This window comes from Sus scrofa, chromosome 7 (genome assembly GCF_054392235.1).
Source record: "Sus scrofa isolate SSC_HxYL_T2T_F1_AM1 chromosome 7, Sscrofa_HxYL_maternal_Yorkshire_Landrace_v2.0, whole genome shotgun sequence".
Lineage (NCBI taxonomy): Eukaryota > Metazoa > Chordata > Mammalia > Artiodactyla > Suidae > Sus > Sus scrofa.
Window position 1 is genome coordinate 72,312,197 of NC_139389.1, and position 72,089 is coordinate 72,384,285.

The following is a 72,089-nucleotide window of genomic DNA, read 5'->3' on the forward strand; positions in this document are numbered from 1 at the left end:
CTTATTATTTAGCCTCTAGCTCTCTTTGCATACCATCATATGCAAAATTTGCAGAATAGTTTCCTACTTACTTTTTAACCACATATGCTTACTTACCTCCCATGCTTATATGAAATAAAGGATGTAAAAATTTGAAAACTCAAGAAACTCCATTTCCGCTGTTTTCTGCATGGTACACTCCAATGATAAAGAAAAACTTACGCTGACTAAAAAACTAACAACTCATTGCCAGCATCTTGGAGGAATTTTTTATTAATTATAAGTGATCAAGAAAGTTATAGTAAAAAAAATCATCAGCATATGACAGGCCTCAACAAAGAGAACAGCCCCTTCCTACCTATGGCTAACATTTCTGACTGATTTATACAGCTGTATTTCCAAAATTCTTTCTCCCATGTCCCCTGTTTCTCCTCCCTTGTTTCCAGACAGACAATGCAGCCCCTCCTCCTGCCTTGTGCCTAGAATGTGAAAGTGAGAGAGCTGCTGTCTTAGGACCATGGGGGGGACATGCTTGTGGATAAAAAAAGCCAACACTGTAAAAAATGGCAGAGCAGAAAGTTAAATAGTTGCTAACTGTTGAACTGCCAGGACAATCCTGAAATTGCCTCCTTCCAAACGTAATGGTTAAATAAATGTTATTATAGTCTATTTAGCTGTTAGATTTTCTGTTACTTGTAGCTGAAAGCATGCCTAACACAAACAGCACACAGAAAATGGTGGGGAAGTATCTTGTGTTCTCACGGGCTCTTTCCTTTCTAGCTTGGAACAAGGATGTAACTGGGCAGCTTTCCACCACTGTACAGATGCTGCTTTTTAAACTAAACAATTTTTATTTCTCTGATCACAAAAGTAATATGTACCATAGAAAATATATAATGTCTAGAAATACACAAAGGAAAGAAGAAATCACCCAAAATCTCACTACCTAGAGATAATTATAATTAATATTTTACTATAGTTACTTCCTCTTTTACTGTTAAAAATTAGAAGCTTGTCACTATGAAATTAGAGGTGTAAACTAAACACAAATATGTACGCAGGTTACTTCACCATATGGAATCACTGGAATCTAATCCATGCAACTGTATTTTTTTTTTAATATATGTTGAAAGTATTTCTGTGCTAACAAAAATCTATCTGCATGGATATATATTTGGTCATCAAGAGTTTCATTGGATGGTGATATCAAAATTTATTCAAAAAATTTTAGATATTAAAAATAGCTTTTGGCATTTGACTATATATGTATTACATATATACAATATGTCTCAACAAAGAGAATATATACAAATAATTATGTATAATTTCTTGAGACAAAAATATATTTTCCTTTCTGCATAAATACACATATATCCTTTTTTTTAATTTTAAGTAAGTTGGGGATAATGCTATATGAGTAGGTTTGATATCTTTTTCTATACCTAATTAATAATTCCTATTTATTTAAATATTTGTCTATTACTTTATTTTAATGGCTATATGATATTTCACTATCTAGGGATATTAACATTATTTAATCAGTATACTACCTTTAGTCATGTGGACTATTTCCAAAACTAATTATGAACAGACACCAGCTCAAAACAAAATTATCTGCATGTATACAAGATTATTTTCTTTTTCTTTTTCTTCTTTTTTTTTTTTAGGTCCACACCTGTGGCATATGAAAGTTTCCAGGCTAGGGGTCAAATTGGAGATGCAGCTGCTGGCCTATGCCACAGCCACAGCAATGCCATATCCAAGCTGCATCTGCAACCTACACCACAGCTCATGGCAATGCCTGATCCTTAACCCACTGAATGAGTCTGGGGATCAAACCCATATCCTCATGGATACTAGTTGGGTTCTTAACTCACTGAGCCACAATGGGAACTCCCAAGATTATTTTCTTAAGGTATATCCCTAAAAGTAGAATTACTGGGGTCAAAGGAGAACAGTTACATTTTTATGCTTTTAATGTAATTTTGAAATGGTCTTCCAAAACCACTGTAATATTTTGTACTCCTGCTAACACCCTAAGAAAATATACATTTTCCTGAAAGTGGAATGTGTTTGGGAGAAGCCAAAATACTATCCTCATTGACCCTGTATCTCCTCAACTATTCACATTTAGATAGTGTCTTTGCAAGAAGCTAATAAGAAAGAAACAAAATGAGGGTGTTGAAAAGGATGAGCAGTGGTACCAAGGGTCCTGGCAAGGACACTCCCTACCACTAAGCAGTCTAGGCTGGGGCAGGTCTGGGAAAGGGAGGGTATCAGAACTTACCACAGAGTGTGGATGTCTCAAGGTTTCACAGGTCTGAAGTATCGGCAAGTCAGGCTAGAGGGTGGTGAAAGATCCCAAGTTAAGTGTATCATGGCCAAAATGGAGTCACTACATTGAATGAAAAATGATATCCAAAACACCCTTTCCATCCTCTGCTCCCTCAAATTAAAAATATAGGATATTCTACAGAGAAGAAAAAATTAAGAGTTACCTCAGACTTCAGCTCTTCAAAGTAAATGCCAAAATTATAGAGTGAGAAGGGACAAGGTGTATGGTTCAAGGAGGTTATATCAGCGAAAACCAGATTGCTGTTCATACGTGAAACTGGTAGAAAGTGAGCATGTATGATGCTATAGTATAATGCATAATAGTAATACCTCCCAAATTATATGAGCATTTCACTTTATATTATATGCCTAGAATCATCTTTATCCATGAGAAATTCCAATACAAACTCCACCAATGATTCCTATTAAACAAAGAAAGATTTTTTTAAATAAAATTATAAAATTCTAATTTTAAAAAGTCTATTGAGGAACCAAGCCAGACATGATACCTAACAGCTGGAGATATGAATGTGATTCACCAGTCCTGGAGGCCACTGGAGGAGCTGAAGCTGGATTCTTTGGATGCTCAGTCTAGTTCTCCTTATAAATTGAAGCTTCTTGGGAGGGATTTCGGTTGAGCCCCCAAACACTGGATCCAGGCTTCTGAGCCTTCCTTTGGCTGGCAGGAGTCCTTTGCTACCAGAAGATTTTATAGCTTCCAGTGAGGCTGATGTAGCCAGTTAGCATAGTAGGCACAGTGCCTTGGGCCTACAATACTTCAAGGCTGCAAAAATGTTCATTTTTTTTAATTAGAAAAAATAGCTAAATATAGTAATAAACCCAAGTGGGTCTGCATTCATATTTGTACCCATGCAGTTATAACATTTAAAAAAAATTTTTTTTTTTTTTGGCCAGTATGCAAAAGTTCCTGGGCAAGGAATCAAACCTGAGCCGCAGCAGTGATAATACTGAATCCTTAACTGCTAGGCCACCAGGGAATTCCGAATGCTATTTTTTTTTTATTTTTAATGAAGGAAGCTGCTCACAAAAGTGAAAGTGTATAAGGCCTGTGACAGTCATAGCAGAGCTGGAGAAACAAGCCCTGGTCAGCCTGGCAAAAGCTGCCTGGCCTGGCTCCCGACCTCAGGAATTCTCCTCTTTCCTGGGTTGACAGTTGCAATGTCAGCCCCACTCCTATTTTAAAGACTAATTCGTCTTCCAGCCACAGGAAGGGCTGGGCCTTGAGAAGAGACTCTAGGGAGGAGGAACCTGAGGATACGGAAAACTCAGACCTCAACTATCCTGTGACGTATCACGCTCCAACTGGATGCCCAAGTCTTTAAACAGGAGGTGGCGCTGCTATAAAGCGTTGGTATTGACAGCAAGTATGAGGTCCTGGGATTCTGTAGAACTTCATAGAGTGTATACTTGACTAACATTAGATGGCAGGCAGGCTGGCTGACTGTATGTATATATCAATGGACAGGTGGATGGATGGATGGATGGATGGATGGATAGATGGATGGATGGATGGACGGACAGGTGGGAATGCTAAGGATTTAGATGCCTGAACTCTTAAAGACCTAGGACAGGGGTCAGCAAAAATTTCCTGAGTCACAGAGTAAGCATTTTAGGCTTTATTTTTCATATGGTCTCTGTTGCAATCACTGAACTCTGCTGTTGTAGCATGAAAGCAACCATAAACAATATGTAAATATGTAAATGAATGGATGTGGCTCTATTTCAATGAACACTGAAATTTGAATTTCATGTAATTTCCACTTGTCACAGAATATGACTCTTGATTTTTTTTCAACTATTTAAAAATTAAAAAAAAAATTCTTAGTTAACAGGCCATACAAAAACAAGCAGTGGGCCAAGAGTGGCTGTAGTCTGTGGACCTTTGACCTGACATATAGAACAAGGCTGGCCATCGAAGACCTGCTCCAAATAAAAAGGCCACAGTTGCTACTAAAGAAACAGTCATTGGAATTGCCCTGTCCATCCCTCTAACAGGGCTTTGGAATGTCATTCAAACCTGCCTAGGCCACTGAATTAACTTTGAAGTTCTCTTCATTACCAAGGTTACAACTTTCGTTCATCATTCTACAGAGATTCCCAGCCTTTACACTAAGATTCTGGGCTTTATTATTCTAAGAATCCTGACCCAATCAGAACAAATGGATTTGATATTCTGCCATCATTTCAAATTCAACTTGTTTAAAATGAAACCCATTACCTTTTCTTCAATGTGAGTGCACCATATTTTCTAAGCTACCCAAGTTCAAAGCCTTGGACACCTATGAATCTTCCTTTTTCACACCCCAGATCTGGTTTTCCATCCAAACTACAAATTTGACCACTCCTTACCCCAGGACGAAGGCAGGATCAGGAGGAAAGAGAACAGCTGTAGGTTCTAGGTCTGATTCTACCATGAACTTGAGATCCCACTGAGTTCAGGCTCACTTTAAAGATGCTTTAGGAATGCAGAGAAGGGCTACATCCTTGTGAACTAGGAGTGTTTAGGAAATTTGATATGCACTTGCATGGACCTTGAAGAAATGGTAGACCCTGAGTTGGTAGCTCCTGAATGGCATACATCTACAGATGGTCAGCTTTCTAATTCTCTTATTTATTGTTCTTGCTTGTCTTCCTTGGTCAATACCTAGTCTTCCTATGTTAGATCTTGACATTTTCTATGTAGTCTAAGAAAAAAGCACTTTAAAAATGAAACTCTTTAGCACCAGTTATTCACTAAATACTAGAAGTGAAGAACATCTCCTTTTCATTGAAAAGGGACATACGGTTCTCTGGATATTGTAGCCTGTCTGAAATGAAGAACGGGCTGGCAGCAAAAAGAGGTAATTTAGCCAGAATTCCTGTGCTCTGTACTTGAGCTATAAACAGGGTCTTCAGAAGGGCCTTGTGCACTTTTAAACTTTAATAACTCATGTTGTGCGTGTTAAAGAAACAATCTGTAAACGGTACTCAAAAGTAAATGTATTAAAGTTTAGGACAACTATATTACACAATTGCACCCAATATGTCCTCATTTCAGATCCTGTGACAAATGAAATATGGCCAGCAGAGTTGAAGTTCATGACAGCTCTAAGGAGAAAATTGAATTTGCTTTTAAATTCCATTTACAGTTTACTATCATGTCTACCTCATGTGCTTTTGAAGTTAAAAGTTTAATAATGGCACCGAGACTTTATAAAGATCCTGTACTTGAATTCAGTGATAAGTATAGATAGAACATCACACCATCTCTGAGCAAAGATAATATACCTGCTTACTTTGGTGGCTTTTAAAACCGCTTCAGAAATAGAAAGTATGGTGAGTCTCCACAGTTGGTACAACTCAGTAAATAAGAATAAAACGGAATATCTGAAACCAGAGTCTAGTTCCAAGTTTGCCAATAGCTTGGCTCAGTGATTCAGGAAAAGCAGCTCTCTCCTCTGTTCTTCAAGGTTTTTTTTTTTTTTTCATCCTTTGCTAAAAAGAGAATTACATGGGTCACCAATTCATGGTCATGCAGTTTTTATATACGTGTGTGCGTGTACATAAGGAAAGGAGGTTCCCTTTATATTTTCCTAGTGAAAAGACTATTCCAGTGTATCACAAGAGAGGACAAAACAACACAAAAGCGCAAAACAGATGGAGTTTACAGTTACTATTTTCTGCTTGTTCCCCAAACCAGAGGTTGCAAAATCAAAGCCCACAAGTCTACGAAAAAAATCCGGGCGTGTGCTTTTGAGAGGGTGACCAGGAATGAGATTTCTCCTCAAGTTCTTGCTGAATACATAGAGCTGAGAGCTGGGACAGAGTTACACAATTTGCAGATTGCTTTGGCTGGTCTCTGTGTGCTTTGCAAAGTGATTCATTTCCTGTATTTGGTCAAGATAGAGAAAACTTGGGCACACACAAATTTGATGTGGTTTTGGATTGGAATAGTTTATTGGATAAGTAGGTCAGATTTCATGATACGAATGGAGAGTATTTTAACACTTAAGATGAAGGCCAGCCAGAAAAAATGGTGTAATCCAAGGGTGACTGTATTCCTAGCCTCCCCTTTCAGAAATTTTTTTCCCTCCTTGGTGCTTTCCTGCTTCCCTGGAGGGGCCACAAGGGTTGTTCTGCTCCATCACAACCTGCTTTATAAGGGAATCTGATAAACATCTTCACACTGAGTTGGAAGTTGCTATTAACTCCCCCAGGGGTATTGCATTTTAACAGGAGCCAAGTTCACGGAATCAACCTCTAATTGAACAATTTCAGGCAGCGCTAGAGTTGGAGGACTATTTAGGGCAAGTGAATGCACAGAGGCAGGGTGGCTTCTGAGCGCCCTGAGATTCTGGAGCAGGCAGTTCTCTGCCCAGTCACCTCTGCTGTCAGCCCGGGGCCCTACCTGAAGTCAGCCAAGAGTTGCATGCAGAGTTTTCAAGACAATCTGGAAATGCATATTTGAGGGTGACTCGATGGGCTTCCATATTTGAAAAAAATGGGATGACAATGCCCCCATGGAGGTTTTTCTTGGCAGTGCTTAGTGAAGGCTGTGGCATAAAAGGCTGGGGAAGGAGTTCCCGTTGTGGCGCAGTGGTTAACGAATCCGACTAGGAAATAGTCGGAAATAGCAAAAAAAAAAAAAAAAAAAAAAAAAAAGGCTGGGGAAAACAGTTAGTACTTAAATCACTGTTGACCGAAGAACAGGCAGTGGGTTTGACCTCTTAGTTCAAACACTGAAACATAACGGATGCTTGGCTCAGTAAAGACAGGATTGAATGCCACTTAAGAAAACTTAAACACAGAAGTATTCTATATTGGGCTTTTTTCTTGTTTAGATATGAAAAATGCACTATATTCACTTATTCGTTAGAAAATTGCTGATAGAGAATTTAGCCTCCAACATGCACTGTTCTTGGCTTCGGGCAAGACAGATCGTCAGCTGGAACCTACTGGTACAACTTCCTGACGATCCTGGGCTCTGACCGGCAGGGACTTGCTGTGCCATTCCAGCTGTGGCACACTTTGAAAATCATCCTTCATACTGAACATATAAAGGTAAACAAGACAAACACGGTCCTTTCCTCATGGAAAATACAGGCAGGCTTAGTGGTAACGGGAGAGGGCTCTCGGATGCTTTCTTTTTCTCATTGCAACTCATTTTTCTTATTTCAACATTGAAGGTATGAATTGGAAAAAGTTTTGTTTGCTAGTCCCGGCTTTTAAAGATTTTGTTGAAGGTTCCACAAACTTTGGTGTAGAATCTCTTTTCAATGTACAGATTTTGGCCTCCTGAAATATGCTGTGGCCTCCCATTCTGGTTTTTCACTAGGGAAATGTTGCCCAAAATGTTATATTAGTTATCATGTTGTTATTTGGTTTGGGGTAATGCATTTGCACACTCACTCTAAACTCTCTTGCTTGGCCAATCTTGGGTGTAATTGCCCCTCTTTATGAATAGGACAGGAAGCCGGAGTGTCTCAGACCAAAAAAAAAAAAAAAAAAAAAGAAAGAAAGAAAAAAAAGGCCCCATTTAAACAGAGCATCAATCAAAAGTGCAAAAGCCAAAGCTCTTTCCTTCCAGTTCTCCACCGTCATTAAGGAAAAACAGAACATCTAATGCATCATCTTGGATGCATGTGGTCTTGCCCTCACAGCAAAAAGCTTTCAGAATGCTCAGGGCAGCATTTACAGCATCCAGACAAATGTTAAGCTTTAAATAAGTTCAAGGTGCTAATTACTACTCTTTTGGTTTGTTTCTTACATCTGCGAGTAAATCCGGAGGATTTTTTTTTTTTTTTTTTTTTTTTTGCTATTTCTTGGGCCGCTCCTGCGGCATATGGAGGTTCCCAGGTTAGGGGTCTAATCAGAGCCTTAGCCACCAGTCTACGCCAGAGCCACAGCAACGCAGGATCTGAGCCACGTCTGCAACCTACACCACAGCTCACGGCAACGCCGGATCGTTAACCCACTGAGCAAGGGCAGGGACTGAACCTGCAACCTTATGGTTCCTAGTCGGATTCGTTAACCACTGCGCCACGACGGGAACTCCGGATTTTTATATTTGAGTGGGAATGTGTTTGAGCAATGCTCAGGAAATGCAGATCTCATCCAGGCTCCCCCAGCAGCACTGGTATCACACATTCTAACTCTTCCACCTAATTTTTCTGAACTTCAGTTTCTTTGTCTACAAAAATGAATCAATAAATACAGACAGAAAAACAGAGACCACCATTTCATCCATTTTCCTATTGATGAATACCTGGGCTGAGTTCAGTTTTTGACTACTATGAATAAATCTGCTATAACCATTGTTATGCAAGTTATTTTGTGAATATAAATTTTTATTTCTCTTGAGTAAATACCTAAGAGTGGAAGTTCTTAATATAGAATGGGGATGTATTCAGCTTATAAGAAACTGTCAAACTTTGTCCCAACTGGTTACCATTTTACATTCCTAATAGCAACATATAAGAGTTCCAATTGTTCTACACCCTTGTCAGCATTTAATATTGTAGTCTTTTCTTTTTTTTTTAATTATAGACATACTGGTAAGTAAAGGGTGGTATTTCCTCATGATTTTAATTTTAATTTGCATTGCTCTGATCACTTAGGATAATGAGCACTTTTTTCATAAGCTTCTTGGCCACTCATATTATTCTTTTTGTGAAGTGTCTTCTAAAATCTTTTGCCCATTTTTAATTGTATTGTTTATCTTTTTATTGTGAAATTTAGTAGGAGTTCTTTGTATGTCTTAGTCATCAGTCTTTTGTCAAACATGCATTTTGTGAATTTTTTTTCTGGTGTCTGGCTTCATTTTTTTTTTTTTTTTTCCCACTGTACAGCAAGGGGGTCAGGTTACCCTTAGATGTATACATTGCAGTTACAATCTTTTCCCCCACCCTTTCTTCTGTTGCGACATGAGTATCTAGACATAGTTCTCAATGCTATTCAGCAGGATCTCCTTGTAAATCTATTCTAGGTTGTGTCTGATAAGCCCAAGCTCCCGATCCCTCCCACTCCCTCCCCTCCCATCAGGCAACCACAAGTCTCTTCTCCAAGTCCATGATTTTCTTTTCTGAAGAGATGTTCATTTGTGCTGGATATTAGATTCCAGTTATAAGTGATATCATATGGTATTTGTCTTTGTCTTTCTGGCTCATTTCACTCAGTATGAGATTCTCTAGTTCCATCCATGTTGCTGCAAATGGCATGATGTCATCCTTTTTTATGGCTGAGTAATATTCCATTGTGTATATATACCACATCTTCCGAATCCAGTCATCTGTCGATGGACATTTGGGTTGTTTCCATGTCCTGGCTATTGTGAATAGTGCTGCAATGAACATGCGGGTGCATGTGTCTCAAAATTTTAAGTAGAGTTTTGTCCGGATAGATGCCCAAGAGTGGGATTGCGGGGTCATATGGAAGTTCTCTGTATAGATTTCTAAGGTATCTCCAAACTGTTCTCCATAGTGGCTGTACCAGTTTACATTCCCACCAACAGTGCAGGAGGGTTCCCTTTTCTCCACAACCCCTCCAGTACTTGTTCTTTGTGGATTTATTAATGATGGCCATTCTGACTGGTGTGAGGTGGTATCTCATGGTAGTTTTGATTTGCATTTCTCTTATAATCAGCGATGTTGAGCATTTTTTCATGTGCTTGTTGGCCATCTGTATATCTACCTTGGAGAACAGTCTATTCAGGTTGTTTGCCCATTTTTCCATTGGGTGATTGGCTTTTTTGCTGCTGAGTTGTACAAGTTGCTTATATGTTCTAGAGATTAAGTCCTTGTCCATTGCATCATTTCAAACTATTTTCTCCCATTCTGTAAATTGTCTTTTTGTTTTCTTTCTGGTTTCCTTTGCTGTGTAAAAGCTTGTCAGTTTGATGAGGTCCCATGGGTTTATTTTTGCTCTTATTTCTATTGCCTTGGGAGACTGACCTGAGAAAATATTCATGAGGTTGATGTCAGAGAGTGTTTTGCCTGTGTTCTCTTCTAGAAGTTTGATGGTGTCTTGTCTTATATTTAAGTCTTTCAGCCATTTTGAGTTTATTTTTGTGCATGGTGTGAGGGTGTGTTCTAGTTTCATTGCTTTGCATGCAGCTGTCCAGGTTGCCCAGCAATGCTTGCTGAATAGACTGTCTTTTTCCCATTTTATGTTCTTGCCTCCCTTGTCAAAGATTAATTGACCATAGGTGTCAGGGTTTATTTCCGGATTCTCTGTTCTGTTCCATTGGTCTGTCTGTCTCTTTTGATACCAGTACCACACTGTTTTGATGACTGTGGCTTTGTAATATTTCTTGAAGTCTGGGAGAGTTATGCCTCCTGCTTGGTTTTTGTTTCTCAGGATTGCTTTGGCGATTCTGGGTCTTTTGTGGTTCCATATAAATGTTTGGATTGTTTGTTCTAGTTCTGTGAAAAATGTCATGGGTAATCTGATAGGGATTGCATTGAATCTGTAGATTGCTTCGAGTAGTATGGCCATTTTTACAATATTGATTTTCCCATTCCAGGAACATGGAATATCTTTCCATTTCTTTACATCTTCTTTGATTTCTTTAATTAAAGTTTTATAGTTCTCGGCATACAGGTCCTTTACCTCTTTGGTCAGGTGTATTCTGAGGTATTTGATTTTGTGAGGTGCAATTTTAAAAGGTACTGTATTTTTGTATTCCTTTTCTAATGTTTCATTGCTGGTATACAGAAATGCAACTGACTTCTGAATGTTAATCTTATATCCTGCCACTTTGCTGAATTTATTAATCATTCAAGGAGTTTTGGGGTTGAGTCCTTATGGTTTTCTATGTATAGTATCATGTCATCTGCATACAGTGACAGCTTTACCTCTTCTCTTCCTATATGGATGCCTTTTATTTCTTTTGTTTGTCTAATTGCTGTGGCTAGGACTTCCAAAACGATGTTGAAGAGCAGTGGTGAGAGTGGGCATCCCTGTCTTGTTCCAGATTTGAGTGAGAAGGCTTTTAGTTTTTCCCCATTGAGTATTATATTTGCTGTGGGTTTATCATAAATGGCTTTGATTATATTCAGGAATTTTCCCTCTATACCCACTTTGGCGAGGGTCTTGATCATGAATGGATGTTGAACTTTGTCAAATGCTTTTTCTGCGTCTATTGAGATGATCATATGATTTTTGACCTTTTTTTTGTTAATGTGGTGTATGATGCTGATTGATTTGCGTATATTGAACCATCCTTGTGAACCTGGGATGAACCCAACCTGGTCATGGTGTATAATTTTTTTGATATGTTGTTGGATTCGGTTGGCTAAGATTTTGTTGAGAATTTTTGCATCTATATTCATCAATGATATTGGGCGATAGTTTTCTTTTTTGGTGGTATCTCTGTCTGGTTCATTTTCTTAGTGGAGTTGAAAACACAATTACTTAATAGTTGCAAAACATTCAATTCTATGACTTTGTATAATTCATTGCACCCTTGCTCTACTGTTGGATACTTTTGTTTATAAATAACATTAACCCTCTGTTACATTTGTTAAAACCCTTTTTCTATAGTTTGCCAACTGTTTCCATTTTTTTAAGATTTTTGAACTCTAAAAATGCTCATGAGCAGAGGCTTTGCATTTAGATAAGTGTAAACCCAATAAATTAGCTATAGACTGGAGCAAACTAACTCCTCTGAACCTCAATTTCCTCATCTTCATGAGATTGTTCTAAAGATAAAATGAGTTATAGAATTACAGTGCTTGACATAATGTCCAGAATATGTAGGCACTTATGCACTTAATAAATGTCATGTTATCTTTATAGTGATTTCCATTCGCTTTTACATTTTTTTTTTTTTATGGCCGTACCCGAGGCATATGGAAGTTCCCAGACCAGGGATCAAATCTGAGCCACAGCTGCAGCCCACACCACAGTTGCTGCAACACCCAATCCTTAACCCATTGCACCACAGCTGGACCTCCTGCTTTTACATTTTCAATGTTTTTGTTTTGATTGTTTATTTTACCAATTCCAAGATCAATGAAATACTTATATATCTTTTTCTAGTTTTTGGCTTCCTTAAAAAATTCAACTTATCAACCATTTCATATAATACTCCAAATTATTGTTTTTTAATTACTGTTTATGTCTTCACTTCCACATCATAGCTCATTTCATGAATTATTATTGGGGCTACAAGTCATCTGAAGGCTTGTCTGGACTGAAGAATCTGCTTTCAGGATGACTCTCAATGAATCTGTGGACATATTGAAAACCATAAAAAATGATGGACGGTGTTGGAGTCCCCATTATAGCTCAGCAGAAATGAATCTGACTAGTATCCATGAGGATGCGGGTTCAATCCCTGGCCTCACTCAGTGGGTTAAGGATCCAGTGTTGCTGTGAGCTGTGGTGTAGGTCGCAGATGTGGCTCAGATCCCACGTAGCTGTGGCTTTGGTGTAGGCCAGAGGCTACAGCTCTGATTAAACACCTAGCCTGGGAATCTCCATATGCCATGTGTGTGGCCCTAGAAAGATAAAAATAAAATGGTGGACAGTGTTAATAATAAACATCTTTCTGACTCCTATCTTTTATGAAAATACTTCTAGAATTGTCAGGTCCCTTAGTGTGGCAGAGACATTCTTTAATCATGCTAAATACAAAATTTTCAATTTCTATGTTTTTAATAATTTCAGTAATTTTGGAATAATAATTTTATCAGTTTCTTTTTTGACACAATCATATTATTTTCTTCTTTAACCTGCACATGTGACAAACAGTACTGATCAATTTCCTAATGTTAGACCATTCATGTATTCTTAAAATAAATAGTACCAGATTAAACAATTCTTAAATATACTGCTGGCTTTGATTTGCTGGGATTTTAGTCAGGATATTTGTTTGGATACTTATATGTGAATCCATTCTCTAATGTAGGGTCACTTATTTTGTTTTACATACACATCTTTTAAGCAGCATATAATTAAAATGTGGTATTTGTCACATTATCGGCATGATATATTCTTTAGCTATTAGTACTTTCTGTGGCTTTAGGCCCAAATTTATGATAGAAATTGTTTTTTGAAGTATTTCTCTTTCCAAAAATCTTATGTATTTTATTCATTTCCAGAATCACATTTTCATGGATCATTTAAACTTAACTGTTTAATTGGTTCAGGTATTTACTGTTAGTCCATTCATGGTACAATTCTCCCAGATTCTTTTCCCATATAGGTTATCACAAAATATTGAGTATAGTTCCCTGTGCTACACAGTAGGTCCTTGTTGGTTATCTACGTTATATACAGTTTTTAAGCTATTTTTGATTCATGCTTTGTCAGTTGTGGTTAATTTTCAAGCACTCTTTTCCAAAAGGATGAATCAAGTCTAGACATTGCCCAGCAGCATAGCAAGGAGTCCCTGGGTTAAAGAGCTCCAAAGGGCCATAGCATGGTGGGGCCTTCATCTTACCAATGGGTAACAAGTGTCAGGTAAGGTTTGCAGGGTATGCAAATCAGGCAGGTTCTAAATGGTTAAATTTTTGCTTGTTTGAACTATCTTTAAAATAATTGGAGGGCTTTAGGCTAAGTGAAATAAGTCAGACAGAAAAAGAAAAATACTGTATATAATCACTTAAATGTAGAATCTAAGAAATACAAAAAACTAGTGAATGTAACAAAAAAGAAGCAGACACATATATGGAGAACAGATAAGTGGTTGTCAGTGTGGAGGGGCAATATCGGGGTAGGGAACTAATAGGTACAAACTATTAGGTATAAAATAAGCTACAAGGATGTAATGTATAGCATGGGGAATATGGCTAATATTTTATAATAATAAATGGCATGTAACCTTTAAAAATTTCTGAATCACTATATTGTATGCCAGTAACTTACATATTTACTATACTTCAATTAAAAAACAAAAAATAAAATAAGGATTGTAAAAATCCGAGTTTGGTGACAGCAGGCTTTTGAGCTAACAGGTCAAAATTCTGAAATAAACAGCCTCTGGGTCAATATACAGAGGCTATCTTTGGCTCAGGTACATAACTTTTTTAGTAATTTTGCTGAAGTAATTTTGGAAAGTCTATGTCCTTTGTCATGTATGGCCACTAAAGTCTCTGCTCAGTTGCTTAATGGTCAAGCCAATGACTGGTTAGAGGTTTCCTTAAGGGTCTGGAAGAAATAAATCTCCAGCTTTTGCTTTATTCACATTCTCCTGGGCTTTGTTATTCAATATGGTATTTTTTCTTCTACTTCATTGTCAACTCCTGTCTCCTCTGGTGATTACTCTTCATCTCTCCAACCTCTAAACACACCAGAGTGAGGGGGCTCAGTCCTTGGATTCCTTCTCTATCCACACTTACTATATTAGTGATATCCACTTTTTAGAATGTCTTTAGGAAGAATATACAATTTTTTCATATATATCTATTTTTTTAAGATTCTTTTTCCTTATAGGTTATCACAAAATATTGAGTATAGTTTCCCTGTGCTATACAGTAGCTCCTTGTTGGTTATCTACTTTATATGCAGTAGTGTGTATATGTTAATCCCAAACTCCTGATTTATACCTCCCCCCTTTCCCTTTGTTAACCATAAGTTTGTTTTCTATGTCTGTTGGTCTATTTCTGTTTTGTATGTAAGTTCATTTGTATCATTTTCAAGATACCACATATAAGCGATGTCATATGATGTTTGTCTTTCTCTTACTTCACTTAGTATGATAATCTCTAGGTCCATCCATATTGCTACAAATGGCATTATTTTATTCTTTTTCATGGATGAGTAATATTCCAGTGTCTCTGTGTGTGTGTGTGTGTGTGTGTACCATATATTTTTAATCCAATCATCTATTGATGGGCATTTAGGTTGCTAGGAATTTAAGTTAGTGACCTCCACTTTAATGGCTTTAAGTACCATCTGTATACTGACAACTTCTCAACTTGTGTCTCCAGCCTAGACTTCTCCCCTCAGCTTGAAACTTGTATATCCAATTGCTTACCTGATACATCCATCTGGATAACTAATAAGCAACTCACATTTAACATATATGTTTAAAACAAAATTCTAGATCTCTCCCCTTACCCTCACCTAGTTTTCCCCATTTCAGAGAATGCCAACTCTGTCCTTCAAAAATTTGGCATCATCCTTGACTCCTCTCTTTCTCTTGTATCACAGTCAATCTGTTAGCAACCATGTTGGCTCTACCTTCAGGATATATTCAGAATCCTGTCAGTTTTCACTACCTCCATTGCTGCCTCTGCAGTCCAAGCCACCAGTATTTTTTGTCTTGACTATTTCCATAGCCTCATACCTAATCTCCCTGCCTCTGCCCTCACTTTCTCCCTCCAAAATCTATTCTCAATGAAACAGTTCAAGTGATCCTTTAAAAATCCTATCAAGTCACCCTTCTGTCCCAAACCTTTCAATAGTTTTCCATCTTTCTCAGTAAAAGTCAAAATTCTTTGGTCTGCATGGTCTGCTACTTCATTACACTACTAACTTCATTTCCCAGCTCCCCCTTTCCACACTGTGTTCCAGCCACACCTGCCTCCTGGATGATCCTGGGACACCCCAGGCATGCTTGAAATTTTGCTGTTTCCTCTGCCTGGAACTCTGGCCCCAGATATCATCATGGTTATTTCAGTTCTTTACCTATATCACCTTATCAGTGAGGCTTTCCCTGGCCATTTTATTAGATGTGACCTTTCTCTTTCCTTTCCAGGTATCCTTTATCTTTCTTTTCTTTATTTTTCTTTGTTGCTCTTGACACCATCTAAACTATTACAATTTTATGTGTTTATTTTCAGTCTCTACAATCTGAAATGTAAGCTCCAGGAGAGCAAGGATCTCTTTCGTTAACTGCCTTAACTATACTGTCTAAACAGTCCTATGTAAATACCACAGGGTACTTAATAAATATCTGTTTTAAAACTGGCTTTAAAAACACATGTCTGTCTTTCAGCCATTTTGAGTTTATTTTTGTGCATGGTGTGAGGGTGTGTTCTAGTTTCATTGCTTTGCATGCAGCTGTCCAGGTTTCCCAGCAATGCTTGCTGAATAGACTTTCTTTTTCCCATTTTATGTTCTTGCCTCCCTTGTCAAAGATTAATTGACCATAGGTGTCAGGGTTTATTTCCAGGTTCTCTATTCTGTTCCATTGGTCTGTCTGTCTCTTTTGATACCAGTACCACACTGTTTTGATGACTGTGGCTTTGTAATATTTCTTGAAGTCTGGGAGAGTTATGCCTCCTGCTTGGTTTTTGTTTCTCAGGATTGCTTTGGCGATTCTGGGTCTTTTGTGGTTCCATATAAATGTTTGGATTGTTTGTTCTAGTTCTGTGAAAAATGTCATGGGTAATCTGATAGGGATTGCATTGAATCTGTAGATTGCTTTGAGTAGTATGGCCATTTTTACAATATTGATTTTCCCATTCCAGGAACATGGAATATCTTTCCATTTCTTTACATCTTCTTTGATTTCTTTGATTAAAGTTTTATAGTTCTCGGCATACAGGTCCTTTACCTCTTTGGTCAGGTGTATTCCGAGGTATTTGATTTTGTGAGGTGCAATTTTAAAAGGTATTGTATTTTTGTATTCCTTTTCTAATATTTCATTGCTGGTATACAGAAATGCGACTGACTTCTGAATGTTAATCTTATATCCTGCTACTTTGCTGAATTTATTAATCAATTCAAGTAGTTTTTAGGTTGAGTCCTTAGGGTTTTCTAGGTATAGTATCATGTCATCTGCATACAGTGACAGCTTTACCTCTTCTCTTCCTATATGGATGCCTTTTATTTCTTTTGTTTGCCTAAATATAAGACAGGACACCATCAAACTCCTAGAAGAAAACATAGGCAAAACACTCTCTGACATCAACATCATGAATATTTTCTCAGGTCAGTCTCCCAAAGCAATAGAAATTAGAGCAAAAATAAACCCATGGGACCTCATCAAACTGAAAAGCTTTTGCACAGCAAAGGAAACCCAAAAGAAAACAAAAAGACAACTTACAGAATGAGAGAAAATAGTTTCAAATGATGCAATGGACAAGGGCTTAATCTCTAGAATATATAAGCAATTTATGCAACTCAACAGCCAAAAACCAATCAATCAATGGAAAAATGGGCAAAAGACCTGAATAGACTGTTCTCCAAGGAAGATATACAGATGGCCAGCAAACGCATGAGAAAATGCTCAACATTGCTGATTATAAGAGAAATGCAAATCAAAACTACCATGAGATACCACCTCACACCAGTCAGAATGGCCATCATTAATAAATCCACAAAGAACAAGTACTGGAGGGGTTGTGGAGAAAAGGGAACCCTCCTGCACTGTTGGTGGGAATGTAAACTGGTACAGCCACTGTGGAGAACAGTTTGGAGATACCTTAGAAATCTATACAGAGAACTTCCATATGACCCCGCAATCCCACTCTTGGGCATCTATCCGGACAAAACTCTACTTAAAATTTTGAGACACATGCACCCGCATGTTCATTGCAGCACTATTCACAATAGCCAGGACATGGAAACAACCCAAATGTCCATCGACAGATGACTGGATTCGGAAGATGTGGTATATATACACAATGGAATATTACTCAGCCATAAAAAAGGATGACATCATGCCATTTGCAGCAACATGGATGGAACTAGAGAATCTCATACTGAGTGAAATGAGCCAGAAAGACAAAGACAAATACCATATGATATCACTTATAACTGGAATCTAATATCCAGCACAAATGAACATCTCTTCAGAAAAGAAAATCATGGACTTGGAGAAGAGACTTGTGGCTGCCTGTGGGAAGGATCGGGAGCTTGGGCTTATCAGACACAACCTAGAATAGATTTACAAGGAGATCCTGCTGAGTAGCATTGAGAACTATGTCTAGGTACTCATGTTGCAACAGAACAAAGGGTGGGAAAAAAAATGTAATGTATATAACTTGATCCCCTTGGTGTAGAGCAGGAAAATAAAAAAATAAATAAATAAAAACACATGTCTGGAATAAACTTGGATTTTAGAAAATAAAACCTCCTATCTCACCCTAATCTGTGTCAATCAGTTCCCTTTTTCTTCAGCTTGCCAGGCAACATAACCTATTTAAAATGTGCAGGTTTAATTTAAGCCACAAGCAGGTGTCCAGCCTCTGTACTGTACTGTCACAGGAATGTACTTAGATAACTTTAAGACAGCATTATTTTGTTTATAGTTTTATATGTGTATGTGTGTGTGTGTGTATAAAATATCATTCCTTTAAGTTCTCTGGCAATAATTTCCTACTTTTTGAATAACACATTAAAGTATTTTTGAAAGATAAACTAATAAACACTTATTTTAGAAAATTTTGAAAATCAAAGAAAATACAACAAAAAAAATCACTCAGTCTTGCTATGCAAGTACAATCATTATGAACATCTTTTATTTCCTATAGTCTTTGTCTGCTCAAAGGACATTTTTTTTCACATAATCATACCAATTCCTACATTTTTCACTTGAATATATCACAGGTCCAAGTTTACATTTCCTAAGTACTGTAAGTAACTACAACAATTTTGAGAGACTTAAACTCTAGACTGGCAAATATTCAGTTAACCATTTTTTAAAATTTTGTTTTGTCTTCTGCCACACCTGTAGCACGCAGAAGTTCCCGGGCCAGGATCAAATCCAAGCGGCAGCCGCAACTTACGCCAAAACGCCAGATCCTTAACCTGCTTCACCACAGCGAAAACTCCTCAGTTAACCATTCTTTTGGAGGAAATCTATACTGAGCAAAGTGCTTTCCCAGAGACTCTCTCTCTAGAAGAGCTGCTTAAGCCAAATAATTACATTGAAATCTACCCTGGATGGTCTTGTAAAAGGGTACCTGGTTTCCCATTAAGTATCGTAATTGCATTAACTTCATGTTTCCAGGAGTTGGAGTGCTAAGGCTGATGGTTTTCCGTTCCTTACCCATATTTACCTATAACTATGACTTTGCAGGGATGGAGTCTGCCTCTTGAAGGTGACTTAAGCGGAGTCTGATCAGCTGTCATGAGTGGAATTACAGGTTGTCTTCAATGGGCCAGATGTTGTTAAAGTGATTTTGTCTGTTGAGTCTCTGGAAGGTTTGTGATCAGTTTAGTTAGTCCTTAAACATTAATAGCCTTTTTCTTGATTCTAATTAAGTGACTAGTACCTAAGCAAAATAGCCATTAAGAGCTATGGAAATGTAATTGCTCCACCAACTGGTCAGCCATAATATTTTATTACAGCAATAGAAATGAAAATATTATCGTTTTCCAATTGGAGAATTTATTAAAAGGTAATTACACATAAAAATAGGAGCAGGGTTTTAAAAGTAAGTGATTCTTTGAAACCTATAGTTGTGAAATCACTTGCTTTTCTTTCATGCTGATGAATATATTTTTTAAAACTTATTTTCCTTTGCAAGTTACATTCCAAATTCCAGTGTTTATTAAATCTATGTCCTTGTTCCTTGTGTGAGGTAATGACTGAGGGACATTTCCCAAGATTATTTAACATTAAAAGGGAACTCTTAATTAACCCCAGTGTATACCCAATTAATCTAAAAAGCAGAGCAAAACCCAAGGAACTGTTTAGATATGTTTCGCCTTCACAGACATGGCTCTTGGCAAATGTTCTTCATTCATAATTAAAAAGAAAGAATATTTCTGACACTCGTGTTTACCACTTTATTAATTTTTTTCTCAACCCTTTAAGTCAGTCACTAAGCTTCTTGTGTGGAAAGGAAATTGTCCATAAAGTGTTTGTTTCTTGGAGCTCATCCCAAGACAGCCCCAGCCTCAGCACAGTGACAATTTCCCATAAAGGATTGGCTGCTCAAAGATGGCTGGACTGGGAGGCAGGAGCCTGGGAGGCTGGCCTCTCCTTTGCCATAAGCCTCCTGTGTGGATCTGGGGGTCTATGGGACTTGTCTAGGCCTGAGTTTCCTTATCCATAACTCTAGGCCCTACTACAGACTACTGTACTTCCTATACAAAACAATCTGTGATTTCATCTTGTCTGTGAGTTGCAATTATGCTTTCAAATGAAAAAGCATTCAATTCTCCACGCAATGTGGAAGGTTTAGAGCTATGTAATGAGTATTGATTATTAAAGAATTTATGTGAAATGTCACAGTAATATGAGGAATGCATAGATTTATGTGTGTGTATGTGGTGGAATGCACAGCACACACACACACACACACACACACACACACACCCCTCATCCTGCTTCCCCCAACTCACTTCCCATGCTGCTAACAGTGAATTACAGTACCACTTTTTTGAAAGTTCTCTGAAGGAATTTCTTTAAATGTTCAAAGCCTAGCAACTAGAGGAACTTCGGAAAAGTCATCTATCTACATGCCTCCAGAAAGCATGGTGGTTAAACTACCTTGGAAAGATTTGTGTTATCAAGTGACAATTCATTCATTTGTCCATTCATGACATACTTAAGCACCTACTGTCCTCCAGCTTCTGTGTAAGGAATACCATCTTTAAAGAAAGGGGGAAGAGAGGAGAGTTCCCTAGGAAAAGGAGACAAGAATATGGCAAATTATTTTGGAGTTCATCAACTAAAATTTTGGTTTTTTACATAAAATGACCTGAAATGTTGACCCTGCCGAGAAAAAAAAATGAGTATGAGAGTATTTTCTTTTCTTTTTTGCAAATTTTTGGTTACAAGAGGGTATGGTGGTAAATCAGAAGTGGTGGTGGTATTTAAGGTACCTAGGATGCCATGATGATGTTTGTCTAGAAAATAGAAGGTGATAGAATGTCCCTTAAACATGAGACACTGAGTAAATTGCTATGTCTAGGAGTCAGATAGGAAAGAGTCACAAAAGAAGAATAAACCTGGTTAAACCAGAAGTCAGAAGAAATGTGAGTGCCCAAACACAAGGCAATTAGACCCTGAAAAATGCTATTTCATAACAATGGAGTGTCTTAGATAGCAGGGGAGAATTCACCCAGGCTCAAGGCCCTGATCTCCTCCTACTCTTTTGTTGCCCAACTTCTTCCCCACAGAACACGAGTTTCATGTCTCCCCACCCACACTCTCACACCCTCTTGTATTTTCAATGTGCTGGCCGTGACTCATCCTACACCTCATTTTGCTCTCAAGCTTCCCTGCACAATACACTCTTGCCACTACTTCAGGGTTCAGTCTGGCACACACGAATCAGGCTGCTTCCATCTTCCACATTTATCTTTCACCACCTGAGGACCACTGCCTGCCTGCTCTTCCGTAGCAGCTGGCTCTGAGTGAACACCAGGGCCACAGAGTGAACCATTGCTTTCTCTTTCTTGCTAAATTCTGGGGCATTTCTAATGTTCCCACAGGGCTCAGCTTGCCTCCCCTCAGTGCATTTCCGCAAGGTAAAAGGTTAAATAACCACATTTCAGGAACTGCTGTTTTAGAAACAAACATTGAGGAAGGCATGGAGCCTGCTGCAAAAGGCCTCAGAAGCTCACTTCTCAGGAGATAGTGGGGTTGTGGGTATTGTCACCACTGCTCCTCTCTGAGCCCACACTGGCTAGGGGGAAGGTGTGTCTATGCTTTTTATGCTTCTAGATGTGACTGTATATTCTCACCTAAGCGTCACACTTCAAAGCAGTTACTGCAGAAAACTATACATGTATTCTGATGATGCTAAGCATATTTTTCAAATTCTTTGGTAATTTGGAGAACAAATTTGTATCAAGAAAATCAGGATCAGTTTACCACTGCAGCCCTTACCAAAGCTAGTCTTTTTCAACTTGACTGGCCTCTAATGAGTAAAACTTAATTTCTCTGAAGATATTCAAAAGAAAATGCTGTAGGCAATGAGTACCATTCCAAGAAGTGGATTCCAAAAGTTTGCTGAGATTTTCAGCACCCATGACTCCAGGGACACTTTATTTGGCAGGGGTAAGTCTGGAATACTTATTGTAATAAAATCAATCAGGGAGTTCCCAGGATAGTTTAGCAGTAGCTAACCTGACTGGTATCCATGAGGACACGGGTTCAATCCCCGGCCTCACTCAGTTGGTAAAGGATTTGTCATTACTGTGAGCTGCACTGTGGGTTGCAGATGTGGGTTGGATCTGGCATTGCTGTGGCATCAGCTGGCCCCTAGCCTGGGAACTTCCATATGCTGTACCTGCATCCCTAAAAAGTAAAAGAAAGAACAAAAGAAAGAAAGAAAGGGAAGAAAATCAAGCAAAATACAACATTTGATTTCCTGGTAAAGGGTATTTTTCTCTAAGGAAGGTCATATATCTTGGAAAAATCTCCAAGGTTGATTATCAAGTAAATGGCAGTTTATTTCTAATCAGATTGGTTTGGTTCATCTTCAATTGGCTTAGGAACTTAACCTTTGAACTTTTGCGACTTGGACTAAACATTCATTTAGCACTTACTCTACCACATACTATGAGAGATATATAAATGAAACTGGCCATTCTACTTCCTTCCTTCCTTTTGATGCTGGGTGAATTTCTATTCATCTTTTGGAATGTCATTCAAAAGTCACCTTCTTTGAATTTTTTCATATTATATAACAGAAAATTAACAGAAATATCTTAAACAGATAAAATTAATATATGATTGATGTAGAAGTGATTGTAGGAAAATAAAAGCTAATACTGTGGGTGATTAAATGTTGCTTCCACCTACCTCAAAACTAGTGTTTTCAACTAACGTGTGTACAATGGAAGAAAGGCATCATTTCCATAAAGAATTATTTCATCTAGAGGCTACCGAGAGCCAGGTGATGTTTCTTAAGTAAACATAAAACTGTTTCTTAGATAAAACATGAATGAACTGTATAATTTTAATTCTTTTACCAGAATAAGTGGGATATTCCAAAAATGACTAATAGAGGGTATCAATTTACCTCAACAATTTTTAAAATACTTCATTAATAAAATTTTCAAACATAAAGTTTGAAAGTTTTGACAATGAACACCCATTTACCCACCATCCAGATTTTATCAACATACTTCTATACTTTCCTTATCACACATCAATTTATTTCCTCTTTCTCAATCCATTTTATTTTTTTGAAGCATTTCAAAGTAAATTGCCTCTAAGTACTTCAGCATGCATATCATTAACTGAAGTTCAATATTTATGTTTTTTTCTTTTGAGGTAAAATTTATACACAATGAAATGTACAAATCTTAAATGTACATACACTGAATTTTGACAAATGCAGACACCCGTGTAACCCAAACACCTATTCAGATATAAAATACTGACCCTTCCTGCAGAAAATTTCTTCATGCTCCTTCCTTGTTAACCTCTGCCCAGTCCCCAAAGATTAGTTTTCAACATGAAGTTTTTTAAAAAAATTCAATGTAATTTTAATAGCAATATATTCTTTTAATAATAAAGTAACTAAAATATTTACAACATATATAATGGGACATGCTTGGAATTTATAAAAATGGAGACTTAAGTTACTTGGCATTTTGGGTGGTGTTTGCCAAGGAAGAAAAAGGTTAGCTTAGTGGTTAATGTCATTCTCTTTGCAAGATTATCTACTAAATAAAATATAATGTCCTCCATACTGTACCATGCCTATAGACTTTTTTTTTTTCATTTTTAAAAATTTTACTGAAGTGTAGTTGATTTACGATATTGTGTCAATTTCTGCTGTACAGCAAAGTGATTCAGTTTTATATATATGCACACATCCATTCTTTTTCAGATTCTTTGCCATATAATTATCACAGAATACTGGGTAGAGTTCCTGTGCAGTGTAGCAGGTACCCTTTGACCACCCATTCCAAATACAATAGCGTGCATGTGCCAATCCCAAACTCCCAGTCCCTCCCTCTGGGCTATGGGCTTTATTTGTGAAAATAATTGACTTCTGGATCTTTGTGGTGTAGGTTGTTTGGGGACCTCCCATAGTTACTTCCCTGTTGCTTGGTGACCACAAGGGGAAAGTGAAGCTGTTAAACCCCTTAACCCATCCCTCCCTAGGGTGCCCCATGGAACCTCTGTCAGCAGCAGGATTTTGGCTGTCTTCCCTCGGTCTTGGCAGAGAAGGCGAGGAAAAACCAAGGAGAACTGCCTCTCTTAGTTGGGTTAACTAAAGATTCTAGGAAAGGGAAGTGTTAACATCCAGAAATCTCCTCTGGCTGAGATGGAATGAGGGAAGGAGAGGTGAGTGTGTGACTTGGCAGGGCTCAGGACAGGCAAAGTTGGCAACGGACAAAGGAGCAGAAAGAAAAGGGAAAGAAAAAGACAAACACCAAGAAAATATTTGGGGAGACCTCTTAGTTCCTTCTTTATAAAGTTATTTTACGGTAGCTGATATTCAGCTAACTGCTCGCCTCTGACTCTTAAGATGCTCCCCCATGATCTCTGTGTTAGTCCCCTTTGTGCAGGACAAACCACAGAAGCCTGGGAACTCTGGCTCCTCCTGCTGTTCTTTGGGACATAGGATAATCTGACTGAGACACAGGACAGGTCAGATAAACAAAGGAGAGAAACTGTCTGGTGGTGTGGGGCACTCTAATTCTGGGATGGTTTGCCCATAAGGTTGCAGGAAAAATTGCTTAGATTGAGAAAAAAACAGAATTCTGCTAGACTCCCACTTTCTACATCTTAGTTTTATCACATATACCAGTTCTGATGTATAGAACCAGTCTCAGCTTTGAATTGTTTGCCTTTGTAACCACTGTGTATAGACAATGCCATGTATAGAGACATGCTCAGAAAATGTCAGTGTCAGAGAGTTCCTGTCATGGCTCAGTGGAAACGAATCTGACTAGCATCCATGAGGACACAGGACACAGGTTTGATCCCTGTCCTCGCTCAGTGGGCTAAGGATCTGGCATTGCTGTGACCTGTGATGTAGGTCGCAGACAAGGCTTGGATCTGGTGTTGCTGTGGCTGTGGCACAGGCCAGAGGCTACAGCTCTGATTCAACCCCTAGCCTGGGAACCTCCATATGCCACAAGTGGGGCCCTAAAAAGACAAAAAAAAAAAAAAAAAAAAAAAAGAAAGAAAAAGAAAAGAAAAAAAAATGTCAGTGTCTGAATTTACAATGGTATAATTGTCCAAGGAACTTACTCTTCATTTAGGAATTGCTTACATTCATTCCTGTCCCAATTCTATTTTTTTGTTTGTTGGTTTGTTTTTTAGACCACACTTGCAGCATATAGAAGTTCCCAGGCTAGGGGCTGAATCAGAGCGGCAGCTGCCGGCCTACAACACAGCCACAGTAACGTGGGATCCAAGCTGCATCTGCGACCTAAGCTGCAGCTCATGGCAATCCCAGATCCTTAACCCATTGAGTGAGGCCAGGAATCAAACCTGTGTCCTCATGGATATTAGTCAGGGTCATTACCACTGAGCCACAATGGGAACTCCCCTAATAAGAGAGAAGGAACAGAGACGCTACTTGAAATCATAAAACTCCCAAGTTGGATAAATTAAAAAACCCACTCCCTTTGATTTCTATTTCTTTCTTAGCCTCTGCCTATTGAAAATAAAATGGATCTGCCCCATCTTAAGCAAAACTACTGAGAATGAACCCTTTCCTTTGATATTTTCCAAAAGGATAGGAAATGTCATGCTGGGCCCACTAAGACCCCCTTGAAACCACAATCTCCAACCTAGTCCCCACTGCAGAAGCAGAAACACTCTGCCTTCCCAGCAAGCCTCTTTCTATCTCTTTTCCTGCCCTCTATTTCAGACCTCCCAAAAAGTCATCAGAAGAAACTCACACCTACCCACATCCAAGTCCAAGTCTAGAAGGCTCCTGGGCAGTACAGGGCTTATGAAAGCAACCCAGCTTCTGCTGAAAGCAAGAGAGGTGGGCTCACTGTCTGGGATATGTGAAGTGCTTAAGGAAAATATGAAGAATGAATGAATGAATCAATGAGATCCACTGGGCACTTAAAAAAAACACAGACAATTTCTACTATCAAAGGACTTATGGTCTGTTTGGGGATTAGAAAACACTTATTGAATGGCTGAGGAATACTTGTACAGAATAACTTTCTTTCCAACATATACAAACTAATTTAGTACCAACTTAGCTCTGTAAGGCCAATGAAAAATACCAGGGTTAGATGAAATCAATCATGAAAGATAGCCTAGGGGAAGGGGATCTTGAATTGGGTTTGAAGGTAGGGAATTATGGTAATTTGCAAGCAGAAAGAGAGAGATGGAGTGAGGGAGAGAGAAGAAAGCAGAAGTAAAATGTTCAAAAGCTTAGGAAGAGCAGATTTGCTTCTTGGAGCAAAAAAGTTTTCATTAAGGAATAATGAAAAAGTGACATTGGCAAGGCAAGAAACAGACAAAGGGGTATGTCTTAAAAGATTTTTGAATATGCCTCTGTAAGCTCACAAGGTGGGGAGAATCTTGTGAAAACATTGTTTGAAGAAAGAAAATTTGCAGTTTTGTTAGTTATCATTAGGGAGGCAAGCCTAGGGCTGTAAAACCTGTGGGCAGCCTTTGAATAAGGTGAGCAGCATAGGCAAGGTCCAGAGGAAAGAAATAGAGATGAGAATGGAAAGGTTCCACTTGTAGTCACTGAATACAGAGAGCACAGGCCAAGGCTTATTTAAGCAAGATCTGAAAATTACCTCTGACCACAAGCTTCTATTACTTCAAAGTGTGAAACTTCCAGAGGAATGAACAGTGATGTGGAGTTTTTCTTTCTGCTCGCTGGACATTTCTCAACACATCAAGAAAAGGACTTGTGTAGACTTGTATCTGATTTTAACCAATCTACTTTTGTCTTCAATGAGAAGTGAACACAACGGTTTCCTTCAGGACTCAACCTAGACACATTCTTTTGGGGTTCCTTCATTTTTTTTCTTTATGTTTCTTGGTCAAGATTTTCAAACTGTCATTTTAATAAACTGAAATAGTTTTAGATTTTAACATACTGAAACTTAATAGCCATTTAGAACACAACTATATGAGTAGTTATTGAAACCAAACCAATGTGATCAAGAGTGTTTGAAGTTATCTTTGATTATCTTTAATTATGGGCCTAAAGGAATGTTTAATCCTGGCAGTCTTACCTGGTCAGTTAGGGGCCAACCAACCTGGACTTGAATTCTGGCTGCACAACTTACTGGCCACATGACCTTACTCATCTTTCTAAGCCTCAATTTCCTCTTGAGTAAAATGGAAAATGATTACACTCACCTCATGGAGCAGTAGTTCTTCAAGTGTGGACCCCAAGCCAGCAGCAGCATAGTTATACCTGGGAACTTAGAATTGTGAGTTCTCAGGCCCCACACCAAATTTATTGAATCAGATTCTCTGGGGGCAGGGTCTAGCAATCTCTGTTTGAGTAGCCCTCCAGGTGATTCTGCTGCTAATAAACATTTGAGAACTTATCTTCCAGGTAGGCATTACATACTTACAGGGATTGTAATAAGTAGCTACAATAACACACCTAAAGTGTTTGGTGAAGGCTTGGCACAAATTAAATGCTCCAGCACTGCGAGTGATGATTATGCAAGTGGTAATGATAACCAACTTCACAACGCAGGTTAAGAAGATCCTATGATACTGGGCCATCAATGGGAACACTATTCTCAGAAAAGAGAAAACTCATCCAGGTTCCTCACAGGTAACCAAGCAAATGTCTATTTTCTAAAATTACTGAAACATGAATCTGGCCATAATTTCTGTATGAGACCCAGTCATATCAACTTATATCTGTTGATGGTTTAGCACAGATCCTCTGAACACAAGTTAGTTGGAACTTTCAGAAAACAAAATAAAACTAATTCAGTTACGTTGACTTTTTTTTCTTTTTCCTTTTTTTTTTTTTTTTTTTTGTCTTTTTGCATTTTCTAGGTCTGTTCCCATGGCATATGGAGGTTCCCAGGCTAGGGGTCTAAATGGAGCTGTAGCCACCTGCTTACACCATAGCTACAGCAACTCGGCCAGATCCAAGCCACGTCTGCAATCTACACCACAGCTCACAGCAATGCCGGATCTTTAACCCACTGAGCAAGGTCAGGGATCGAACCAGCAACTTCACGGTTCCTAGTCAGATTCGTTAACCACTGAGCCACAACGGGAACTCCACATTGACTTTTTTTAAAAAGATTTTTATTTTTTCTATTACAGTTGATTTACAATGTTGTCAATTTCTGCTATACAGCAAAGTGACCCAGTCACTATATATATAGATAAACACACATATTCTTTTTCTCACATTATTCCCCATCACGTTCCATCACAAGTGACAAGATATAGTTCCCTGTGTTATACTATAGGATCTCATTGCTTATCTACTCCAAATGTGATAGTTTGCAAAAACTAACCCCAAACTCCCAGTTACATTGACTTTTATTGGCAATTCCATGTTACTGCTCTATCTTTGACTTACTCTAACATTTATTATCAATTTTGGATGCTTACTGTGGTTAGGACTTTGACAAACCATGACTTGCCTGTTTACATGATGGTGGATAAATGCTCAGCTCCTCTCTCTTTATCTTTCTATTTTTTTCCAATAAAACTTCTATTAGTTTGTTGGGGACAGCATTCCTGCAGAAAGGGTGGAAGACCATCCATTAAGTAAGGAGCCCAGAATTAAGACTTTCTCTGATTTCTGTGTGAAGGATCAGGATGAAAAAGTATAAACAGCTTCCCTAGTTTTTCTGTCCATTTATTCAACAAACAGTTTTGAGCTGCTGCAAAGTTCCAGGCTTGGTGTTATGGTGAACAAAAGAGCCCCTCATGAGATGGACAAGTGAGGGAGAAAGAGATTAATCTGAGCATTATATAACTAAGTTAAAGTCAGAACTGTGATAAGTTCTATGACAAAGAGATGTATAGTGCTATGAGAGCCTGAAAGAATGGGATTAAACCCAATTCTTGATTTAGAGAAAGTTTTCCTGAGTAAGTGAGTTAGAGTTGAGATCAATGATAGAATTCAAAGATGGCCCCATGACCTTGGCTCTCTGATGTTGTACCTTTATAAGCTCCTCCCCTTCAGTATGAGTAGGACCTATGACTTGCTTCTAACCAATAGAATATGGCAAAAAAAAGAGGAAGGCACTCTTGTGATTAACTTGTAATATATATTAGAGAGGTGGCAGTGGAAATAAAGAGAAACAGAGAATTTGGGAAAAATTCAGAAGGCAAAACGGATAGGACTCTGTGGTGGTTTGGAGATGAGGGCATGGGAGAGGGAAGTTCCAAAAGTGACCCCTTGGTTTCTGTTTTGGTCATTCTGGGGCATAGATATCATGGAAAGATGGCCAGATCAGAGGCTTGGGGTCAAAGATCCTGACTTTTGCTTGTGCATGTGGTGTCTGAGATACTGTAAAGACAGAAAGTGGTTGTATGCAGTAATCCAGAGCTCAGAGAAAAGATCTGGGCAAAAGAGATATGTTTGGGGATTTTGTTAGCAATGGAAGTGTTAGTGGGTATGAACTTTCTTTCCAAGGTCAAGAGATAAAAGAAGAAAAAGGGCCTCAACTTCAACCTGGAGGGGCTCATGCAGTTAACAACTGGTAGAAGAGGTAGAGACCTGGTAAATAAACAAAGAAGAGGCAGCCAGAGAAAAGGGGGAAGTGAGCAGTGCACAGTGACACTTGCTCACGTGTTTCTCAGGGTGTCTCTCTTGGCTACTGCAGGTTTCTTTGATACAAGAACGACTCATCTCTTCTCCCTCCTTGATTAACCCTGAAGTACTTGCAGTGTTCACCTTTCACATTAGTTGTAACCCACCCAGTCCTAACCATGTCCAGGGCACATAGTAGGCACTGGCCAAATGTTTCTTGAACTGGATCACTACCTTGTTGTTTAAGAAAGGGTGGAATGAATAGATGAAGCCCAGCTCCTTCAAACACGTAAACAAATGAGCAGAGTACAGGATATTGTTTCACGGCTTGGAAGGTAAACATACAGCTACGTGACTAAAATAGTTCAAAAGCCATTTCAGTAGTTTCTGCTGCTGAAATATGTTTAATCAAATGTTTGATCTCTTAGAGATTCAGAGAACTGATAACAAAACAGGACCTGCTGGCAGTACATTGCAATCAGGAGTTAATTATTGTCCATGCTTTTGGTGCTCCAGGCCTCAGGTTCTTCAAGAAGGTGAACTCCCAGTGGAAAAAGTGCCAGGAGCCATTTGTTGACTTATTCAAAAAATGCATAAAGAAATGAGTGCATTCGTAATTATTTCTTAACCCCAAGCCTCCAGCTGTGTGCTGGTTCTGGGGTTAAAACATACTGATGCTTCAACAGATGCCAATAGTACATGATATAATCCTAACAAACTAACTAAATCCAGACCCTCAGAAAACAAACCTAGGAACACACACTCCCAGATCATTCTACCACCCATTAAAGCATGAGGTCATGAACCTCAAAGAATGGGATTGCATACATTTCCTAGGGCTGCTGTAACCAATGACCACAAACTGCGTGGTTTAAAACAACAGAAACTTATTCACTCAACAACTGTGGAGGCCAGAAGTCTGAAATCAAGCTATGGGCAGGACTGAGCTTCTCCTAAAGGAACAAAGGGAGAATCTCCCCTTGTCTCTTCCAGCTTCTTATGGCTCCAGGTGTCCCTTGGCTTATGGCAGCATTGCTCCAATCTCTGTCTCTGTCCTCACACATCTTCTCCTCTGTGTCTCTGTGTCTCCTCCTTTTCCATTTTCATAAGCACACTTGTCACTGGGTTTAAGGCCCGCCAGATGATTCAGGAGGATCTCCTCTTGAGATCTGTGCTTTAATTCCATCAGCAAAGACGTTTGTTTCAAGTAAGTTCACATTCTGAAGTTCTGGGTGGACATAACCTTTGAGGGGAGGGTTTGTCATTCAACTCCTTTCACCACTAAAACTTTCTAAGAGCCCATGAAGTAGGAAAGTTCAATTATTCTCATATTAAAAGGAAAAAAAATCAGGGTTTCCAGAATGTATTTTAAAATTATCTAAACTTAATGATCTAGCAAAACCATTTAGGGCATCTATCCAGACAAAATTATAATTTGAAAAGCTATATGCACTCCTGTGTTCACAGCAGCACTATTTACAACTGCCAAGACATGGAAGCAACCTAAATGCCCACTGACAGATGAATGCATAAGGAAGATATGGTATAACCTACTTTGTTCAACAGGGAATTATGGTCTAAGATAATAAAGCTTGAGAGATGGGATTAAGATGGTGGAATAGAAGGACTGGAGCTCAACTTCCCTTCTAAAAACAACAAAATTCATAACTAAAGGCTGAGCAATCTTCAACAAAATGGACAGGAAACCTTAAAAAAGATATCCTACTCCAGAAGACAAAGAGGAGGCCACATCAAGAGGTAGGAAGGGCGATTATGTGATATAAACAACCACATACCTCCTGTGTGGGAAGCCCCACAGACCGGAAAGTAACTGGTTCAGAGACTCACCACAGGAGTGAGAGTTCTGAGCCCCACATCAAACTCTCACGTGTGGGGATATGGCACTGAGAGAAAGAAAGAGCCCCTGGAGCATCTGGAGTTGAAGGCCAGTGGGGCTTGTGTGCAGGAGCTCCATGGGACTGAGGGAAATGGAGACCCCATTCTTAAAAGGCACACACAGAATCTCACATGCATTAGGTCCCAGGGCAAAGCAAAGTCTCCATAGGAATCTGGATGAAACCTGACTGCAGTTCTTGGAGGACATACTGGGAAAACAGGGGGTGAATGTGGCTTGTGAGGGAAGGACACTGGAAGCAAAGCTCTCAGGAATATTCTGCAGTGTGCCTTTCTCTGGAGGTGGCCATTTTGGGAAAATCTGGCCCCACCCATCAGCACCTAGAAGCCCCAGGGAAAACAACTATCCAGGTGGGATCACAGCCCCACCCCTCAGTAAACAGGCTGCCTAAAGACCCACCAGGCACACAGCTGCCTCTAATCCCATCCAGAAACTAAGCCCAACCCAGCAGAGGGATTAGAATCAGCTCCACCTACCAGGGGGCAGGCATCAGCGCCTCCCATCAGGAAGCCTACAGCAAACCCCCATACCGACATCAGCCACAAGGGGGGAAGACACCAAAAGTAAGAGAGGCTATAACTCTATTATCTGTAAAAAGGTCACCACGCCAAAAACCTATAAAAATGAAAAGACAGAGAATTATAACTCAGATGAGGGAGAAAGGAAAAAAAAAAAAAACAACAACAACAACAGAAAAACAGCTAAGCAAGGAGGAGATTCTCAGCCTCCAGGAAAAAGACTTTAGAGACTGTTGATGCTGAAGATGATGCAAGACATTGGAAATAAACTGGAGGCAAAGATGGATAATTTACAGGAAATACTGAGCAAAGAGATACAAGATATAAAATTTAAACAAGAAGAGAGGCAAAATACAACAATTCACTAGAGGCAGCTAACAGCAGAATATAGGAGATAGAAGAACAAATAACCAAGGTGGAGGACAGATTAGTGGAAATTACGAATGCAGAACAGAAAAGAGAAAAAAGATGGAAAAGAAATGAAGAGAGTCTCACAGAACTCTGGGACAACGTTAAATGCACCAACATCCGTATTATAGGGGTGCCAGAAGGAGAAAGTGAGAAGAGGACAGAAAAAATATTCCAAGACATAATAGCCGAAAACTTTCGTAGTATGAGAAAGGAACCACTCCCTCAAATCCAGGAAACACAACGAGTACCATATAAAATAAACCCAAGGAGGAATACACCGAGACACATATTAATCAAACCAACCAAAATTAAAGACAAAGAGAAAATCTTGAAAGCAGCTAGGGAAAAGAAACAAATAACATACAAGGGAACCCTGATAAGGTTATTGGCATATTTTTCAGCAGAAACTCTGTAGTCCAGAAGGGAGTGGCATGATATACTTAATGTGATGAAAGGAAAAAACCTCCAACCTCTACCCAGCAAGGCTCTCATTCAGATTTGAAGGCTCTCATTAAAACAGAAAACCTAGAAGAAATGGACAAATTCTTAGAAAAGTGCAATCTTCCAAGACTAAACCAAGAGGAAATAGAAAAGATGAATGGACCCATCACAAGAACCGAAATTGAAACTGTGATTTAAAAACTTCCAACAAACAAAAGTCCAGGACCAGACGGTTTCACAGGCAAATTCTAACAAATATTTAGAAAAGAGCTAACACCTCTCCTTCTGAAACTATTTCAAAAAATTTCAGAGGAAGGGATACTCCCAAACTCATTCTATGAGGTGACCCTGATACCAAAACCAAAGATATCACAAAAAAAAACAAAGAAAACTACAGGCCAATTTCCCTGAGGAACATTGATGCCAAAATCCTCTACAAAAGACTAGCAAACCGAATCCAACAATCCATTAAAAGGATTGTACATCATGATCAAGGGGGATTTATCCCAGGGATGCAAGTTCTTCAATATCCACAAATCAATCAGTGTGATACACCACATTAACAAACTGAAGAATAAAAACCATATGATCCTCTTGATAGATGCAGACAAAGCCTTTGACAACATCCAACACCCATTTCTGATAAAAACCCTTCAGAAAGTGGGCATAGCGGGAACCTACCTCAACATGATAAAGGCCATATATGACAAACCCACAGCGAACATCATTCTCAATGGTGAAAAGCTGAAAGAAATCCCACTGAGATCAGGAACAAGACAAGGATGTCCGCTTTCACCACTACTCTTCAACATAGCTTGATCTATCCGGAATTTTTTAAAAAAGAAGGTATGGTACATGTATGCAATGGAATACTACTCAGCCATCAAAAAGAATGAAATAATGTCATTTGCAGCAACATAGATGCAACTAGAGATTATCATACTAAGTGAAGTAAATCAGAAAGAGAAAGACAAAATATATGGTGTCACTTACATGTGGAATCTAAAATATTAGACAAATGAACTTATTTATGAAATAGAAATAGACTCACCAACATGGAGAACAGACTTGTTGCTAAGGGGAGGTGAGGGATAGATGGGTTGGGAGTTTGGGATTAGTGGATGCAAACTATTACATATAGAATGGATAAACAATGAGATCCTACTTTAGAACACTAGGAACTCTATTCAATATCCTGTCATAAACTATAATGGAAAAGAAAAAAAAAATATCTAAAGTAACAGAGAGCTTGACTCTGGACTTTCTGAAAGACTTAATTGAAACGGTAATTTTCTGATGTAAGGTAAGGAGCTATCGCAGGAAGTCCCTTCTAGGGTAGGATTTGATGCCTCACAGAGTGCCTTCTAATCAAAGATATCTTTAGGGACTTGGAAGCCTGCCATTAGCATCACTCCTTTAGGCTCTCCTTAGAATCAGGCAAAAACTAAGCAAAATCATGTGCCTGTGAAAAATGATACCTTAGTTGGCTAATGCATTAGTGAAGATTATTTGATTAATTTCTCTCCCCAAATTGCCTAACTTACTAATAAATAATAAACTGTATGTTTAGAACAATCTAGTACATGCTATTACTAATACTTTTTTTAATGAGGTATAAATTCTAGTTAAGACTCACTTTGTTTATAAATTCCTCCTGCATGTAAGTCTTACTGACTTCTTCCTAATTGAGGGTGCTATCTCTGCAGCAATTAGTTCTGGCCAGAGAAAGAGCCCTGTGGTGGCCCAAGGGGGTGGGCCTATGCCTGTGATCCCCAAGAAGCCAAATAACCTACTGGCCTACCATTGAACGTGCACTTGAAAGCAGAGCTGACATCCCACATACACCCAGCTGACAGCAGGATGATTTAGCGGGCAGTTTCCAAAACAACCTGTGGGGTCAAAGGGGGAAGGATTGGCCTGAACTTGTTCTTCAGTGACTCATAACCTTTATAGCAATATACCAGTCCAGTTTGGAAGCAACTGAGCTCAGAGTCTACAAAATACACCTGCATGCCCCATCTAAATGTGAAGAAGAGATAAGAGTATGTAGGTCATTGCTGAAAGCACCAGTTGTGGGAGAGTCACTTGCCAGAGAGGAAAGGAAAAAGAATGAAACCATTCTCAAGCCATTAAGAATTAAATTATGTGTCATGGAAACATAATTACGAGTCTTGAATCCTGCTGATTACACATATCAGTAAGCATTGGTATCAGAGGTGGGGAGTGGGGGAAAGAAGTCACTACTCTGAGCGATGGTGTAGCAGGTTAGGTTATAGGAGAACAGAGTGTGGGACCTTAAACTTGAGGCAAAGGCATAATCTTTCTGATCCCCGTCCAATGAGACTGGTCATGCCAGCCCCCTAAGTGGAAGGCAATAATGGCTTCAGTAAGCTAAGAGCTCCATGAAAGAATGACATGATTTGAACTACAAAGGCACATTAAATGTGGCCTGCTAGCATCTGGAGAGGGTAGGACAAGGGCCATGCCGCACTCTGCCACCGTGTCGAATTTCCAGGGGCTCCAGTTCTCATTGTGTCACTCTTTGGTCGAGGAATACCATGCTCTTCCATTAACAACTGTTAATGTTGTTAACCCACAAAATTCAAAAAGCACAAAGAAAAAATGTTACCTCCAAATCCCAACACCCAGAGAAAACCACGTTACATTTTGGCAGATGTTTTTCTGGTCTTTTTGAAAAACAGAAATGTATCCATTTCAAAGCAACAAACAAATGAATGTAAACTTGGGGGTCACTTTCATTCATCCCATAAAATTTAATGAGCACTTACTGTATGCTAAGCATGAGAGACACTAAGGTGATGAACATGGGTAAGACTTTGTTATTTCTTTGATGTACTCTAAAGAGACAGATATGGACAGAGGGTGACAGACTCCTCTGAGTCTCAGGAATCAGAGATGCTAAAATTCAAGGCTTCGGAGTCCTTCTCTGAAGGCCTCTCTTCTCCCTAACATTCTCTGAAATCATGCATGTACTCCTGAACACAAGGACATTACTCCATCTCTGTTTCTGTGGGCCCCTAGTGTGAACAGCGAAGTCATCAACTTAGGTCAGAGCAAAAACTCTGACAAGCCATGGGGCAAGGCCAGCCAGAGTAGGAAGGGAAGAGATTTTAGTTCCAGATGAAAGCAAATAGACCCTGAGGTCCCTCAGTGTAAAAGAAAGTCCTAGTGAAGAAGATGATAAGCAGATTTTATAGCTACTGTGCATTTACTATGTGCTGGGTGCAGTGCTAAAGGCTTTATCTTATTTAAGCCTCAGAATGTAAGGATGGGCTTGATATTAGAATTCTTGTTCAGATAAAACTGTTAAGGCTAGAGAGGTTAAATAATTTTCCCAAGACCATCTAGCTAAGATGTGGCAAACTTTGCCTTGAGCCCCAAATCAGTGCTCTTAACCTTAGGAAACTCACAAATCCAAAGCCGGGAGCCCAGTCAAGAGAAGCATCACTGTGCAGAGGAAATGGCATGAGCTTCGAAATTAAACAAATTGAAACAAGAGGGAAGGAAGCAGGGCACAACTTTTAAGCTTTAAAAGAATGACATAGCCATGGTGGATACAACGTAAACTGGTTAGAACTGATTAGTCAAATGGTGAAAGGGTCAATTTCCCCTGAGCCTCATTATGCACTCATTATATATATTAGCATGTTAAGTGACACGCTCACAGACACCTTGACAGTTCTAAGGCCAAAGGCCAAAAAGTGGGCAGTGGCTCAATTTCTAGAAATCTCTGCCCCCTCCTCGAAAATAGCTGGAATAATCCTCCCACTCGTTAGCCTATGAATTTACCCAGCCCATAAAAACTAACCACCCCATATTTCGGGGCCTTTCTTATTACTTGAGAAGGACCACACTGTGTCTATGGAATGTGTATCTCTAAATAAATCTTCTCCATCACTTTGGCTCTTGCCGAATCCCTTCTGTGCTGAGTCATAAAGAACCTGAGGGAGTTCCCATCGTGGTGGAGTGTAAACAATTCTGACTAAGAACCATGAGGTGTAGCTGCAGAAGCAGCTCGGATCTGGTGTTGCTGTGGTTGTGGTGTAGGCCGGCAGCTACAGCTCCAATTGGACCCCTAGCCTGGGAACCTCCATATGCCATGGGTGTGGCCCTAAAAAGACAAAAAGACAAAAAGAAAAAAAAAAAAAAAAAAAAAGAACCTAACCTTCAGTAAGTCCTGACACCAGATGAGTCCTTTTAACTAAGAGACAATGGGTTCAAGTCCCAATCTGCGTTTTGGCCGGGTTCAATTCCCATCTCAGTTGCATGGTTTCAAAATGACTTCACATTCGAATTTTACTCCTTCCTTGGAGAGATCCCTTAGCCTTTCTCTTGGTTAGTTTCCCCATTTCTGGACAAGGAGCCACATTTTATTTATCATTGGGACTTCAATATCTACCACAACATTAGCTGGGCCTCCAAAACTGTGTTGAATGAATGCCAGCTTAATACAGGAATTCAGGAAGGACAAGAACACATTTTTTTTTTACATTTTTTAAAAATTATAGTTGATATAAAATGTTGTGCCAATTTCTGCTGTACAGCAAAGTGACCCAATCACACATATACACATTCCTTTTTTTTATACTATCTTCCATCATGGTCTACCCCAAGAGACTGACTATGGTTCCCGGTGCTGTACAGTAGGACCTCATTGCCCATCCATCCTAAATGTAATAGTTTGTACCTACTAACCCCAAACTCCTAGTCCATCCTGCTCCCTCCCCTTCCCTCCCTTGTTTTTGTAGAGCTGCAGTGAGAGGTGGCAATGATGTGAGTGAAGGGACTCTCTTGGTGCCTGCACAGTGTAAACATCCCATAGGTATCAGCCTCCATATCCTACAGTGAAGGAGTGGGCTGGGGGAGGGTGAACTAAACCAGTGGGCTGCTTCCTCCCTTGGTCTGAAACCTCAGTAAATTCCTTCTCTTAAGACAGATTCTCAAATGTGTGAGGCCACCGAAGGAAATAAAAGAGACAGGGAGAGAACTACAGGTGCAAACTCCTTTTGGGAGCCCTGCATGAATTATCATACTGGGATGAATTTCCTAGAATATAAAGAATCTTGCCTTGATGCACATGCACGGTGTCACCCGTTCCCTGAAGCATTTTCAGGGCTTAATGCAGTACCAGGCTCAGTGTTTGCTTGCCTGTATTGTTCTCCTGAGGCAGAGAAAAAGTCCTTTTTGATTCTTGCTTCATCCATAGGAAAGAAAAAAAGAAATACATACTAGCGAAATCCTCAGTGGAAACAGCATTGTTGCCAAGCGTAATAGAAACATTTTAAAGATAAATTTCTTCCGATGGCTGTGGCCTTTTATCTGGCAACTCAGGGAAGGGTATTAACATTGATAAGCAGATTTTCTTTGCAGTACAGTAAAATATCAGAGACTATAGAAGAAAGAACCATTACACTTACGTTGTCTAAAATAAGATCTGGCTTTCGGAAAGTGTGGTCTACTCAAGATATCACTCACTGTTTATCTCCTACAAAGCTGATTGAGTTGTTTTTCTCACCTTTTCACAAGAATCTCATAGAAAACCCTCCTTTCCCCCTTGAATTTGGCATGAAATCTGGCAGCAGCTCAACTGGCTTTCTTCAGGGAGGAGGGCCTCACCGGCCCCTGGGCCCCTTTTGATATCCAGTCACCAGCTGCTTTGCCTTTAAAACAAGGTCTTTGGTAAAAGCAGCTACCACTCTAGCCAAATTCAAGTCCTCCTCTGCTTGGTTTCCCCACAAGCTATTGTACCCCGCTCTCAGGAAATGCAGGTCTCTCTTTTTTTCTGCCCAGGAGAGTTTATTCTTTTCTTCTTCCACTTTCCACGGTCCCTCCCCGATCACAGAGAAGAAAAGAAGGGGCCTCCTTTGCTCCTGACTTAGAATGCACATCAGCCAAAGTCAGAAGGACGAATGCTCCTGCAGAGGACTGTCCCCGATTCTGCTGAAAGCCCACTTCTTGTGACAATTGACCGGCTGCCTCCTACACACCATTTCCCAGGACAAATTCCACCTGAGGGAGTTCAGGGACAGAAAAAGGTCATTTCTCTTAAAGGACCAACACAATGTGATTAGCGAAGGAGGGCTGTGTAAGTCAGAGGATTTCTCTCTTTGCTTGGCTGCTGGAAGGCTCAGAGCTGGAAGTTGTACCCTCCCCCCTTCCCAGGATTTCTTGGCATAAATTTTTCTTCAACTATAACTTCACTTGTTTGTTGTCTGCTACCTTCTGTTTTATTAGAACTCCATTTCCAGGGTAACTTGCTTCAGTTTCTTTTCGAGAAGTAGATGAACTGTGAATAAATGAATGTTTTTAAAGTGGCTGTCATCATTCTAACCATGCTGGTCCTCTCATCTGAGAATAGGAAAAATAACCCAAGAAAAACAATTGAGAATCATCTAACCAATGAGCAATGTCTACCTGGAAGTTTTGGGGCTCACGAAGAACAAAATAAAGAGGAAACATTCATTCATATAGAAAAATTGTCATCATTAATACACATTTATTTATAGGCGCAAAGGAAACCCATTACACTGCCTCCTCTTCTTTCTGCCCCTACCACCATTTTGTTTTTTTAAAAAAACTAGCAGAGAGTAAAAAAGTCCATTTTACATAGATGAAGAGCCACAGAAGTCAAAATAATCGAAGAAAATATATTAGGTTATTGGAGTTGTGACTCAGTGGTTAACAAATCCAACTAGGAACCATGAGGTTGCAGGTTCGATCCCTGGCCTTGCTCAGTGGGTTAAGGATCCAGCATGGCTGTGAGCTGTGGTGTAGGCTGCAGATTCGGCTCAGATTCTGCATTGCTGTGGCTGTGGTGTAGGCCAGCGGCTATAGCTCCGATTCGACCCCTAGCCCAGGAACCTCCATATGCTGGGAGAAGCGGCCCTAGAAAAGGCAAAAAGACAAAAAAAGGAAAGAAAAGAAAATATACTAGGTTATAGAACACATATCAATTGGAGATGCTGTAGTCTATGAAATCTATGGAGCAGAATGAGTTAGAAGTCTGCAGCCTGGAGCCTTGCAGCCCTACCCCAGCACAAATAATATAGGCTAGGCAACTTAAAAAGTTAGGTCTCATTCCTCCCTTATGAGGATTTTCTCTATGAAGATGACAATATTTCATATCTTTAACCTTTTTAGGAGGCTGTATGTTCCTGTTTATGATTTAATAAAATAATCCTAATTGGAATCTTTCTGCCTAGGGGAAGAGAAGGAAAACTTGCTTTTGATAAATCAAGACCAGATACTGTGATTCACTAAAAATATCCACCCAATTAGTTCAGTCCAACACAGAAAGAAGTACATACATTGTGAGAAACCTGAACCAGAGAAACTGAGGCAGAGGTCAGCGAATACAAAACTGATTTATAACCCAACGATTACATCTGCCATCAAGAAGTGATGCTGGAGTTCCCACTGTGGCACAGTGGGTTAAGAATCCAACTGCAGCAGTTCAGATCGCTGTGGAGGCACAGGTACAGTCCCTGACCTGGTGCAGTGGGTTAAGGATTGGGTGCTGCTGCTGCTGCTATGATGTAGGTTGCAACTGCGGCTTGGATTCAATCCCTGGCCCGGGAACTTGCATATGCTGTGGGTGCAGCCATAACAAAAATAAACAAACAAAAAAAGGAGTGATGCCAATGTAAATGCCACTTAAAAGAAATAAACGTATACATTATCCCAAGCTCCTCGGGGATGGAGGGAACTCTATAGGAGGTAAACTGATGCAGGTGCGAAGGCAGGAGATGGGTGAGATGTGGACCTCTCCTCCTCTCATCTAGCTCACAGAATCATCCTGCCCCTTTCAGTTTAACTTCCTCCAGACATTAGAACTGATACTGCTAAAACCATGCTGCTGGATTTTGTCAACAGGAAGAACCCAGAAACATGTTAAGGGAGGTGACTCATGTGTGTTCCCGACATGAGGCTGGGTTTCAGACGGCGTCGGCCACCACCCCAGCAGCACTCTCCCCTTATTTACGCCTATATATTTGAAAAAAGGGGTGGGGGGGGGACCTACCCAAGTTTACTTTTTTAAAGCTAAATAACGTTGCCTTGTGGCACTCATATTGTATCTATTACACATTTCACTTCAAAACCTTATCTCCCCTAAACCCTCTTCAATGTGCTTGAAGTAGCACAGCCAAAGGAAAGGAATTTTCTATTTAACTAGAGCACTGACATTCTGTTACACAATTCGATCTTGTCTATTTACCTGCTCTCAAAAACACAAGACACTAAACACAAAATGCTGAATGCGTTGAGTCTGCGGTGCCATAGGTGTCTGAATGCATCTGTAGCTTCCCTCTCACTCATCAGGGTAATTGTTGCCATGTTATTCCATTTTTTGATTAGTCTAGTCCCTCAAGCTCAATGCTTTTTTCTGGCCCAACGTTCTTCTGCTGGTTGTCATGGTGACTGAATTGTTAGCGAGGAGAAAGGCTCTGTTGTCTGTCATTGTTCTGTTGTGGTTTAGGTAACGCAGGAGGCAACACAAGTGAAGTGGATGGACCTTTTTTGCTCTGCATCATTTCATAGTATTGAAAAATCTCGCATAAAAAAGGAGCAAATAGGCCCAACCAAAGAAATAACCAAGCTCTTTCTAAAGGAAAGTGCACATTATTATAAAGAGGCAAAATGGCACTAATGATGAACTGAGTAATCTATGAAAAATGCTGCTGAATATTACATTTATTACTAGAACAATTGCTGCAACTTAAACATCACATACAATACCTACCATTTTGCAATTTAGAGTAAATATAGTTTTTAACTATACAATTGTAGCATCAACTCTTTGATTATCAAGGCGCTGCTACTTTAACCTTACATTCTGTTTAACCCAAAGATAGCAATGTTGGAAGTTAGGACTGAAGCAGAACGAAGAGTTGGGCAAATTTTCTTTCGGTCCTAAGATAGTGTTAGGGTCAATTTTTATTGTGGGAATATGGAAATGATTTTTTTAAAGACTAGAGCTGACTACAAAGGAGACCTTTTTATTCAAAGGGTAAAAAAAAATGCTTTGGAAGCCAGCTAAAATAAATATAATCATTCCTCAATTTAATTTTTAATTTTCCAGATTTTTTAAACCAGCAAATGGAGAGATATCACATAGATACATGCAGAATGAAGGGTTGTATCATAGACAAGGACAAAATTAATAATAGTTCCTATAAAAACCTGCTCTTGATCTTCTTTCATCATTGCATTGTACATATACGCCTTCCTTTATCAGCAATTACTTTCATTAGTACTGGCACAATTTTTTCCACTGCGAACTTTTTCATTTGTCTTATTTATTGGAAATGATCTAATTTAATTTTTGTTAATGATTCAATTTTTAATGATACAAAGTTTTAAGTAGATAATATTTGGCAAAACATAATTTAAAAACTTAAAAAGAATAAAAGCGGACTCTGACACATTTCTCTCCCAACCCCGAACTCTATCTCATTCTCTCTTAATCCTCCACGACCACTGTTGTTAGATTCTTTTATAGTTTTCCAGAATTTTCTATGCCAATAGTAGGAAATACTGACAGAGATTCTTATTGTACCTCTTGCTTACATAAATGGTAGCAAGCTATTCACACTGTTCTGCACTTTTCATTTAACATGATACCTGGCTGTCTTTTCATATCAGAACTTCAGAGAGATCTGCTTCCTTCTTTTTCTTCTTTTTACATAGAATAGTATTCCATTGCATGGGTATTCTGTCACTCATTTGACCAGTCTCTATTGATGGACATTTTGGTTCTTCTCAATATTTTGCTTTTATAATGAATAACCTTGTATACTTTTCATTTGACTTATGCAAATATATGTGAAAGATACATTTTCAGAAGTCATGTTTCTCGGTTAAAAAGTATATGCGTATTTGCAACTTTGATGAATATTGTAGGAGTTTTTCCAATTTACACTCCCATCAACAGTGTACAAAAGTACCTGTTTTCTCATACCTTCTCAACAAAGGGTAATATTAAACTCTTGAAATTCTGGCAATTTGATAGGTAAAAAAATAGTGCCTCTCTACAGTTTTAATTTAAATTTCTACATTAGTGAGGTCAAATATCTTCATACATTTCAAAGACAACTGTATTTATTTTGCTGTTAATCCTCTTTTGAGATACTTTGCCCATATTTATTTTAGGGTATTGATATTTTTCTTATTGATTTCTAGAAGCTCTTTATGTATTTGTGAAATTAATTCAGTATTGTTCTATGAGTTGCAAATGTTTTCCCTAACTTGTTATTTGCCTTTTGACTTTGCGTATGGAATTTTTCCCCACACAGAGGTTCTAGTTTTTATGTAATTATACAAAACTTTTATGGCTTCTGCTATTTCTTGCCTTTCCCCATTTGAAGGCTTTTTTTTTTTTTTCTGTCTTTTTAGGGCTGCACCCAGGACATATAAGGGTTCCCAGGCTAGGGGTCAAATTGGAGCTGTAACTTTAGGCCTATGCCACAGCTACAGCAACACCAGATCCTCAACCTACTGATTAAGGCCAGTGATCGAACCCACATCCTCTTGGATACTAGTCAAGTTTGTTACCACTGAGCCACAAAGGGAACTCCCTCCAAGGCTATAAAGAAATCCTTCCATGCATTTTTGTAGTACTTATTTGGATTCTTTTCTTTTTTTCTCTTCTTCCTTTTTCTACATTTAATATTAATATTTAAACTTTATCCTTGAGCATGGTATGAGGAACAGATCCAACTTTAGTTTTTTTTAGATGGTTATCCAGTTATCCAGTTGTGGAATAACAAATAATAAATCTTCTCTTCCCCCTCCAACACACACAGACACTAATTTGAGATGCTCCTTTTTACCAGTGTTAAAGTATATTATGCTTTTGGTTTATTTCTGGACTTCCTTTACTGTTACCCTGGCCCGTGTGTCTGTTCATACATGGAGTCCTAGTATGTTTAAGGTAAACACATCAACAATATACTACAAGAACTGTACTTAGTCTATAAATGCTCTTAATTACATCTGTCTTTTTTACACCACGAAATGCAATTTTGTATTTGGAAACTGCTCACTCTGCCTCACTATTGAAACACGTATTTCTTCCTTGACTACCCCAGGGAGTATATCCATTATGGTGTTGAACCAGACACTGACTGTCATTCAAGTACTGGGAAAACACAGCTGAGACATCACCAGTTTTTCAATTAAAACTAAAATTCAAGAATGGATGTGGCAAACACATAATTGTATATAAAACAGATAATCAACCAAGACCTACTATGCAGCACAGGGAACTATGCTCAATATTCATGATAGCCTAAAGATAAAAGAATCTGAAACAAAATACACACACATATATATCTGAGTCACTTTGCTGTACACCTGAAATGAACACAGCATTGTAAATCAACTATATACACTTCAACTAAAAAACAAAAAGAGAATAGATGTAGCAGAGGGCTGTTTTCCCTTTGTGAATATGCCTTTAAGGGTACAGAGTGTGGGGTGTTCATAAATCTCAGTGTACTTTCATTCAGCATCTCAGGGTGCTTTACAGCCACAGAAATCTGCAAAACATGCTGCTCTTGCTTTCTGAGGGTGCTCCACGAGGACTTTAAAGCCTAGCCATTAAAGAGCATTTGAAAGGGCACTTACTATTTAGTACCCTGTAAACATATATTTTGATTTTCTTTCATACTGTTTAATGGCATAATATTCAGCAAGGATCTGTGGAAACCAGCTAGCAATCACAACAGACACACTCCAAGGAGTACCAGCCCTTCCCAGACCGTGCTTCGCTCCCTCCCACGGCACAAGGGCTGCGGCCGATTTCATCACCGTGCCAAATATTCACAAGCTTGCTGTCTGCTATTGGTTTAATGCAGCGCATTCACACAGATTGAAGTTGATATTTTTCAGTACAGGTCTATAAATAATGCTCTTCGGCTGTGATCTTGAGGCTTTCGAGAGATCAGTTTTCCCGCTTCCACCCCTCCTTCCTATTACCGAGCATCTCAACACTGGGGAGAAGATTAATGTCCTCACAACAAAAGACGACTTTTGGTGCAGAACCTACCCAATAATCAGAAGTGGCAAGTAAAAGAAGGAAGGTGGTGACCTCTCTCAGTGACACGAACAAGAAGAAGCTGGAGGAGCCTTTCCTTTGCTTGAAAAGTGCCCAAACCACTCATTGCAGGAAGCGTTTGGCTACTGATCACTTCTCTGAGACCCATTACAAAAGGTGAGCACATCTCAAAGCTCTCCCGCTTCTTGTCCCCAATTAGTTCAGACTGCAGCCAACCTTCAAAGATGTCCATTGCAGGGGGTGTTTTTTTTTGTTTTGTTTTGTTTTTTCTGGAGATGATGCTGTGAAAATAATTTTCTTTTTGAAGGGCTCTCTTTCTATTCTCTCCCCATAGCAACTCTTGAAAATTTGTTAAAATGCACACACAGCACACAAACCCCTCCGGCTGTCCACAAGCTCTCTAGGTGAGTGAGAGTGAATGGCAGCCTATCCAAGATGAGCACCCAGGACAATCATGATGTTTTGATCATTTGGGGATCTCACGCGGACAGCCTCTGCACCCTCCAGGGCATTCTTAGAGTTTTGTTTTGTTTTTTTAGGTACACAACAAGGTAAAGTAGGTTGAGACCAAGTTGTTTGTTGAAGCAAAAACGTAGTTTGGTCCAACTGCTTTCCCAGATTGGCAAAGGAGACGTCTTCCTGACCCAATATCTGCAGAACAAGAGATGGGAAAAAAGCAAGAGCAACTGCACCCACAGGAAGTTTGTGTTTGTTGAAGAGCAGATACTAGAAACCAAGAAGAGAGGAAATTTGTGGGAAAGATAACATTGGAGGTTTAAGGTACTTCTGAATGATTCAGGCCTGTTGGACATGCTGGTATTAGTCACAGCACCCAAGTTATGGAACGACTCATTGTAACAACAGAAACCTCCCAAGAGAGAGTTTCCTCTCATTGACTCCATGTGGTAAAAGAAATCATACACACCTCAGTTTTTGGTATGCACTCGCTTCATTTCAAGCATCCTAACTTCCCACTGAGATCTCTTTTCTGGGGGTCCTGATTTTAAAATGCTCTTTAAATTAGGTATAAATAGAAAAGAAAGCAAAAGCTATAGTACACTTTGGTTGTAGTCTAATTTCTGGGGGAAAAACCAAACAAAACAAAAACCCGGCTGTTTCTATTGGATCTTTTCTGCCTTGTCACAAGAGAGTCATGCCGAGAATTATGCTGGGGCCAGGATTTAATGGCCATGCCAGGAATTGGAAGCAGCACCTGTGGACCAGAATTTAAATCCCAAGGACGGTTTCTCTTGATGCTTTCATAGAGCATGAATGAGGATGTAATTTAAAAATAAGCCCCGCATTCTATTTAAAAAGATAAGAAGGAGCTGGATGTGTGTAAATGTTTGGATTAAATATGACCAAAGACTGTACCGTATTTAAATGACTTGGCACTTTGAAAATGATGGAATCAGGCTTCATAATGGTGCAAGCACCTACCTAATGGGACTAAATTTGCAATATAGGTGCATAGTGGAAAAGAGGGGCAGACAAGTGGCACTGAGAATCTAAGTGAGACGGCACCAAAGAATGAAACGTATTGAGTTTAATGATTGACCTTATCGGAGGCTTTCTGCTCTGACAATGAAGATGTGAATTATCCTATTATTATAAGCAGATGGATCATCTTATTAATGCACCCTAGCCTTTCACATTTTTCCTTACCTTTGAATTAGATTGAACAATTTCAGTAACATTCTCCCATCCCTTGAAGGAAACAGAAGCTTAGCCCCAAAATACTTTCTGTGTAGCTTTGTATGTTTTTTTTTTTTTTTCTTTCCAGAGACACACTTTCAGCTCTGTCACACTCTAATGCTTTGGCTTTCCTTTGGATATAGCTGAGGTGCCTGGGAAGTTTCTCTGTAAATTCCTTCAAATCCAGAGGAGCTGAAGGAGATTTTAGGGGGCTGTGCTCCTCTTAATGACTCGACATGGAACAGCATCTTTGGAATTCTGATTTTGACACTGTCAGCCACTTGATAGGCCCTGCCACAAGGAGCGGCAGATGAGCCGTAATCAAATGTTTTCTGAATTCATCCCCAGTACAACTCTTCCCTTAAACCAAAATTAGGCAGTGAAGTAATATTTGTTTAGCAACACTTACAGGCACCTGCTTAATACTATAAATGCTATCCCAGCAAAGCCTTCACACACAAAGGAAATATTTCACTGGAAGGTCAGTATCTGCAACCCCTGAAAAGAACAGAGCTATTTCAGCGACAAAGGCTTCTGTCTCAGCCCCCATTCCACTCTCTTTTTTTTTCTCCTTTTTGGTTTTGTTTCCTTTCGGCATATTTTAGGAACTAATCAGCTTTATAAAAGGTACCACTGTTAATCTACTGTTTGTCTTGGTCTTCATGGCAGCTCCTTAAAAGATAGAGTGCAAACAAAGCGAGAATTAAGATCATTCCATTTAAATCCTTCAGAGAGGAAGACAAGGGCTGAGTTATGGCTGAGGACTGCAGAGAGGAGGGATGGAGGAATCCAGGACAAAAAAAAAAAATCCTCATTGCTTATTACTTGCCAGCCTCGGAGCAGCCCCCATTCCCATATTTGTAAAGGGATTACCCTCCCATCTTCAGAGATTAATGAGAAGCCCAGACAAGTCCCCAGCCCCCAGTCACCATGCTCCAAAGCTCCTTCTCCAGGAAGGTGGACCTCAAAGTGCACTCACTGTGGTTGCGGGGGGCGGGGGCCGGGTGCATAGGGTGGGACACAGATCACACACCATAGCCTGAGGTGATTCTTCCTCCAGCTGTTAGAGATGCATAAGCAAACATAACTGTCAAGGGGATTCCATGCTCAAACAGACACAAACCCACATCTTAGGTGGTAGCTCCATATGTGAACATCTTAGCAGGTATCAGATTTCAAACAGTGAGGGGAATAAAAATAAAAATCATAATCCTTGCAAACGAATCCCAGAGGTGTGTAATACGGGCTCCTTTCTTTCATCTACAATCCTGAATACAACTCTCCTACCCATATTGCATTTGAGACAGAAGTCAGCTGAAGTATACTTGAATTTGTTGTTGCTGCAGTCATTCATTTAACGTAACTAAAATACATGAGTCTTAAATTTTTTAATGTGGCAATGCTGTACTGTAAAGTTTTGCCTTCAAAAATCAGGAAGCAGAAATTAACTTCTGTAACCAAAAGAGCTGCAGAGTCCTGGTCTCCAGTCTCTAGCAAGGGTTCACACATAGTAAATGCTCATTAAGTATTTACTGCATAAAGCAAAGTTTTCCTATTTTTCATTGCTTTAATAATAATAGTACTAATCATTGTTAATGCTTATTGAGCACTTACAGTGTGTCATGCAGTGTGCTAAGCATTTTATTTATACCGCTTAATCTGAAGGTCAACATCATGAGGTCATTATCTCCATTTTACAGATGAGGGAACCCAGAACTCACTGCAGTTGGGTCACTCATAACTTCCCGTAAGCCCAGGGTCACATAAGTAATCAGTAGAAAAGCCAGCCTATAGGGAGGGCTACAATGTCTTAGCCTGGATCCTCTCTTCTTAATGCTATCCTGCTGCCCCCCTTCACAGCAATACTTCTCAGCTTGAGTTTAGGGAATATTCAGTGATTGTTCCAGATACAATGCTATTTTTGCAAATGAACAAATTATCCTCAGAGAGAATAAGAGTGTCACCTTTAGTCAAGTAAGATGAGAAGAGGCTGCCTTCATTGTGGCTTCAAATTCTGTCCTCAGATCCCAGAAGAATTTAGCTTCTCAGGTAATACACTGACGGCTTTAGTGATGCTTTGTTGAAAGTCACATGAACAGATCTCCTGAAAGGAGTAATGCTCCTTCCTTAAGGATGTCTTACCTCCCCCAGTTAACTCACACACACACACACACACACAGTCACACAGTCAAGTCTTCCCAGGCAGGATGAGATCTGTTTGCAAAACCCTTGGCATATGGAGTCTGCTTGGTTTTCTTCAGTGTTTGATTATGATTGGCCTAGTTAATTCATTTCATTGTATGTTCACCCCTCTTTGACAACTGAACAGGATTAAATTGCATTTTTAAAGCCTTAGTAAATCACCGTGTGATTTAAATTAGAATAAAGACAAACATTCAGATCGCTTTTTTGAGGAAATACTGACAACATTTCTGGTCCAACAAGACTGTTTGTCCAAAGACTCTTACATTCTCTCTTGGCCATTGAGATGCCCAGTTCTAAGAAGGCGGAACACTTACTAACAAGCGTAGAATCCATAATCGAAAACTAACCAGAATGAAAGCCATATGTGGAATTATCATTTCCTCTAAAGTAATCCTAAAACCCCATTTAGCAAAAAAATTCAATGTATTCTCCCTCCAAACTCCGGCTTACAAACTAGGCCAACGCAGACTAAGTTACAGTCATGTATTTAATAACATCCCTTTCTCTGAACGAAGTGCTAGAAATATATTTCCAAGTTGGTAATAGTAAACTAATAAGTTCTAGAACTAACAGATAAGGGATACTTGCTATTATTTTTAAGTCTACTGTACTGAGCTATTCAATAATTTCTAGCATGATTATTCACTCAGGCTCATCTATACCAACGGGTGTAATACTACTGTCCCTTCCAAATAAAATAAGTAGATAAAATAAGTAGAGAGAATTAAGAAGGTGTTCTCATTTGTGGAATCTTGGGCAATACTGTATTAGAAAAGCTTTGAATTATAGATGCCATTTAACTTTACTATTTCAGGGCATGGTGTCTTGTTTTTGGATGCTTGTTTCACGTGGCACAATTTTTGGAACATTTTAATACTATAAAGTTTTTGAGGATGGGAAAACAGAGCCCACCACTGAAACAAGCATGTTTTATTCCTTTTTATTTTCACATATAACTATAGAGAGTGTCATGGGTTTATAGTGACAATGACTTGATCCTACACTCCATGGTTAGCAAGGAAGTTAGTCCTCCTTTTGCACTGAACTTTATCAGTCTAGTCATCAGATGAACTTTCAGGGCTTTCCTGCTGGATAGGCAAGTCACCCCTGGAAGTGAGCTGAACACAAAATATATTGTTATGGTAATACAGTAGCTCCCTTTAATGGAACATTTCATTTCGGAAGAAAACAGAAAAGATTCTTCGACCCTCAGGCAAAAGAAAAGAAGGAATAACAACAAACTACAGAATTTGAACTTCTTTTGATAATTCCTAGGCATCAATATTATCTAAGCATCCCATTCAGGAAATTTTGTATTGTCAGAAAAGATCTAGCTACAAAAAATTTTTTTAAAGAAATTGTCTCCAAGGTGAGTGAGACAAGTACACAAAATGCAGACAAACATCAATTTAGCAGGGTGGTGGGAAGGGAACACTTTGAGAAACAGTCAATCAGTACTTTAAAGTATCAACATTCATTTCTTCAAAATGAGGCTTAAAAATGCATCATTATACATCAAACTGACAGTGTTTTTATTATTGAAAGATTTACAGAGTACAGAATGGTTACTTAACAATTAATCACCACCCAGCTGTGTTTTGTTTGCCTTGTGAAGTGGCCACATGTAAATGATTTTGTTAGGATCACCCTGGGGGGAACTGTGAATCAAGATGGCAGCCCAAACACATGCATCTACACCCCCCACCACCCCTGAAGTTTCTAAAAAGACAGACAGTTTAAGCAAAATAAATTCATTTGCATACTAAAAAATAAAAGGAAATTTTGTCTGCTGACAAGAAAGTCTAAAGAATCCTAGAAGATAGAAAGGGAATGAGTGGTGTTGACTGAGAACAGGATGTGAGGGAAAGAAACAGCCCAGACCAGGAGTAGGAGAGAAGTACAAATTCAGAGAAGTCTCAGTCTTAAGAGGAGGCTCTGGAGAGGACTTGAGGGTTCCCTAAAGAACTCCCCTTGGAACAGCAGAGGCTGGCAGGTGTCCCTTTTCTCTTGGTTTATGCAGAGCTACTGGCAGGAGCTGCTTTTAACTCCTGGCTAAACTCTCAGAACACCTCTCTTAAGAAATATCCTGCCCGTGGGCTTCCTGTGTGCGTACAAAGCTTTTAAAAGGGAGGAAGGTAGAGTATGAGTAACTTCAGACCTTTAGAACAGACGAAGAAAGGGAAGATGTGATAGGGAAAGACCTCTGCCCAGGAAGCAAATGTGCTACCTGCCTGTGCATCTCAAGGAAGCCAACCAGTCCCGGTCAGCCCCCTCGGGCAGAGGAAACAGGTAAATACTGCATCAAGAGGAGACCTGTATTAGCCGCCTCTATTAATGAACCTAGTCTTTCCATGACTATTCATGTTAAATAAACAACTGAGGTTTACTAAATACTGAGGGAAAACTAACAGCCTTTAACAACAAAACAACAATGAAGAACTTCCTCGAGGATTCAAGATTATTAAGGGACGGAAAGAAAACAAAACAAATTATTCCGATGAACATCTTCGAAAAGATCTAAAAGGCGACTGCATCCATAAGACAAAAACAGGATGCCACCCAGTGCAATTAGACCACAAAGAAAAATACTTTTTATTTTATTTTTATGTCTTTTTAGGGCCACACCCGTGGCACATGGAGGTTCCCGGGTTGGGGTCTAATCGGAACTGTAGCCGCCAGCCTATGCCACAGCCACAACAACGCTAGATTCGAGCCTTGTCTGCGACCTACACCACAGCTTATGGCAATGCCAGATCCTTAACCCACTGAGCAAGGTCAGGGATCGAACCCGCAACCTCATGCTTCCTAGTTGGATTCATTTCTGTTGCACCACAATGGGAACTCCCAAAAAATACCTTTTAAAATGAGGAGTTCCTGCTGTGGTGCAATGGGATCTATAATGTCTTGGGAGTGCTGGAAAGTAGGTTGGATCCCAGACCTGGTACTGTGGCTTAAGGATCCAGTGTTGCTGAAGTTGTGGCTTAGGTGGTGACTATAGCTCAGATCTGATCCCTGGCCTGGGAACTCCATATGCCTTGGGGTGGCCAAAAAAAGAAAAAAAGTGTCCACATCTTTGGAGTTCCTGTTATGGCTCAGTGGTAAGGAACCCAGCTAGTATCCATGAGGATGCAGTTTCAATCCCTGGCCTTGATCGGCGGGTTAAGTATCTGTCATTGCCATGAGCTGCAATGTAGGTCACAGACTCAGCTCCAATCTGTCATTGCTATGGCTGTAATGTAGACTTGCAGCTGCAGCTCCAATTCACCCCCTAGCCTGGAAACTTCCATATGCCACAGAAAATAAAAAATAAAATATATAATAAAATAAATAAAATGAGGTACAGCTCCTGAACCAAAGAGACAGACTGTCATTTCTCTGGACCATGCAAGGGAGTCAATCAAAATGTTCCTAAAATTAATAAGAATGTTTAGTATGGCAGCTGATATGAGATCAACACACACAAACCAACAGTTGTACTACAAACCAGGGGAGGAAACAGACTCATCTGGCTGACCTGACTCTCATTCTTATCCCCCTCCACCACTGCTCCTTCCTTGCCACCGGGAGATGATGGAGTGACAAAGGTTGCAGCTAGTGAGAAGCAGGCTTGGTCTCTAGAGGGGTTTAGGCACTCCTCTCCCCTCTCTTCTCCTTCTTGTCAAAATGCTGACAGGGGGCTAGTGCTGCCGTGGGCATCTTTTGAAGACCAGGGCACAAGATGCAAAAGACACATCCCCTGCCCTTCTCAAGCTGCTACACCAAGACTCCTTAACTGTTTACCTTAAGCTCTTGTGTTATGTGAGTAAAATAAACTCCTGTTTCTTTAAGCAACGGTTGGGTTTTCTGTGGTTTGTGGCCAAACACATTCCTAACTGGTACATTCATAACAATCGGTGCAACGGAAAAAGAATTTTATACACAGGAAAAGCAAAACTGTAACATTAGAAATAAGTGCAAAAAATTTCCAAGAATCATATGAAGAAAATTATTTTTTAAAAGGCTGGAAAAAAGAATTTCATACACAGCAAAAGCAAAAACTGTTAACATATGAAATAAGTACAAGAAATTTCCAAGACTCATATGAAGAAAATTATTTTTTAAAAGGCTTCAAGAAAATGGAGGGACCAATTTCTGATTGGGAAGATTTCCTACGCTAAAGATTTTAATCTATGAGCTAATGTAATATCAGTTCAAATTCTAATAGGATCTTTAGTGGAACTTGACCACCTGATTCTAAAATTCATGTGAGGAGGAAAGTGAGCAAAGACAGACCTTCAAATTTTTTGAAAAAAGAGGAAAAATGGAGAATATTAGTCTATCAGATATCTAGAATACTATGAAGTTTTATTATTTAAAAGTAAAAAACCTAGTGCAGGACTAGGCAAATATACTAATGAAGCAAACAGAAAATCTGCAGATTCTTGTATATACGTAATCTAGTACATAATAAAGGTGGCATTTCAAACCAGCAGGAAAAGAAAAAAATATTTACTACTGATACTGGAAAGTAAAGTATCCACATTACAAGAATAACGTTTGTGCACTATGTGATATCACAAATATAAATAAATTGCAGATGGAAAAAAAGATCCATTTGTAATAAACAGAATCCTTAAAATACTGGAAAAAAAGCAGATGAGAATTATTTCTAAATTCTATAAAGGTAAAGACTGACATATGTGATTGTCATAAAAGCACCATAAGCAAAGTTAAAACACAAACCACAGCCAGGAAGAAAGTGTTTTCAACAAATACAGCAGAAAAAGGATCAATATCAATAATTTTAAAGAATTTTTACAAATTAATGAAGTGACAACTCTATAGGAGAATGGACAAAGATTATGAACAAGCAAAATAAGAATGCAGAAATACAAACAGTTTCTATATATTAGAAGATGTTTAGCCTCATTAATAAATAGGAAATTGCAAATTAAAAGTTAGTTTTTGCCACCAGATGAGCAAAAGAAAGCACGTTAAGATACAGTTGGGAAGGGATAGAAAATTGCTTTGCTCTCATTTACAACTGTAGCGGTGAATGATAAAACCTTTTGGCAGGGAGGCAATCAGCTATGTCTCTCCATACTGAAAATAGACATGTTTTGACCCAGCAATATTATAAAGTCTCTGTCACTCATCTTACCATCACAGTCAGTGACTTGGAGGACTAGTCTACAGCCACTTTTTCATCTCCCCTTCACTCTGACTTTCAGTCGTGTGAATTATTACTTTCACTTACCTCCAATTCCATTGGAACTCTTCTGGCAGGAATCATAAGCAACTAATTCGCATCTACAATAATGTCTTTTAAATACTTGTCATATTTGTCTTTGAAATAGTTCATGCTGTGGCCCATTCTTTCCTTCATACTATTTCTTCCGTTGGCTTCTAAGACTCTTCATTCCTGCTTTTCCCTCTACCTCTCAATCTCCTTTGTCACCCTTCTTTCTTTGATTGATCCTTCAAAGTCAGTGTTCCCCAAGGACTGTTGCCTGGCCTTCTCTTCCTTACTGATCTCCTTGGCTGAGTTCAACCTATGGTTGAATTTCTATTTACAGATTTGAGATTCTAAAATAATCAATCTTTAGTCTAACCTCTATTACTAAACTCTGGAGTCTTATTATATCTGCTTTCTCATATCTCCTTCTCTACTATCCATTCAGTCACCATAGCTAGAATCCTGTGCAGCTTCTGAGATACTTCGCTATCCTTTACTCTCAAATTCAGTCTGTCAAAAAAGTGCTATAAATGTGTAGTTAAACCTCTCCTATCTACCTGTTTCTCTTGATCTTCATTGCTACTACGTTAGCGTATTCCTTTATTATCTATTTAAGAAGTTCTTTTTTTTTTCCTTTTGCTTTTTAGGGCCACACCCACAGCATATGGAAGTTCCCAGGCTAGGGGTTGAATTGGAGCTATAGCTGCCAGCCTATGCCACAGCCACAGCCACAGCAGGTTCTGAGCCACGTCTGCAACCTACACCACAGCTCACAGCAATGCTGGATCCCCAACCCACTGAACGAGGCCAGGGATCAAACCCACATCCTCATGGATTCTACTCAGATTTGTTCTGTTGCGCCACAACGGGAACTCAAGTTCTTAACATGGAATTCATGGACTCACATGAAACTATGGATGGATTTAAGAGATCTGTGAGCCACTGATGTTATATATAAAATGTATGTAAGTGTAGGTATATATGATTCCAAATGGGGCTCTCAGGCCCCAGGAATGTTCAGAACAATTAGCTTAGTCTAGTTATTCTTTCTGCTTGTAGCTTCACCCTCCTGATCTATCCTCCATCTTGCTGCTATAACGTCTTTCCAAAGTATAAGTTCAATTTGTGGCCCTGCTATATAGATGTTCTAATAACATCTTAAGATAAAACACAATTCATTTGCAAGGCCTTCTATAATCTGGCTCCTAGTGACTTATGCAGCCTCTTGTATATCAATTTTCTTTCCTTCTTACATCCCAACTCCAACTCATGATAAAATGTTAATATTTAAGTTGTCTCTAATGTCCTATTGTTCTACTTCTCTACCTCTGCTCAAATTGCCTTGCCTGGGTGCTCTTCTTTTTTGTTGTTTTGTTTTGTTAGTTTAAATTTTTTAAAATTTTATATTGGAGTTTAGTTGATTTACAATGTTGTGTTATTTTTCAGGTTAGAGCAAAGTGATTCATGGACGCTCTTCTTCATAAAGCCTTTCTTGTGCTTTCTTTGCCGCCAAGCCCATCAGACCATTCAGCCCAGGAAGAATTGACTGCTTCTTCCTCAATGCCCATAGTACATTACATATACATTATACAGAAATTTACCATTATCCCTATATGCCTTCATGCTACTTACTCAAGGTTATGGGTCAACTCATGTTCTGGACTGCACATTCTTTAAGAGCAGAGACAGTGTCTTGTTTTTGTCTCTTCCAGCAAATAGCACAGTGCTTGGCCCATCAGGTTACTTCATAACTGTTAATTGAACAACTTTAAAGGGAATTCCAGTTTAGTTGTTTTATCACCATTGACTCCCTTTCATATGTTAAAAAGAAAAATCAGTGGGAAAAGAGACGCAAAGAGAAAGAACATCTCAAATAATAGAATGTGATTGGAAAAATTTGCTGAGTATAAACAGAAACTTAGATCAAATCCTCACTGCAAAGGCCAAGAATACTAAAATACTGTAAAACAAAGGAAATGATAGGGTAATTTTCAGCTTTGCTGGGAGCTCAACCTAGGAGTCTCTTGCCTTCATCCAAATATTAATATTATGTGATTTTTCATATCCACTGTGTAATGTTTAAAGATGTATGAGTTTGAGGTCTATACTAGAAAGTAGAATTAAGACATCAATGTTTTGAGTTTACAAGTCAACTTACTGAAGATTAGAGAATAGAAAATAGGAATACAATAAGCAGCTTCTGTATTTAAGGTATAAAAAATCTGATTCTAAGATTTTGATATATTGCAGGCAAAATCCCAACTTCATCAAAATTCCTTTACACATAAATCTTGAAAAATAACGTGGACTTCTCAAGAACATGTCTCATGTTGCATTTGCATATGGTCAAATGTTGAAGGCAGGAAGGAAAATGTAGAGAGATGAAAGAAAATATGCCATATATGTACCTGAAGGAGGGAGTGGAGAATTTCTAAAAAAAAAAAAACCCTAAGTTCTTAAAAAGGAAGTTTCCTACTTGCTTCAGTGAAATAACAATCTAACATAAAGAAGGCATTATCATTGCATCATGCAAATATTGACTGACTTAGCTAATCAGAGCTGTATATCCACAGCCCCTTTTTTCCCTGGAGTCTGCAGCGACAGCTTTGTGTACTTTGTAGTCTCTTGTGCCTGAGCCAACAACTGATAGAGTATTAGATCAAAGCCTTGATACACAGATGCCAGGCAATTTGGTATTAAACAAGTGATAAGAGTACAAAAGAGGTCTCAATGTACTTTCACCACAATTTGAACAGCAAATAGTTAATTAGGTTGATAACAGATGTCAACATTTCATGTGATGTCATGGCTCTACAAGGTGTAAACTCCTCTTGCCCTGAGATGGAAAACCAAAACATTTTATTTTTGTAAAGAGGCAAAGATGAATTCCATTTCATTATTTATGATTTTTCTCATCTGAAGCATTTGGTTAAACATAGTTTTAATTATTTCTTTAAGCCTTTTTAAAATAAAGGGGCAGAATATAATTTCTATCTGCATAATTTAAGTGAGGTGTTTAAAAGGTGTTATGATGAGCCAGTAAAGTTTGCATTCAATGCAAATAATCAAGGCCTGAATTCATCAAGGATTATGGAGATGATGCTATTTCCAGATTTTTTTGAGGTTTCTTATGTGTGATTTATAAATTATCTTACCCACTCATTTAAAAAAAACCTGAAAAATGGTATCATGAAATATAAAACATTTATATCTTCATGATATTTTTATCTAGATGAAAACTACCAACTATTTATTTATCTTAAACTAAAAATCAAATATTCAGACCAAAGAGAATACCAGAAAAATTTAATAAATTAATTTTAATGGAAATATCATATAAACAGGTCAAAGGTATGAAATGCTCCAAAGTATATTTCTTTAGCTAAGAAATAAATAAAGGTTATTAGAGAGATCATACATATTCCTAAGTTACCAGTATCAAGTTTAAGGTAAATAATAAATGCCTTTCCAATGTCAAATGGACTACCAAACTCTTGGAGCAAAGTTTACAAATTGCATTATTTGTGGTGCCAAAGAAACCCTAAAACTCCCAAAACAAACAAACCAAAAAGCCCCATCAGAACCTCCACAGCTAGAGCATGTCAGCGGAGGATAAAATAAACATTGTAGAGACTGTGGAGTTGTTGGGACTTTACCAAATAAAATGAAGTATCACTAACTTTAGTTGGAACAACCACATAGTAAATCTCTGGAATACTACTTCCCTTTTCCAGATTTTATAATGAAATCAATGTATATTAACAGTGCCATCTACTGCTTGGCAGTAACACTACAGTGCTCCAAGGTAACCCAAGGAATCCAAGATGGTTATTTTAATTTTCCTTAGGGGCATCATGAATGGAACTGGTCCATGGTGCTATTCTAAGTTCACTATGAAATATGTTATATGGTCATTGACTAACTTCCTGCTTGCTTGCTCTTTTTAAAACCAGATTTGCTTCTAAATAGTGATTAGTGGAGTTCCCGTCGTGGCGCAGTGGTTAACAAATCTGACTAGGAACCATGAGGTTGCGGGTTCGGTCCCTGCCCCTGCTCAGTGGGTTAACGATCCGGCGTTGCCGTGAGCTGTGGTGTAGGTTGCAGACGCGGCTCGGATCCTGCGTTGCTGTGGCTCTGGCGTAGGCAGGTGGCTACAGCTCCGATTCGACCCCTAGCCTGGGAACCTCCATATGCCGCGGGAGCGGCCCAAAGAAATAGCAAAAAGACCAAAATAAATAAATAAATAAATAAATAGTGATTAGTGAGAACAACAATGTAGTGAAAAGTATCAGAGTAAAGGTCAGGAGAACTAAGTTCTCGTTCTGCTCCTGTTTGACTTCACTTTCTGGTCAGCCTTCACAGTCTTGCCTGCCATTGTATTAGTGAAGTGATCTTGAGGGTTTCGTTCTTTCAGAAAAAAAAAAAAAAAATCCATCATATGAGCTCCTACATGAAGACATCTGAATCTTCTTCAAAACCCTCTCCAAATACTTGTCAAACTTACTGAGATTTCGTTAGTTGAGAATCAAAATAGTTATTTTAAGGCTCTCTACCATGCAAATACAATTATTTTGATAAAATCTCTGTAGGCAACCAGCTTATTTAATCCAGAGAATTCCAGTATCTGGGTAATTTAGTAAATATTTCTATTTGTTTATAGCCTTGGAGATGGATCCCCAAACCGACGAGAGTGGAAAAACGAACCCCCTCCATGAAATGCACATCTTAAAAATGTTTTGAACTTCATAGTATCACGTACCTCCTGATGCACTGAGAAGAACACAATATTATTGAATGTAGGATTCCTGCTAAAGAGATAATCTCAACGTAATCATGGGAACATCAGAAAAAAATAAATTAAGAGACTTCCCCCCCAAAAAATTTGCTGTCATTTTAACAAATGTCAGAGACATAGAAGACAAAGAAAGGACTGTTCCAGATTCAAAGAGACTAAAAAGACATGACAACTAAATGTGATCCTGGACTAAGTCATGGAGCTAGGGAAAAAATTGACATAGAAAATATTATTGGACAACTGGAAAAATTTAAATATGGGCCACTTATTAGATCATAGTATTGAACAAATGTTAACTCTCTTGAATTTGATAAATATATCATTATATGATGTAAGAAAACATCATTATACTTAGGAAGTTTTTTGTTTGTTTGTTTGTTTTTGGCCTGGCTCACAGCATGTGGAAGTTTCAAGGCCTAGGATCAAACCAACACCAGCAGTGACCCAAGCCACAGCTGTGATAACATCAGATCTTTAACCTGCTGAGCCACCAGGGAACTCCAAGAAATGTATTTCTGAAAGAAATTCTGAACTAACGCAAATGTTTCAAAAAAATTTTATGTGTGTGTGAAATTATATATACATTTATATGTATGAATGGTGAAGCAAATGAGACAAAATGTTAACAATTGGTGAATCTGAGTGAAGGGTAAACAGGAGTCATTTGGTAATGTTCTTGCAACTTTTCTGTAAATTTTAAATTATTTAAAAATAAAAAAATTTTAAAAAAAGAAATCATGGTAGATACATTTTCTTCCATTTCAAAACATACATTTTAAAGTCAGAAGAGACTAAAGAAAACCATTCAGCCCAAGTAGCTTACTCTATCTGTGAGGAAATCAGAGCCTAAAGTGCTGAGGAGATCTTCTTAAAGATCCCAGACGCAACAAAAGAACTCCTACTTCCCGACATTCAGTATCCTTTCAAAAAAGCACTCTGACTCTAAAAAGATGCTACATCACAGGCACCAAAGTGCCATTTCCACTGGCTGAGACATTACTGCCCCAACCTCCCAAGTTCCTCATAGTACAAACAATTCATGCTCAAATACCCTGTGCCAGCAGCTTGCGGGCATGAGGAGATGGCAATGAAAAGAACTGGTGCTTTCCTGAGGGAGCTCACTTGGCGGGAGAGGTCACAGTGCAGACATAACCAACACTGTGGCCTTTGATCTTATTTTAAACCTGAAATTACACGTAAAGGGGTCAGCTCTTGGGTTAACAAAACAGTTATAGGTATTTTCTATAGATAGTGCGCTCTGTTGGTTTTTATGTCTTTTGTTACATGATAAAAGATGATAGAGTCAAAAGTATGAATGCTGGGGCTCTTAGAATCCAATATTAACACCCCTCTCCAGACTATAAGTTTCCTTACACTGTACAATCAAAGCTCATTAGAAGATAAGACGAATGAGCCTATTTTCTATATTAAAGTGCCAGCAGTTACAGAGAAAGAAAAGAGAGAGCAGAGAAAGAAAGAGGAAAAAAAAAAAACACACACACATCAAGAAATTAGGGGAGAAGTCTGAAAATTCCCTTAAGTAATCCACATACTTTAATTTTTTAAAAATTTACATAGTAAACAGTGAATTACAAATAAATGGGTAAAATACTTTTTAGTGTATAAATAACGCTCATTCTTTGTCTGTATCATTATAGCATATGTATTTATGTTACCTATCACAGCCTCTCGTGAAGTCTCAGTTGTTACTTTCATACTAGTTTAATTATTTAAAAGGCAATGATGAACTGTTAAAGGAAAAGGACTTTTCATAATGCTCAAACGTCTGATTAATTTCATCAGAATTCTGTCAATCAACCAAAGTTTTATCTATATTTGCTTCAGCAGCACTAATGTTCAAAGCCATCTAATTCCAAACAATTTGAACAACAGCGCCCAGGTCCAAGTGATTTTTTTTCCTCCTGAATTGGCTAAAGCTTGAATCAACATATAAATCAAAAAATGTAAAAGTATCAGACAGAATCAGACCCATGTTTCCGCCTGGTGGGGTCAGCCTACACCTGGGAGCATGTGCTAAGTTGGCGCCTCTCCCCGCTCCCCCCTGCCCAGGGATCTCACATTCCAATTTCATTTCACATTCTTTGAGGACTTTCCATCTATGACTGTATTTATTTATTTTGTCTTTTAGGGCCGCACCTGCAGCACATGGAGGTTCCCAGGCTAGGGGTCGAATAAGAGCTGTAGCCGCTGGCCTATGTCCCAGCCACAGCAATGCTGGATCCTTAACTCACTAAGCGAGACCAGAGATCACACCTGTGTTCTCAGGGATCCTAGTCAGATCCATTTCTGCTCAGCCATGATGGATACTCCTCCATCAATGACTGTATTTAAGCCTGAATAATAACAGAGATGACAGTGCTAGGTAGAATTCCCAGAAGCATCAAGGTATCACTTTCTGTGTGACTACTGAAAGCCGAGTGGTAATGAGAGAGGCAGGACAAGAAAGTGGACTGGGGTCAGACCACCTTGTACTGAGACCTGGCTCTGCTATCTACTCACCTCTCAATGCCTCGGTTTCCTCATCTAGCAAGATCTAGCATGATCTGTGCCCCTAGATCATGAGTCTAGGGCACAGAACCTGGGGAATTAACTATCAGCTACCCCTGCACAAAGTTACTAGCAATTTAAAATTTCCTTTTGCACATGCTTTACAAGATTCATGCACACCAATGCTTCTTTTTTTAATAATGATTTTTATTTTTTCCCTTAGAGCTGATTTACACTGTTCTGCCAATTTTCTGCTACACAGCAAGATGACCCAGTCACACATACATGTATACAGTCTTTTTTATCACATTATCATGCTCCATCACAAGGGACCAGACATAGTTCCCAGTGCTATACAGCAGGATCTCATTGCTTACCCATTCCAAAGGCTATAGTTTGCATCTATTAACCCCAAATTCCCAGTGCCTCCTCCCCCTCCCTCTTGGCAACCACAAGTCTATTCTCCAAGTCCATGACTTCAATGCTTCTTTTTTCATTTTAAAATTTTAATGGGATTTTATGACAGTGAAAATAATTTGTACTAAGAAATCCATATATATCACTCAATTTCTATTTTCAACTTAACTCGATTTTTTTATATAATGATTTTTATTTTTTCCATTATAGCTGGTTTACAGTGTTCTGTCAATTTCCTGTGTACAGCACAGTGACCCAGTTACACATACATGTATATATTCTTTTTTTTTTTTTTTCTTTTTGGTCTTTTTGCCTTTTCTAGGGCCACTTCCTGTGGCATATGGAGGTTACCAGGCTAAGGGTCTAATCGGAGCTGTAGCCACCGGCCTATACCAGAGCCACAGCAACGCAGGATCTGAGCCACATCTGCGACCTACACCAGAGCTCTCGGCAACGCCAGACCCTTAAACCACTGAGCAAGGCCAGGGATCGAACCCACCCGCAACCTCATGGTTCCTAGTCAGATTCGTTAACCACTGAGCCACGACGGGAACTCCGTATACATTCTTTTTTCTCACATTATCGTGCTCCATCATAAGTGACCAGACATAGTTCCCAGTGCTATACAGCAGGATCTCATTGCTAATCCATTCCAAAGGCAATAGTCTGCATCTATTAACCCCAGGCACCCCATCCATCCCACTCCCTCCCCCTCCCCCTTGGCAACCACAAGTCTATTCTCCAAGTCCATGATTCCTTTTTTTTTTTTTTTTTTGTCTTTTTGCTATTTCTTGGGCCGCTCCCGCGGCATATGGAGGTTCCCAGGCTAGGGGTCGAATCGGAGCTGTAGCCACCGGCCTACACCAGAGCCACAGCAACGCGGGATCCGAGTCGCGTCTGCAACCTACACCACAGCTCACGGCAACGCCGGATCATTAACCCACTGAGCAAGGGCAGGGACCGAACCTGCAACCTCATGGTTCCTAGTTGGATTCGTTAACCACTGCGCCACGACGGGAACTCCCCATGATTCTTAAAGTAAGATCCATGGACTCTCTGCATTGGCACTTGCATTTTTCATTCAGATTTCTGGGCCCTAACCCCAGGCTGAATAAGCATTTCGGGTCTGGAGCAGGGCACTACGGAGCCCTGGACACTGCATTTAAGATTTTACCAGGAGTTAGAGAACCACACTAATGTTATTCATGTTTACATACTCCACTTATTTTGATCATTTATAATTTAAATTTACTGCCTTACAAACCATAATGAACAACGATAAGATGACAAAATGTAAGGTAGTCCTCCTTGCCAAAGAATATAGGTAGTGCACCCAAACCTAAAAATGGTGCTCTGGCTGGCCAACATTTAGATGGTAGACTGGTTAAAAACATTAGTTAATCTGTTTTGGGGGAGCTCTGCACTGGGCTATATCAATAGTTGGTGTTTACTGCCCAAAATGAAATTCTTCTTCAAATTCATTGTGTGCTGCCCACAAAGTAGTAAAGCTAGTTTAAGAAATGTGAGGTTGTCAGTCCTCACCAGAAAGTAACAGAATTACATGAACTATAGAAACCCAGAAGGTTTCTCTGCTCCTCAGGGCCACTTCTCATGTGTCTTGCAAATAGGATTCATTCATTCATTCAATCAGTCCATAAGTGTTTTTGAGCATCATTTATATACAAGGTACTGGTCTTGAAGGTGGCTGATGTCCTAAATGCAACTTCAGTTCTATACGAGAAGTTTGTGGACATCTGGTAATGCTGAGTAAAAAAGTAGATAGGTACAGCCACACCCATGCCATATGGATGTCCCCAGGCCAGGGAATGAATCTGAGTTGCAGCTGCGATCTACGCCACAGCTGCAGCAATGCTGGATCCTTTAACCCACTGTCCTGGGCCAGGGATTGAACTCCCATCTCTGCAGGAACCCAACCCATTGCATTCAGGTCCTTAACCCATTGTACCTCAGCAGGAACTCCAATAGGCTACTTTAAAAGAAAGCATTTGCACCAGTGAAATAAGCTGACATTGAGATCTGCTGTATTAACAGGTACTCTCTGGTGGGTTCTCATCCTTTCTCCCTAATAATAAAAGAAAGAGAACAGGGATACCTGGTACTACATGGAAGATACACACCTGCAACTTCAGAAGCAAGGTGGGATTCTGCTGACAGTATCCTTGAACAGGAATGAAGAGGACAGAACTCCAACAGGGGTGTGCTATCATTCTGTCCTTACCAAATTTCTTTCATTAAAATGATTTTATTTTTATTTTTTTCTATTATATCCCTTCTAAATGTGAACCAGATTCTCCTGATAGATTTCTCTCATTCAAATAAGGACTCATGAGACTGTTCAGAAACAAAAGTCTATCCAGCCCCCAATACTGACTCTGACAGTGGCACCAAGTGATGTTTGGAGGGACACCTGATGTTGACCCTGGAGGTGAGGAATAGACCCCAAGTGCCCTAACTAAGTTCCTGTTAAGGGCAAGTTTAACTTGTTTTGAGAGAACAGTTTGCTCAGTCTACAAAAAATAACCAATATCAGGTTCTGACTGCTTGCTTGTGATTTTCCCTAGGTAAACTCATTTGTCTGAGCTTAGAGTGCATTGTGTCTGTTCCTTCAAAAACATGAAATTGTGCTGATTTTGCTGAAAGGATGATTTAGATTCCATTTACCACAAACATTAAGTACTTTTCCTATTTACTTTCTTCAGCTGTATTTTTAGCTGTCACTGCAAATCACCAGTGTTGCCAAATAGATTGAAAACACCTTCCATTGAAAAACAGAAACCACAGTCCAGATAACTTAAGGTTCATGAATTTCAGAAAACACTTTGGAGAGATGCCATTTCCCTTCTAGCTCAATTTCTGGACTCTTCTGACAAATCTGTTCTGGAATTAATAGTGAAATTCCAGAAGGGCATGCTTCTCCACCTCTTGTCAGAAATAAGAGGGTGAATGATTACATAAGAAAAACCAGTCTGAGTTTTTAGTTACCAAATAATTCTGGCAGGTGGTATTTATAATCCAGACCACCCTAGAGCTCTGAATTAAGCTTATGGTTTTTCACCTCTTCCAAACTGATAGATCAGTCTTTATCTGACATCAATTTCACACTTTCCTCTATAAACAGTGGCAGCCTGTGCTGACTCTCAACACCAGCTTCAGCTCTATTTGTTCCATTTGCCTTATTATTCTCCTTTAAGGGAGAGATTTCACCTTCATACCATCTCAGGTTGCTCATCCTTAATTAATGACTGTAAAATATTTAATGGGATTTCCATTATACACAGTCAACAGACTATCTTGTTTTCTGAGACGAGTATAGGGAGAAAAGTTGGATTTTAAAGATAAAACAAAATTATAGCATTGTGATTCCACAGTTAAAAAGCGTTTTTCTATATAGGATTAACAGATACACACTACTATATATAAAGCAGACAAGCAGCAAGGATTTACTGTATAGCACAGGGAACACTATTTGATGTCTTATAATAAACTATAATCAAAAATAATCTGAAAATACATATATATAACTGAACCACTTTGCTGTACACCTGAAACTAACATATTATAAATCAACTATACTTGAATTTTTAAAAGTATCTAAAACTTTTTTAAAAAGAGCTTTTCTCAAATAATTATATATATTTAAATTATATAAATTTAAAATTATATATATATTTTGTTTTTCTCAAATAATAATAAATATTAACAAAATGAGATTTCCCAAAAATTATACTAGAAAAACTAAAAAGTTGACAATTTAATTAACTTATTAAAGATATGACTGAGACCCTTCACTGACAAACTCTGGTGGGGTCTTCACACACATAATTAGGGAGACCTGACCTAGCATCTGCCTCTGTCTTTTTTAGCTGATTGTGAGCTGATCCTTGCCAGTGTGGAAAATATAACTAATTCACTCAGGCAAGTCACCATCCATCTTCCCCAGGATTCAACAGTCAAATCATACCCTGGAGCCCAACTCAACCCTCCTTTTCAGCAAAACCTCCCTTGATTATCCCAAGCAATGTGCACTCTCTCCTTTGCATTTGGTTATCTTGGCACCTTCTAGCAAAGTGTTCACACATTTAGTAGAGACCAACGTTGAAGAATCTGTGAGGAATCAGTGCCAGGAAGAAAGATGACTACATAGAGGTCCCCACTCTCATCAAAACTATCTCACAATATGCCATCATTTTAAATCCTTGGAGTCAAGCCTCCACTCTGGAGAACAGAGAAGCGTGGTAAAGGGCATGCTGAAAAGGCACCATTTCTGAACGCATGATAACCATGGATCTACAGAGCAGACTCAGTTTCTTTTCCTCTCCTCTCCAAGATAGTTCTTTTCTGGTCTACTTGGAAATCTTACTTTCTCCCTTAATGTGTCCTACTTGGTCTCCAAGGAAGAACACAAAGAAAGGGCTCCCAGTACCTATTCCTCCTCTCCTGATCCATGGAGCTTTCAAAGGTATTTTGTCTCTCTTCACACAACACCAACAGATGGAAGAAACCTGGTCCTTCATACCTGCATGTATTTTTCTCTTGAGGACTGGATGCAACAGAGGCATGCCCCATGGAACATGAAAGAAATAGGGAAAAAAGGTGAAAATGTCACCCATACATAGTCCAGGTTGCTGAAAGATCTCTGCTTTAACCTTTTATTCTTGTTTCAAAACACTTGATGTTTGTCAGTTACACCTCAAAGGAAATGCAACAGTCAACTGCCCTGAACTGGTTCTAGCCTAACTGCAAGAATAGCGCCTGGCAAAGGAAACCCTGAAGTGGTCCAGAAGTCCATCCAAAGGGGGAACTTGCACCTTATTGGATACAACTGGTGTCATGTACAAGTGAGCTGAGGGACTATGCATGCCCTAGCTGTTCCTGGAAATCTCTGTCTTTTGCCCCAATTTCTGATGGTCACCTGCCTCTTAACCATTGAGAGTAACTCACTTTCCTCCCTTTGGAGAGAAGGTATCTTTAGAACAGGAGCTCTCGTTTCTCCATTCCTTGGTCAATGAATAAAGTTTCTCCTCTGTTTTGCTAAACCTGGTCTTGTTCAATTCGCATGAGCAGCATGGCACAAGGGGAAGACCCAGCTGGGGTCCACTGGTCCAAGAAGGTCAGTAACAAAAAGACTGAGAGAAAGGGAGATTTCCTAGTCTGGAGTATGGAAGATCAAAGAGTAATTTTAAAGTAAATTTTAAATCTTTAAAAACATTTAGGAGCTCCCTGGTAGCCTAATGGGTTAAGGCTCTAGCAGTGCTGTGATGAGGTTTGACTCCTGGCCTGGGAACTTCTGCATGCCATGGGTTGCAGCTGGGAAAAAAAAAGTACACTTAAATCATTATTACCCATCATATTAAAGCAAGATCAAAAAGAAATAAGCTAAAACAGTGGCATAAAAGTCAAGCTTAAAGAAGTAATTTTCAAAACTGGAATAGAAATAAATTACCCAAGAAGGTAGAACATTCTTCATTGTTGGTATTCAACAGAGTAAGTTTTCATCTGCTAGAAACAGTTTAAATAGATCAGAGTAATGTGCAAGATAAAATTTTAAGATTAAAATCTATGATTCTCTGATGACAGACTAATCAGATCTTTAATATCTAGTCCAACATATCATGATTACGACATTAATTCTAAAGCTGAGATTAGGAATAAAAGCATAATTATTTCCCTCCCAAATGGAATTAATCTGTATATCAAAGTTACAGCTTTGATATAAATGGGAGCATCAACTTGTCAACCAATTCTATCTTTATTAAATTGAACACTAGTACTTTCTATTATCTGTTTACCTAGTACCTCTATTTTTTTTTTTTTTAGGGACACAGGTGTGTGGCATATGCGAGTTCCCCAGCTAGGGGGTGAATCAGAGCTACAGCTGCCAGCCTACACCATAGCCATAGTAACACCAGATCTGAGCCGTATCTGTGACCTACACCACAGCTCACAGCAACGCCAGATTCTCAATCCACTGAGCGAGGCCAGGGATCAAACCTTCATCTTCATGGATACTAGTTGGGTTCATTTCTACTGAGCCACAATGGGAACTTCAACTACTTCTATTTTTTATTCTTTATACAAGATGTAAAGCAAAGGAGAAAGCTTTTGAATACATTGATGTGAAGTCCTTTTGTACATCAACCAGATATTATTTTCCTATAACAACAAAACGTATAGCAGCATGGTCTTAATAAGCACATTTTGCGAAATGTAAGGAATAAATGAGTATAGAAAAGAAATGGTAGTTTCTATAAAACTAGTGTACAAAAAATTTTAATCAATGTCTTCTGAATAAGCATGACCAACAATTGTAGTCAACATGTTAAAAATTTTAATCATTCTGAGTTAGCAAATAGTTTGTCTTAAAAGTCCCTAGCATTTATCATTTTACTTTCCTACTTATAACATAAGTAATAAAGTTTATTTTTAAACTTGGAAAATAGAAGAAAGTATAACAAATAAAATAAAAAACATTCATATTCCTACTATCCAGAGGTAACCAATGTTAACATTTTGGAGTCAATTTCCTCCCAGACTTTGAGATCATGTTTCATCAGCAGGTTTTTTTTTTTGCCATTTTAAATTTCATTTGTCTCTTTTCCCCAATGGGATAAAGATTCATATTGCTACATTTCCTTTCAAAACATTATTCTTAATATCTGAAAGATGTTTTATCAAAGGCATTCACTGTAAGATATTTAACCTTTCATTATTACTGAAGATTTTAGACAATCCCAATCCTAATCAAGAGTTGGGATACAGAAGCCTCTGTAAGGCAAAAGGGCATTTGATACAGGGAACTATGAGCTTATAAAATTGTAGGTCTGAAAGAGAAGACTCTAGGCTGGATCCCAGGAATGATTTCTAGAACACTGTGGAAGAACTGATGCCGGGGGAAATCAGGAGACCCAGCTGGGATTGCTGACATCACACTGCTCTGGCTGGGATCCAGGAAGCAGGACCACTGCCACTACCACCACAGACTCTCTTGATACTCCTCAAATAAGTGATGGACGCTGGAATGCTTCTTCAGGAAAACCCAGTGTTACCACTACCATGTTTGCCAACAGAAAAAAGAAAAAAAAAAAAAGGCCAAACAGCAACAAAACCCCAGGTCAACAGGAAAATGAACTCTACCTCACTCTCTAAATATCATGTGAATTCATCTTCCTGATTTGCATATGGATCCTCTATGTAAGGGACATTGGGCTGCATTGGTTTTAGCTTTCCAGACTCTCTAGAGCAGAGATAAAACAAGGTTTTATCTGATAAAACAAGGTTGGGAGGACAGGGAACCTTAACCTACCATGTCCACCACAACTGTTGCCAATAAGGTTGTGAGGAATGTCTTTGAAAAAGATCTTTGTCTAAATTACTGCTGATTTCCTTAGGGTAGCTTCCTGGAAGTGAAATTATTAAGCCAAAGAATAGAAATTTTTAGCCTCTTAATAATATATATTGCCAAACTGGTTTCCGGAAAAGTCATATCACCATATAAGCCAGATGTGAAAGTGCCTATCTCACCATACGTTTACCAGTATTGATTATGGAGTCTCTTTAAAACCTTCAAGATCACCATCAATAGTGAAAATCTCATTGTAACCAATCTGGTTATCCCTGTGTTAGGAAAAAATACTGAGAATATCCCTAGAATATCCAAGGGATTTATAAGACTGTATCTGTCCCTAAGGATCCACTGCAAATGAAGTCCTCAAAAACAAGACAGTTATGCATATTGTTTGCCTTCAGGAGAGACACGTTACAGGGAACCTCTGAGGTAGAAGGACCCGGGCGGGGGATGGCAGCAGAGGCTCTGCAGAAATAGTAAGCCCTGAGGTCAAAGGCAAGGCTAGATATTTGAAGCTGTTTTCCCTACTAGAAACAAAAGACAGTGCCCAAGATGTTCTTCATTCATCCACCTGGAATTTCTTTCAGCACTTCAAGTCATACCTATTAGAGAGACAATCTAACTAAAAAATTTCTTCACAGAAAACAAACTTATGGCTACCAAAGGGGAAACAGGGATGCAGGGATAAATTTGGTGCTTGAGATTAATGTATACATACTACTATACATAAAATCACCAACAAGGAGCTGCTGTGTAGCACAGGGAACTGTACTCAATATTTTGTAATAACCTGTAGGGAAAAAGAACCCAAAAAAGAATATGCATGTATTTACATATATACATATATATGCATATATTCTTTTTACATATATATGTATATTTATACTTATATGTAACTATATATAACTGAGTCACTGTGCTGTATACATGAAACCACTACAACATCGTAAATCTATTACACTCCAATAAAAAAATGAATAAATAATAAATAACTAAAAGCTCTTGCTAAGTAAATACTTGCTTCATAGCAAGCCCTCTGTTGTTCCAGTTCTAGTCAGAATGTAGCCCCAGAGCTATAAATCCGGTAGCTGCACTCTTGGAATTGATATTACCATTTCTACCCCTTTCACAGTGAGAGGAGAAGTGAAAAAATTTCTTAAAGAACCCACCTCTCCAGCCCTGAATGGGTTCCAATAGCTCCAACTGTATGCAGTGCATAGAACTAACACCATTATCCTGAACAATGAAAAATGATAATTATCACTTCTAGGTAGGGTGGGTTCATTTTGTTTCATGAAAGCCCCTCGGGTGCACTTGTTCCCTCACTCTCTCTCTCCCCTTCTCTTGGTGTCTATATTCTGTTCTCCTCTTACTAGTCACTGGCTAATCCTCTCTCTTAGATGTCTGCTCCTGGATCAATCAGAGGCCACTCCTTCCCAGAGAAACATCTACTTTTGCTTCTGAGCTGATGCCTTATATAGAGATACTGTTCGAGTAGAATAGTGGTTCTCAAAGTGTGGTCCTGGGCCAGCAGCCACTACATCTGGAAACTTGTTAGAAAAGCAAATTCTCAGGCACCCCCACAAATCCACTGAATCAGAAACCAGTTGTGGCCCAGCTCCCTGCATTTTAACAAGCCATCCAGGTGATTCTTCTGCACACTAGAACCTGAGACCTCCTGGGCTAGAAGCTATTAGTGTGGGTGTACTATGATGGCTGCCCACAGGACAGTCTCCAGGGGAAAGAATTTGGCTTGGATTTTATGATCAGGGAAATGGGCCCAGGCAGAGTCATCTTAATAGAGAAAAGAAAAATGCAGGAAATAATATGACTCTAGGTACTTCCGGTCCACACATTCTTCTTACCAAAAAAGAAAAAAAAAGATTTGACCTTCAACAACCAACTCTGTTAGCGCAAAAAAAAAAAAAAAAAAAAAAAAAAAAAGGAACAGAATACAATGTTTACGTGGCATTTCATTTTTCAAATTTGTAAAAGGAGATGGAACTGGAATTTTTGAGGGAAGAAGATGCTGTCTTTAATGCTGTAACTACCTCTGGTGTAGTAGAAAGAGCCCCAGATCAGAAACAGAGGACTTGGGTTCTAGTCTGAGCACTTTTGATCAGTTATTTTATGATCCTGGGCAAATCAGGACCTCAGTTTCTTCATCGCTAAGGTGATTGGTAACTACGTCTTCTCTGCAGTCACGTTCAGTTCTAGAAATACTTTATCCTCCTAGGAAACTCCTTGAAATGGACCTAAAACTACCCTGATGGTTTCTACTGCCCTTGAGATTTTATGGTTTTAAATAGGGGATGGAGCCCACCACATGGACATCAGGGCTCCTTTTGTGTGAAGTCCTGACTCTCTGAAAGGAGACTTTTAGGAAGCAGGACAAGGTGGCATCAGGAAAGGAACGACAGGATAACCTGAGTTGTTAGGCAAGTCTAGGCAGAGCCCAGAGAAAAGAGAAAAAGGAAATTATTGACAGAAGGAACCCCAGTCTTGGCTCTAAAGCTAAAGCTTCAACTGTGAGTCAGGCTGGTTGAAGATGCCCTGAGGCAAAGCCCCAGGCACTAACTGAAGGTGGAGGGAGCAGGAGAAGAGCAACTGAGCTAAGTGGAAAAACACAAAAAATCAAGCATTACCAATTTGATTTCGGTCCTAGCAAAGCAAATAGCCTG

At 39.1% G+C, this 72,089-nt stretch overlaps 1 long non-coding RNA gene across 3 annotated transcripts; it reads left to right on the top strand.

The window, feature by feature from the left end:
• The first annotated feature begins 7,180 nt into the window (after positions 1-7,180).
• LOC146401661 (uncharacterized) lies at positions 7,181-59,179 on the top strand. 3 transcript variants are annotated; one of them, XR_014810649.1, is made up of 3 exons: positions 7,181-7,374; positions 45,042-45,363; positions 45,747-51,693. It is a non-coding gene; the product is annotated as an uncharacterized LOC146401661 (long non-coding RNA). The 3 variants fall into 3 exon arrangements; XR_014810648.1 differs by having other exon boundaries at positions 45,047-45,363; XR_014810650.1 differs by lacking the exon at positions 7,181-7,374 and adding an exon at positions 58,983-59,179 and having other exon boundaries at positions 44,371-45,363; positions 45,747-51,396.
• Positions 59,180-72,089: the final 12,910 nt, after the last annotated feature.